Below are 72,089 nucleotides of genomic sequence, written 5' to 3'. Positions count from 1 at the left end.
GATCAGAGGCCTCTGGTCTCCGGCGGAGTCCTGGTTCCATATCAACCTCCTGGAGCTTTGGACAATTCATCTTGCACTAAAGGCATTCCGTCCCTCTGTCCGGGGAAGAGTAGTGCAAGTGTTCAAGGACAACAACACCGCCATGTGGTACTGCAACAAACAGGGCTGGGTGGGGTTGTGGACCCTTTATGTTAAACAAAGGGATCCACCCTTATACACATGGAAAAGAAATAGAAAAAAAGAGTTCCTCCAGAATTTGTGTGTCTCCTACATTCAGGGAAAGCACGCCGCTATCCATGTTCGTACACCATTGTGCCAGCGTGGGGGCCTCTACTGCACCCCACTTCTGTGCTATATCACGTTTCGCTATCATCATACCTATCGTGGACCACTGTTGGCCTTGTCTGGTAAGATCGTTCGGTTCCCATATATTTTACAGGCATTTACGTGGCTCAGGGACTACGGACAACCCCATTGTTTGAGATATGGTGCGCATTATTTGTCTCCAATACTCCATGATGCGAGGGCATTCCCATATAGTATGAAGGAGCGTTCCCTCCTGCCCACATCCGCACAGACAGTAGGAATGTTGTGCCCGCTGTATTAAGTGTAGTGTCGTTCTTGTGTAATACACCCTGTGTAAGATCTTAAGCTGCACGAGACGGAACTTAGCCGATATGCCCACCTCCCTTGGTGATGCCAATGCTTCATTCCATTCAGAATCATCCATGTCTCCTGTTTCCGCCACCCATTTACCTCTCAATTTTAATGTGGGGTCCGGTAGGTTGTTGAGCAATTTACGATAAGTGAGTGATGTAGCTCGTTCTTGCATGTAATCTGTGAGGAGGCGATCTTCAAGAGGAGATGCCTCTGGGACCTCCGAGTCGGGTGGAAAGGCAGTAAGCAGTGCGTGCCGAATCCGCACATATCTAAACGATTCCGTCAGTCCTAACTCATATTGCTGTCACAGCTGAGTGAAAGGGACTACCGTACCTTTGTCCCACAGGTCTCCCACTGTTGATATATCAATGTTGTCCCAGTGTGTAAAGCCCTTACAGTGTCTCAGGTTCCCCAAGGCTCTGGTGTCCCACAGTGGGGTAAGCTTAGTAATTCGCCCCTTCCATCCCAGTTTTGCCTGTGCTGTGTACCACAGTGCGATAGTAAGTCTCGTGGGTCCCAGCAATTTGTTCACGAGGCGTTTATCGTAAAGAGTTGCCAACATGCTGTTGGTACCTAACTGTGCCCTGTCAGCCTTGTAGGCCGGGTCTTCCTGGGGTGCGTGTAGCCACTGGTTAATGGGCTTCAGTTGAGCCGCCTAGTAGTACAATTGCAGATTCGGCAGCGTAATCCCCCCATCGTACCAACCCCTGTTCATTTTATCCTGCGCTAAAATTTCGTGCCGGGCGATTGCTCCGTAAAAGGCTGGATACCAACGCCGACACCCACCTGAAATATCCGGGTAGTACCGGGTATGGTGTGTTATCTAGGACATATAGAAATCGCGGCAGCGACATCATTTTGTAGAGCGCCGCTCTGGCCAGTAGCGCCAAGGGTAGTGTCGCCCAATATTTAACGTCGCGTTTCAACCGTTCTAACGGTGGTTTTAGATTTTTGACAAAGAATTCCATTGGGTCTTTGGTGACATGGATGCCCAGGTACTTAAAGGAAGACCCCGCTATTCTTAAGGGGCAGTCGTTGTCAAGAACCGGGGCCGGTCCCTGCAATATATACATCTCGGACTTCGCCCAGTTTAGAGTGTATCCAGATGCTTTCCCCTGCTCGTCACACAGCGCCAAAAGTGCCGGTATACTATCATCCGGGTCCGTGAGGTAAACAAGCATGTCATTCGCATAGAGCGAGAGTCGATCCTCCCACCCCTCTGCCCAGGTGATCCCTTTCAATAGTGGGGTCGAGCGTATCAGTGTTGCCAGAGGTTCCAACGCTATTGCAAAGAGTAGCGGTGATAGGGGACATCCCTGCCGGGTGCCTCGTGCTAAAGGGAACGTAGGGGAAATGTATCCGTTCGCCACAACCTGCGCTATGGGATTAGTGTACAACAACCGAACCCAAGCAATGAAGTTAGGGCCAAACCCCATGTGCGACAGGACCTCGAAGAGGTATTGCCATTCCACCATATCAAAGGCCATTTTCGCATCAAGAGCCAATATGACCGCCGGTTCTGAGTGCGACTGTGCCTTAGCCAGTACCCCATGCACCCGTCTCAGATTGAGGGCAGTGTTTCTGTGGGGCATAAAGCCCAACTGGTCTGGGTGTATCAGGTGTGGGAGGTGGGAGATCAGCCGGTTAGCTAGGAGTTTCGCCAATATTTTAACTTCCGCATTGAGAAGGGATATGGGGCGGTACGATGTACACTCCGCCGGTGGTTTCCCGGGTTTGGGGTAGGCCACAATAGTGGCTGTCCATTGATCCAACCGAAGTTCAGCCGTAGCCAGGCTTTCGGTGTACATAGCCAATAAGGGCCCACTGAGCCATTCCGACATAGCTTGATACCATTCTATCGGGATACCATTTGGTCCCGGTGCTTTCCCCGACCTCACTGCGTGTATGGCCTTTTGTATTTCCTCACTCGTGATGTCCGCCTCCAGTTCCTCAACTGCCTCCGGCGCCAGCGTTTGTGTGGCTATGTGACTAAGTGAAGCTCGCGCCATGTCCGCCGACACAGCTCTATCTGGGGTGTATACGCCTTCGAAATGTTCTGCAAGGGTCTTAACTATCTCTTCAGGGCTTGTTTGCACTTTCCCCTCCTTATCGTACACTTGTTGTATCCCCTTAGTGCGTCCCCCTCTCTTGTCCAACCAGGCCAACATTTTCCCTGCCTTATCCCCTATGTCGTAGATCCTATGTGTAGCCGCGGTAATCTGTTCAGCCGTCTGATGTCGTAAGTGTTCCCTATGTTGCTGCTGACGTAGGAGTAGGGTGTGAGATGTATCTGGTGTCGGGTCTGCCGTATGGGCCACGTTTGCATCGTGTAGTGCTAATTCAAGCTGGGACAATTCTAGTAGTCTCTCGCGCTTATAGCCTGTAATGGACGCTATAGCCTGTCCCCGTAAAACCGTCTTGTACGCCTCCCATAGAACCGCAAGAGACTGCACCGATGTTGTATTTTCAACAAAGTAATGTGTAGTCGTTTTCCTGAGCGCCTTTCTAACTTTGGGGACCTTGAGATATGATGCGTGTATGGGAAAGATCCTTCTACATGATTTCTCCTGGGTGGATAGGGTCAGTACAACTGGGGAATGATCTGATATCCCCCTAGGTTGGATTTTAATGCTATCAACGTGCTGCATGCCGTTTCCCAATGCCAGGAAGTAGTCTATCTGAGACAAACTGTTATGCACCGTGGAATGGTATGTGTATTGTCTCGCATTGGGGTGCATGTGCCACCATATGTCCACCAATCCCAGGTCGTTCAAGAATCTTTGGAAGCGGGAAGGACCTTGAGCCTGGGTCACTACCTGGAACCTATCTACTAAAGCGTCCACCGTCGCGTTAAAGTCTCCTCCGACCACAATATCTCCCTCATGTAGGGTCAGGAGAAAGTCGCCCAATGCTGGTAGTATAACTGAGTGGAGTGCCGGAGGGATGTACACCGATACAACATTCAGAAGTGTCCCCTCCCACTGCCCCTGAATCGCCGCAAAACATCCTTGGTCGTCAACCTTAGTGCTCAGTAGTATGAACGGTGATGACTTCCTGACCAGAATACCTGTGCCCCTGGAACCAGATGTAAAGTCTGAGTGCACCGCCATCGTGTATCCCCTTCTGTCTAGCGCTTTGGACGCCCCCCGGTGAGGTGTGTTTCCTGTAGAAGTACCAAGGCTGGTCTCTGCCTCTTCACTGCATGCATTACCAATCCTCGCTTGATCTTGTCTCCCAGCCCTCGCACATTCCATGTCATAATTCGGAGAGGTGCGATCTGCGTCCTCAGTGTCCCCCCCTCAGATGTAGTGGATTGGGAATCTTGCATGTTCACCCTTGTAACCATATCTGTGCCAACTGAGTCCCGTAACTGGAGTGTGTTGTCCGTCCCAGAAACCTAAGCAGTGTGCGTGCCCCGTGCTGTGTCTTGCCCTTACTTGTCGAACTTCAATAACAACAAAACTGTCCCCCCCGGCCCCCTCTCCCTGCCTCCCTGCTCAACGGACATACAACCGCCCGCCCCCCCAACTTAGAAGAGTGCTTTACTCAACCCATGAACAGTGTACTTTCTTGCTGGGGTAGAGTGTCCCCCGGAGCCGGCGGCCCCCCAGCCCTCTTCGGAGACCCCCAGGCCAGTGTCCAAGCGCGACCATCTGTCAAAGTTCTTATCGATCATCACTCAGGAATGTACCGGGTATTCAGGATTCCGCACCCCCTTCTGCTCCAAGGTGTTCCTGCGTAGGCGACCGGTCCACTCCGTCTCTGCCCAACGTCTGTGAACCCGTTTGGCTGTCCTCTCGGTGGCTCCGGTTAGACCTGTGCAAGCGGCGGGACTGCCCTACTTGACTCCAACCCTCCAGCCAGTCGTGGGCCGCATCCGGCGTGTCGAAGAACCAAACCTTATTGTCCCCGACTACTCTTAGTCGAGCCGGAAAGAGCATTGAATAAGACAGTTCTTTTGCCCGCAGCGCCCTTTTGACCTCTAGGAAAGTCCTCCTCCGGCGAGAGACCTCAGCTGTGTAAGAAGAGTCCGGGAAGAAGGCCACAGTGGAGTTTTGGATCTGGATTGATGATGACACCCTCGCCGCCTGCAAAATGGCGTCCCGGTCCCGAAAGTTAAAGAGTCTCGCCAGTATTGGTCTTGGGGGGGCCCCTGGTTTTGATTTCCCACCGGGGACTCTGTGCGCCCTCTCCACTGAGAAAAAGTGTGAGAGACCCTTGGGCTGTAATTTCGTCTTGATCAGCTCCTCTACGTAGAGGTCCATTGCGCGTGTACCTTCCAATTCTGGAACCCCAAGAATTTGGACGTTATTCCTTCTCGAGCAACCCCTCCTGATCGTCCAGCTTCTCCTTGAGCGATTTGTTTTTGTCCTCCACTCGCTCCATCGCTATTTGTATTTCCGAAACGTCCTCTACCAAGGATTTCGTGACCACCTCGACCTGTTTCACTCTCTCACTCATTTTGTGAAAGTCTGCGCGCAATAGGGTGACCTCCGTGGCAGTTGACCCCACTGTGGCTTGGACCTGCACCAGTGCTCGCATTACGTCTTCAAGCGTTGCCTTCTTGGACCCCTCACCTTCCGATGTCTTCCCCATGGACGTGCGAGGCTCCGCATGGGGGGATTGTTTTCGTCATAGGCAAATTTGTCAAGCTTAGATTGTGTCGAAGTGTGTTTCGGGCCTCGGCCAGCCATGGTTCCCTCCGTCTGTGCCTCACTTCTACTGGGCTGTTGTTTTGTCCCCTGGGGCTCACGACCTCCGCCGGTCCCTGGGCGTTCTCTATAGCCTCCGAGTCCTTTGATCCCCATTGCATGTTGAATGCCAGGTGGCTGGTGGGTAGGCACGATGCTTTAGGTGATTTGTGCTGGAGTACATACCCCTCCGTACATGTATCCTCCTCAGCAGCCCTTTATGCACAGGGATCTCCCAAATTAGCCTCCCGCGTGAGTGGGGCCCACAGTGCCTGTAGCTCTTGCGAGTGTCTCTCTGCATGCAGGCTCCGATTACCGGAGATGACTGCAGGCCGAAGCGCTATGTCACCGCACATTCGGGCCGGAGCGCGACCCCGGGTGCCCGAGTTAGACCTGCGCTGCTGTGCCGGAGAGTGTGGCCTTACTCTTCCTCCGGTCCAGGTGTCTTCCTTGTGCCGGGTCGTTACCGGCGCATGCGCTAACTAGCGCGATCATTTGCCGCCATTACCGGAGTTTTCCCGGGCTCCTCACCGCTTCCTTCTCCACAGAACTGGCTCCCGCTGACGTGGGCGTCCCTTGCCAGGCTCTCGGGTAGGGTCTGTGTGGGTTCCTCCTCATTACCGCCGGTGTGGTGCGTGTAGTCTTCCCCGGGGCTGACTTCCGGTGTCCCGTCCCCGCTCCACCTCCACTTCAGCCCGGCCTCCGGACTCACCACAGCTCGTTGCTATTCGCCTTTCCTAGGCCCTCGCCGGTCGGGACCCTGTCTGATTGTTTCCTGGTCTGCAGTGTTGTTCAAACTTGCTCCGCTGGACGCCGCTCGGTCCTCAAACCAGGTATGTCCCTTCCGAGGCTTTAAACTATCGGATTAATAGCCGGATTGTTGGGGAAAGCCGCCTTACTCCCGGAGCCTATCGGTTATGCTGCCGCCATGTTCGGCTGCTAGCCACGCCCCCGTCTATTGCCTATTTGAAAAGTATTTAACTAAAGTAACTCATCCCGAGAAAGTATATTTTGATACCTTGTTGGTTCTAAAATAAAACAACTATATCTTTAGATACAAAACAATTGGCCTAGAGTTCAGTTCTTGAGTGTGTGAGACCATTTTCTGACTGTGTACAACAAATGCTTTACACTGTACTCTGATACTGCCTTACTGCTCGACCAAGCTACCACTTTACAGAGTAAGGTTATATCTAACTTTAGCCTCTGCCAAACCACTTTAGCCTCTGCCAAACCTCTGGGGACTGGGGACTCTTTACACACTGCACCTTACTTTGGTCTAGTATATTTAGAGCCACTTTCTTACAGAAGATCCCTGCACTCTTGTCTGTTGACGATACCCTGCTGATCTCGAAGTCACCAATGGGCTTTCAAAATCTGCTTGATCAGTTCGCTGTCTTCTGCAGGCAATAGGATCTGGAGATCAATATTAGTAAAGCCAAGTATATGGTTTAAATTCCTGTCCCACTACTCGATTGCATCCAGTTTACAATGGGGTCCTCCTTGAGAAAGTACAAACGTCTGACTATTTGGGCCTTACTCTTAATGATTCCTTTAGTTGGTCAGCTCAGATTCAAAAGAGTTAACTTAGGTTGGAGCATTATACAGGTGGTTGGTGTATAAGATGATGTGATCCCTTTCTACTAAAACCAGAGGTACGGGTTCACCCTGCTAAAACCAAAGAGACCTTCTTTAGATATAATATAATATAATATACTAGCAAGGGAGGGTAAGACTTAGGTGTAATTTAGCCTTCTTCCCTTAAGCATTTTACCATGATTTCTCCCTTTGTATTTTATGGAATAGTAACTATGCTGATAACCTTGTTGCTTATAATATGTTTGCTTGTATTACCTAAGATACTGCGCCTGAGAACAAGGCATTAGAAATAAATATTTCAAACTTGCACATGTCCTCATTTACTCCTTGTTCTGGACTAGTATGTTAGTATAACGAAAGAGTGTTCATGTGTTCCACGTGACCTGAGGTGTTCTAAGTTCATGTTCTGGGTTGTCTAATCATTGGGGGTGTGTAAGAACCAATGAGACACTGATTGCTAGTCTGGTAGGGGATTTTGGATACTAAGGTGAGTTTTGGCACACCCTAATTCACTGAGGTTCCATGTCTCTATGCACAGTTCTGTGTAGGAGCAGAATCCCTGCGACATGGCGCCCAATCGTTGGTGGTCTTATTACATGACACTTGAGTAGTACTTCATTCTGTCCTTAACCCCCTCCGCTATTGTTTCCGGAAGACAGTGGTGTCGGACAAACCTACCTATAATTACATAGGTCTTTTCAAGCTTGAGTCTATTCAAACGGTTTCCTTTTGAATCACTACCCAGTTGTGCTACGTAGGTTCTTATTGTACCGCTTGCTTCCTGTGTCTTTATGGCTGGCGTTGATATATCGCAGCATAGTCGAATTGCAGTTCCCAATCATTTGCAGACTTATAACGTCCCCGTAGATGGCATGGCAGTAATTTTGGTTGTGAGTGCGGAAGTGGCTTACCCTTTTGAGATTTTCTACTCATGGGTGACCTTCCCAGCAGTGAACGCAAATACTAATGTGCTCGACGCGTACACTCCCACTGCCGTGCCACAGGAATATGTTCCGTATAGGACACAGCAAGTTACGATTAATGCTTGGCAGCACCGAGTTTGGTTTAATGGCGACACACCCCACACCTTATTGACTCAGAGACTAGGTCCTTTGTCCATTCCAGGCGCTACCTGGCCTGTTTTGGCTGGATTTACACCGCATCCTCAATCAGAAGCATGCCCCCTTGCAGATATAAGACGACTACATACAGTCGCAGTTAGCGTTATTAGGTTCTTAGTACAGTACATTACCCGCAATCTCACGGGCGGGGCCCCAGGTGTTCCGGTGCTTCCAGCCGGATAAGGCGGAATGAAGCTTAGTCTGTGATGGTAAATGCAGTGATGGTCAAGCACCCCCAGAATAAGAATGGCATTCCTTTCTGGCTTGCTGAGAAGTTTGACCAGCTGAAGCAGTATGTCCTAACATGACTCCTGGTGAAAAACACAGGATTCTGACAATTAGTATGCCTAAAGACTTGATCCCAGAAGCTGGTGACTGTTAGTCTTGGGGTAAGATTTTTGCGGCAGTGTATACGAGGGGCTTCTGCACCCCGTCAATGACTGTCCTTCCCTCAGTCATTATACGTGTTCAAGATGAGCACGGACCTGAGGCAGCGGTTGAATTGGGTATGCATCTATGCAGCCGTTTTGACGTCGTTTCTGATCTCGTACTTGCTAATATCAAGGGAGATACAGTAAGCTTTCAGGTGTCTAATGCTTTGCTGACGGTTCCCGATAAACCCTGACAGTTACCAAGAGTTATTGTGGCGGCTTATAAAACCGTGGGCCGCAATAGTTGAGGTGTCAAGCCTTTCTCTGTTAATGAGAAAAAGCAACCGCAAGGGCCAAAGTCAGAAACAGACGAACAGCCCAATGCTAAAAACCAAAATTGGCCAAAAAATAAAAAACAGGATAAACAACAACAGCAAAAACAGGAGTCCGGTCCTGCATCTCCAGTGCCTGCGTCTACAGAACGTGTTCATGACTTGCGCGATCACGCGACGATAAAATCACCTGATCGTTTTCAGGTTTCTGAACAATGCTCTCCTCGTTCTTTTCAAGACTCATCGGCCTCATCGACCGGTGGTGGAGGAGGCGGCAGAGGTCGGGGTGGCCAGCAGGGACGTGACCAGCCCAGCCGCAAAGACAGTAAAGGCAAGCAGGACGATTCAACACCGAAAAGACCCCAGTTTCAGAAAAAGAAAGTTGCCGCTTTGACAGCGAGATATGCCACAGATAGTGAGAATCTGACATGGGTCCTGACATTGTTGGGCAGCGCGGCGGAGATTACCATAGTGCGAGATGCCCTGCGTCCACTACTGAAGGTGACAGCGACTGACTAATATGTTGTTGTGGAGACAGCTGATACTAGAGTAGCTCCCCCTGATAGACTTTATGTAATAGTCCTTTTAATTGAAGGTGACATACAGCGTACCATCAAAGGGGTATTTTGGGAAAATCTTACAACTACCTATGACATTTTGTTAGCGGAGGCTGACTGGCCCCCACCTTTTGTGCTTGCGGCTCTGAGAGGTGAGGAGGTAATCCTCCCTAGTTTCGCGCACATGGTCTCGAAAGAGCATGCTCTGAATTTTGCAGAAGAGTGGGCTAAGGCTCTTGCGCTGGCTTTGTACCGTACACATTGTGGGTGGGATACATTTTCTCCACACCACGAGATTCCTTTGCGGTCTATGTGACAGCCTCAACCTCAATATCCCATCCGACGTGAAGCTAAGGCTTCCGTCGCGGAAATCCTTGAACAATTGGAATATCAAGGTTTAATTGAAACTTTTGTGTCACCAATGAATAACCCTCTTTTTACTGTGACCAAGCCAGACAGCTCGTAGCGTTTGGTATTGGATTACCGGCATTTAAACTCGTATTGCTGTACCTGTACAGTACATAATACCCACGGCTCTGCTCTTGTGGATGGTCTTGTGCAAAAATGGTTTAAAACCACACTTGACATTTCCAAAATTGTTTTAGCCCACAATTTGTATGGACTGAGTTCCCAATGGACCAGTTTTACCTGTGGCGGCAAACAGCGCCAATTTAAACGCTTAGCGATGGGCTATAAGAATAGTCCAGGTGTGTTTGCTGCCCGTATTGTCTCTTTCTTGGAGAGAGTAGACATGGATGCGTGTTCGTATGTGGATGACATATATCTCACAGACGACGAGCTTTGTGCACATCTGTGTCGCTTTGACTGCATAATTTGTAACTTTGCGGACTTTGGTTACAAGGTCAACTTTGCAAAGTTTCACATTGCAGAGTACACAGTGTTGTTCCTGGGCTATGAGCTCATCAATGAAGGCCAAGGCTTGGCTCCTCACTTCTTGGAGAAATGCGCACAACTGCGTGCTCCTACAACTCTGAAAAAATTACAGTCCTTGCTGGGATTTTTGAATTTCGGGTGTGCTTACATTCCCGAATATGCCCAGCGTATCAAGCCGTTGTATGCTTTTATACAACCTACTTTTACCAAGTCTTGCTGGCTGCCAGAACATACAGCTATTTTGCAATCTTTGCAAGCTGATCTTCTAGAATCTAAATTCTTACTGACTCGTGATAACCACACCAACCTGGTGATAAGAATCATGCCTGGGGCGGTGGGTTTCAGGTACCTTACTTTTAACGAAGGAGACACAGTGCCTATTGCTTACAAGTCACACTTGTACACTTCAGCTGAAATGCGGTTTTCCTCTGTGGAAAAAGTTTTGACAGCAGTGCAAATGGCGATTCTTAGGGAACGTGCTCTGTCGCAGGGAAAACGCATATTGGTTGTTACCCCGTATCCTGGACTAGAGGCAGTGACAAAGGCCAGTGTACCGAATTCTAAAGCTTTGCACCCACGGTGGATACAATGGGCAGCATCATTGACATCTCCGGATGTCACAGTTATTTTTGATGCCTCCTTAACAGTCGCAGGAATTTTTGCAGTATGAATTTGTTCATCCTGGGCCTTTGGCTATGCGGCCTTTGGAGGATTTCCATTGCATCATATACACCTATGGTTCAGCGCAAGTTGCGCATGGGTCTAAGCACGCATACGTTTCCGCTTGCGCCATTGTGGTAGGTGCCATGGTGAATGATGTGTTCAAGTCCAGAGTCGTGCACACGCAGACTTTAGGGGACTGCACCGCACAATTGGCAGAGCTTCATGCTCTGATGCTTGCATTGGAGTACGCTGATCCTAGTGTGACGACTCTTATTGTGAGTGATTCTTATTATTGTGTCCAGTCTCACAATGAAAACTTGTTCTTTTGGATTCATAATGATTTTCGTGATTCCAAGGGTGGCACAATAAAACATAAAATGATCTGGGTCCGAGTGGCTGAACTTAAAGAACAGTTGCCACTCGTGTTTGTAATTCACACTCTCGGTCATCAGCGCGTGAACGTCCACGCTGTTGGCAATTCGTTGGCTGATGAGGCCGCGAAATCAGCAGTATCGACATATTTGGTTGTAGCAGTTACACGTTCCAAAAGTAAGATCGATGATGATATCTTGGCAGCTGTGGCTGCAACTGAGAGGGGAAGTAAATATCCTAAGGGATTCCCTTTGAAGTATTCATACCACTTATGTCCTGATAAAGTTCCTTATGTGAAAATACCTGATGTTAGTGAAAGGTTTATTCCCAAGGCGGACCGCAGGCCCAAACTGCTTACTGCAGCCCATGAAGGTGTTGCGCCTGAGCATGCAGGCTTTTCGGCTACTGTAGCTCAGTTACAACAACGTTTCTGGTGGCGTTGACTGTACAAACAGACGCATGATTATGTCCTTCAATGTAACATTTGCCAGTAGATTAAGCCTTCCACTGCTACGCGTCCGCCCCAGACACAGTTGTACATTTCTAATAAACCACTCGGATGTGTTTATTTAGATAACTGCAGTCCTTTTTCTTCTGATACTGCATATAAGTACATCTTAGTAGCAGTTGATTCATGCACACGCTTTGTGTGGGTGTGGCCACCCCGCAGCGCTGATTCACGAACTGTCATAAGAGACTTGCGTGTCTTTGTAGGGATTTTTCCCTGTGGTACCTTCCAATCAGATCAGGGTCCGGCTTTCGCCTCTAAGGCGTATAAGGATGCCATGACTCTGTTGGGGGTCCAAGTCAAGTTTTCGTCTCCATACAGACCTGAGGGTAATAGTGTTGTGGAACGATTGAACCGAGATTTAAAGCAATCTTTGACAGCTAGAATTATAGGCACTGGCAGTAACTGGCTGGCCCAACTCAATGGCTTGCAGCGTGCTTTTAATAATCTCCCTAGAAGGTCTTTGGGTGGGCGGACCCCATATGAAATGCTCTTTAGTATCAAGATGTTTTTACCGGACCTTGACGGTCTAGACCAGGCGGCTGTTGCTGCCTCCTTTGACGTAGATGAACATTGCAATGTTTTACAGAATCTACAAGAGACAAGAGACAGTCTTGCAAAGAAACATTTGCCCTCCACCTCGGATGATGAGTTGCAGATCACGGTAGTTAGCTGGCTACCCCAAGTTGGAGAACTGGTTCGAGAGAAGATCGAGAACAAGAAAGAGTTTAGTCCCTCTTTTCGAGATCCGGTTCCAGTGCTTGGTGTGAAGGGCACTAGAACCGCCATTTTACCACCACTTCCAGGTCATAAGGAAAACAGGTACATCTCCATTGACAATGTCAAGATTCACAGAGTGGCCGATTCTTCTTAGTATGACACCGGCGGTCTCATGTCCTTAGATTTTGAGAAATTCTGTTTTGGCTCTGACTTCTAATCCAATGCCTGATGTTGCCATCGAGATGCCTTCCATTTCTAGTCCTTTATGAGTAAACTGCCTGCTACTCAACTTAATGTAACAGACTACACTTACCCAACTGACTTATCGATGCCTGATTTGCAAACTCGTTTGGCTACGGAATCCAGATTTTCATTTGACACTGATTCACACACATCGGGGAAACATTCAAGAATTTCTGTTTTGGCAAGACTGTTTCCCAAAATTTTTTGATTCCCCCTTGGACCTACGTTTGGCTGGTGCTTTTTTCAATTTACCTTTTTATGTCAATTGTCTTTGTGGTGTATTTTTTCCGACTCGTGAATGGACATCACTGCTTGGCCTGTCTTAGATGGGATTGTATGGGATGCTGTTCGATTTCAAATTCATGGGCCCACTGAGGTTATAAATGTCCCTAATGTGCTTAGAGTTTCTATGGGGGATGTAATTAAACAAAATATACGTTCTGATGATTGGGATGTTCAGGCCGTAGAAGCTTTGTTTTCTGATTTGAAATATTATGCTGCCTTTGATGGGGAAGATTTGTATTTTGAATCTGCTAATTACTGTGATTTATATTGTTACCAACATTTTGGCAATTATTACCTCCATAAAGCTAATACCAGGAGGAACACTGTGAATTATACGCAATGGGAACATTGTCCAGCTCCTATACAGGGCAGTTCTGCTTCCTTTTTGAAGAGGTTTACTTACTTTACCAATTTTAATCAGTCGAATCCCATTTCATTTTATTTTAAAATGACTGAGAAGTCCACATCCAAAGTTAGACTTACCGATACCAAATTATTGTATTCGAAGTCCATTCTAGACCAGTTGGCTGTTGGGGGCTACGAGCTGTGGAAGGATACCATTGACCTTAAATCAGTTTGGGGTTCTAAAAGCTGGCAAGTACAAGGCACTGAGGCTTTGCACCGTGCATGCCTCATCCCGAACCATATGTTGTTTTTGAATTCTTCGATTTCACAGACAACTTGCTTTGGATTGGCTACTACTAAAAAATGTAATGCTCCTTCTTTTCCTGAATTAGAAGAATATTCCGGTTGTAAGAATGCCACTAAATTTTCGATGAGAGAGTTACAAACTCTGTAGTTAAATTCTTCCTTTAACATTTCCAGTTTGGATCCCAAAGGTTGGTTGCTCTGGCACAAAAGTGCTGACTCTTGCCAGCATCGTTTTCTGGGTTTAGCAGAAGGCTTTACACAGGTCAGGTTGGATCCCCGTTTTGAAAGTGGCCATTCTGTGACTACCTATTCTGTAGGCAAATTGTGTCAGAATTGGCTCAAACATTCTACCTTGGCGTCAGTTAAACTACATTTGTCTAACTGACTGACGATGTTGATCTGAATGATTTTATTAAGGGCCCGGCTAACGGTAGATCTAAAAGATGGATATATGCTATTTACAACGAAGTCTGGAAAACTTCCCCAATTGAGGTAGCTACCTGCATTAGGGCTATAGATCAAGCCAATTTAGAAAAAGTGCTACCGGTTGTAGATAATAGCATAAACACGCTCTCTTCCCGCATTTACACATTGGACAATATTGTATCATCTGTTGTTGATATTGTGCAAGATGAAGTGTCTTTTCTGTAACAAGGTCAAAATCAATTGTGTTCTATTATGCAGTTTGTATGGACACTGCAGACCTTAAAGGCAGGAAAAGTGCCCTGGCATTGCATGAATACATCGTCCTTGTTTGCCCTGTTTTAACTTGACTGACAAGCAACCTTTACTGTTGATGAAAGATGCATCTTTTTCTATTTTGCACATTGAAAGGTTGAACCTTTACCATTCTCTGTGGCAGAAGCCAATACTGCAACGTGGCTTAGCCACAGTTTAATAACTCTCCTGTTTCCTCTGTTCAAGTTCGAGGGATGTATGAAGTACTTTGCCATTGGTAGAAATGAGCCTCTTGGCAGTGCTTATCTCCGTGAAGCTTGGTCGCTTCCATGCACCTATAGATGCCTTAGGGAGGGAAAGGAAGTTTATTTGAATGGTGAAGATTGCACTGAAATACCGGATCACTCGTTGATATGTAGACATATCCAATTGCACGACTCCTGTAATCAGAATGAAATAAAATTTGGCTTGTATTTTAAAAGGAACACCAGTGCCTGCTATCGTACCCACATTCACATTACTGACTTTACTTTGAAGATTGTTGTGGGTTAGTAGCGGGAATTGGTTATGTTGTCACCGTCAGTGAAAGGGTGGTTTGCTGTAAAAATGTAATGTATCCTCCTCCGCATTGGAGACTGGATGTTTCCATCTGGCCCAAGATTCCGACCTTGAAAGCAGAGTTCAACAAGATGAGTCGCATAAGAGCTCTATTGTCTCAAAAAGAAGTTGCCCTCACATCTGCTTGTGAAACATTTGTCCTTCACGTGGCTAACACCCGCACAGAAGTGCATGCTTTATTGAATTCTGATTTGCCTTCGCATTTCGGTGAGTTAATTCACACTATCTTCAATGCATCCTCCACAACTGGGCTGGCTCACTTTTTTAGAGTTGTAAGCAGTGGCCTTGTCACTTCTTTTCAGACGTGGGGGCCGATTCACAGAATGAACTTAAGACTCAATCCTAAACTTACTACTGTTTTGGTATTCACAGATTGCACCTACTACTTTTGGTATTCACAGAATGAACTTACTACTTTTGGCATTCACAGAATGCACTTACTACTTTTGGTATTCACAGAATGAACTTACTCATTTCAGTATTCACAGAAGTTAGGACTCCTAACTTTAGGACTCCTAAATGCCTTCTGTGAATACCGAAAGTCCTAAAATTACGATTTTTCTCAATTTAGTAGTAGTAAGGTTAGGACTACTAACTTTAGGACGCCTAAATGACTTCTGTGAATACCGAAAGTCTTAAAATTAGGATTTTTCTCAATTTAGTAGTAGTAAAGTTAGGAGTCCTAACTTTACTACTACTAAATTGAGAAAAATCGTAATTTTAGGACTTTCAGTATTCACAGAAGGCATTTATGAGTCCTAAAGTTAGGAGTCCTAACTTTACTACTACTAAATGGAGAAAAATCGTAATTTTAGGACTTTCGGTATTCACAGAAGGCATTTAGGAGTCCTAAAGTTAGGAGTCCTAACTTCTGTGAATACCAAAATGAGTAAGTTCATTCTGTGAATACCAAAAGTAGTAAGTGCATTCTGTGAATGCCAAAGTTAGTAAGTTCATTCTGTGAATACCAAAAGTAGTAAGTGCAATCTGTGAATACCAAAACAGTAGTAAGTTTAGGATTGAGTCTTTAGTTCATTCTGTGAATCGGGCCCTATATTTGGTGTCCTTCCAGCATTTTATCATTCTATTTTTTCCAGCCTGTTTGGTGGATTTCCCTTACTGCTGGTTCTGGCTGCTGGCGTGCTTTTACTGTTTTGCTTGTTTCAAAATGGATGCACTTCCTGTGTTACAAGGAGAGCTGTCTCGGCTAGAGCTGCTTTGCGCCAGAATGCTTGAGTACTATGGAGCGCTGCCTCTTGTTACATTGAGTGCAGCTTATGGATTATCGTTTCGATTTTCCTACTTTATACTTTACATGCATCCAGCCTGTCTTTCGTTGCCTGAGTTGCGACTTCGAATGGGGCCTGGATTTGTGTCTCTGCAATACGGTGTGTCCCAATGCGGATTATAATCAACTTATGAGCCCCTTAGTTGCTCATGAATTGCTTTGCTCTGATGGAGGGATTATGGCATTTGCAGCGATGCATGGAATACTGGGTCGTTGGAATGTATTCGCAGCGGCGCAATATTTCGTGGCACGCAGCTTCATTGAAAACCCACCGAGTTGTCCTCTGATGGTGCTAGAGGCTCCGGTAATTGAGGAACATGTATGTTCTTTCCATTTGTTAAATTGGATGGCCGAGTTATTTTCGGATGAGAACAGTGACTTCCTGTTGGAGGCTGTTGCTGCATATTTTGCATATTCATTATTGGGATGAGTTATATGTACTCTCTCTCCTCTATGATCGACACCACTTATTGGACATATATATTTTTTTTACTTTTTCATCAATATTTTTTTGGGCCCAGACCTATTGACTTCACTATGTCCGGAGGTTACATTTTAATTTCTTTTTGACAAATTGAACTGTTGACAGACTATGAGATTTTGGGTTCAATTTTTTTTTATCTCTATCGTTCTAGGAACAAATTGCATACTTATGTTCGGACTATTGTTCTTGAACTCTGCATTCCTAAATTTGCCCCATATCTTATCTTATCTTATCCGTGCTCGGATCAAGGGAGGGTGTCATGGAGATAGGCTTTGCCTTCACACTGTGTTAAGTTAGCATGAGCTTATTAGAAGTTTAAACACCATCTTTCCTTCCTGCTGCTTCTGCACACGGCACATATTGCTATTAGTGCTTTGAGCCTAGTAGACTATTTTGCTTCACACAAGAATAATATGTTTTCCTATAGTATCAGCTTTGCTTGGTAAGCTATGTGTGTACAGTGAGTGCCGAGGCCTTCAAGGTTATTTCAACACAGTGGTTGTTGTTCGGTCTGATCAGCGCACGTCTTAGACATAACACATGTACAGCTGTGGACAACTCTGGCTTTTGGCGCGTTTAATAATGCACTGCGCAGAGCATGCAGACACACTTGATGAATATTCGCATGCAGAGAGTTGGTGTAGAAGATGATGTGATCCCTTTCTTCTAAAACCAGAGGTATGGGGTCGCCCTGCTAAAACCCAAAGAGACCTTCTTTAGATAGCATATATACTAGCAAGGGAGGGTAAGATGTAGGTATAATTTAGCCTTCTTCCCTTTAGCATTTTATCATGCTTTCTCCCTTTGTATTTTATGGAATAGTAACTATGCTGATAACCTTGTTGCTTATAATATGTTTTCTTGTATTAGCTAAGATACTGCGCCTAAGAACACGGCATTAGAAATAAATATTTCAAACTTGCACGTGTCCTCATTTACTCCTCTTTCTGGACTAGTATGTTAGTATAACGAAAGAGTGTTCATGTGTTCCACGTGACCTGAGGTGTTCTAAGTTCATGTTCTGGGTTGTCTAATCATTGGGGGTGTGTAAGAACCAATGAGACACTGATTGCTAGTCTGGTAGGGGATTTTGGATACTAAGGTGAGGTTTGGCACACCTTTATTCACTGAGGTTCCAAGTCTCTATGCACAGTTCTGTGTAGGAGCAGAATCCCTGCGACAAGACTTAGACAGTTCATATATTGGAGGAGGCTTTGGTCCACCACTGAACTAGTACATTTTAGGATGGGTCTTGAAGATATTTTATAGCGCTTGCTTGGCTAAAATATATCAAAACAAGCCTTTTAGAGATCGCCTTTGAGATTTATTGGATCTGCCCTGACACAGCTGGCAGGGGTTCAAAGCGTATGTTAAAAGCAATGTACTGGAAATATATAGATGGAGGTTTCAATAGGCTGGGTAATTTGAGTTCCTTGATTGCATTTTAAAATTGTAAGAATGTGTATGCTTTGGTAGAGTACATGGACGTTATTGAACATCAAATGTAGACTTTGGGACCATACCGCTCCGGCCTTTTGTTATGGTAGAGTTCCCTAATGAGTTGGGGATGAGCTGCCCTTTTTGCCCGAGGATAAAGGAAAGCGTGGAGCATGTTATGTTTTTCTGCCCCCAGTACTCTTATCATAGGAGGGCTTGGATTGCCCCTCTAAGCCTTAACTTGGGGGGTTAGGGACCATCAAACTGTCTTAAGAATGTTAAGATCCAATGTAACTCGCCCAGTTGTTTTTGCAGCTTCCTGGTTTGTATTATACATGTAGAGGCATAGAATAAAATATGCTACCTCACTACATATAGTATAGCCAGGTGGTGTGTAATTGTTTGACATTGGATGACTGATTGTTTTATTCCAATTTTGACTGATGTCTTAGCTCTTGTGTATGTTTTATTTATCTTGTTTTTTTATACTAATCTATTAGGTCAGTTGGGGCCCAACTGCTGCTTATATAATTCTATTGTATTATCCTGGTCAATGTATGTTGTTTTATGATGAATGTTATATTTATTGGGTGTTTTGATGTATTGTTTTGTTTCAGCATGATGATTGCTGTCAACTTGCTGCTATTTTTACTTTGCACATGGTGTGTTCTTTCAATGTTTTAAATTGTATTTTATGATATGCACTTTTATGGCCTTTGGCAAAATAAAGATGATTGCTTTTCCAAGTCCCTCTCTCCTATGATTTATGACATCATCACAATTTGTACTTCACTAACTAAATCCCTTTACACTACAGTCTTCTCTCATTTCAGTTTCTTTCATCTGGCTTCCTCTAACTCCTTCATTGTGTCAGATCAGATGTCCCACAGCTCACAATCTTTCCATTTTCTTTTTCTCCTGCTTGTTGCCTACGCTTTTTTACATACCCACGATTTGACTCTTCTTCTTTATTCAACAGAAAAATACTCATTATGCAAATTAGAACAATTATTATAGGAGTTGGTATATACTAAGGATGCTTTATCCTAACTCACCAAACCACTCACCAATTTTTGAAAACTACTTTCCAATGGCACTAAACATTGCAATAACTCCCTCTCACGCACCTGGTTCTTAAAAACCTTTACTTCACACTTGAAACATCATAATTTGAAAGATATAATTCAAGGAAACTCTGTTGATGGAATAGATTTACAAATACACTGCATGATAAAGGATAGCTAAAGGGGAGGTGATGATAGGTAATCCCCTCACCCGCAAAGGCAGGCAAAAGGGTATGGATGTAACAATCTTATACTTCCATAAGGTATGAATGTTCCTTTAACAAACCAATGTATGCATTTCCCCTAAACTAACCTACAGAATTATCGATATGCAACAATTTGTTATCTAATTTCCAGTAGTAAGTCAACAAATAATATTAATATAATAACCAACAAACTAAATTGTAAGACTTTGAAACGTTTTTTCTTGCCATTAGCAATGTTTCTTCTATTAATAAATCTAAAAAGAAAAATCAAGAATCTAACTAAAATGATAAATAAACCAAGCAACACAGTTCATGTGTGCAATGCCTTTCAAAAAGGAAACTCTGTTATCTTCAATTGGATACCTAAGGTATAAAACAAAACATACTTAATTCCAGAAATCCCACTTCAATTCTTAATCAGGAAATTATTCAGAGATAGATGTTTGTTTAAAATGTGGTCTAGTTTGTACTCATGGAGATTCCTTAAAAATTGACAGCCTGGGGGGGGCGTTGCATGGCGCACAGCAAGATGGCCGCACCGTAGTGTTGCTCTGCCGGCCGCCTTTACAATCCTTCATCATCCTGCTTCTTACCTGCCCATGGCTGTAAGCTGCTGAGCGTATCTGATTGCCGAAGTATTGCACTATCAGAGGCTGTCTTCAGCGAGAGGAAAAGTGACTGCGGGGCTCGGCAATGTGCGTTGGTAGTTCCGCCCATTAAACGGCTGAGGCCTGAGTGCTCGCGGCGTGGGACGCCCGGACCGACGCTGTCGCTGCGGGCAGCCGCCGTCGCTCCACCCTGCATAATACTCAAAATTGAGGCCACCGATGTAAAGATTGCGAGCGGCTTGCTGTACCAGCACCGGAGTTCCTGGGTCTGCTGCCGCAAGAGCTGAAGAACGCTGGAGGGAGGTGAGTGCCTGCTGTGTAAACAGAGTGCGCGGGGCACCGTAACTACGAGAGTCGTTGGCTTCAAGCACCAGACTAGGCCCTCACACGCAGCTGCGCATAACTCCCTCAGTGAACAGGACACGGCGCCCGACCGAACAGGGGGAGTCACCTCGACCTTGCATAGCTGCCACTAATCCTGAACAAGAACGCTGCTGCACAAAGAGGAGGGCATTCCGCCTGATTTATGCTGAAGTTGCGACCGACGGGCTCTTCAATCACGCAACTGGTGTGTTGTTTCTGGGCCTAGGTGAGGGCCCTACATTGCACATAGGCGGCGGTACCTTTGCTGGCCTATCGAACTTGCTGAGTGGACGGCGCTGATCACGGCTGGTGCCTGCGTGATCAGCTGCTGTTGCCTAGGAACATCGAGGCCGCTGTGACTCGAGGTGGGCTCTACACTGAGCTTACCTCATCGCTGTGACGGACTGGTTCTTTCCTTTACTTGATTCAGCCTGATTACAAACTGGCCTGTGAACCTTGGGTCTGTGTGAAAGTCCTATACTAGACATCAGTAGCAGAGCGTTCGTGGCCTCTCACATTCACAAACTGAGCATTGCCCGAGTTTACATATGCTGGAACTATAATCGTATTCTGAGACGGAGGAGGGACGCGTCGCTAATGGATAATGGGACGCGCAACTTGTTGTGACGCACACATCCCTGGTGTACATAGAAACAGCTTGGGGTGCGCTGACTTTGAACCGGGTAGGCGCTGAGTTTCCAATGTTCAGCTGCTCCTACATGATTGGGAGGATACCACTAGCTTGACTCCAGAGCATTTAGGTATTCAGTAGCACCACGACCCACAACTACTCAACAGCTAACTCTGGTGAGAGATCTGCATAGAAATCACCGCCGCCATGGGCAAACCGGAAAAAAATCAGCCACGACTTATATTTGAATTGCGAAAAGGGGGTAAGACCTCGCGAAATGCGGCCTCAGACTCAGAGCTGAATTTTACCGCACAGGCACCAACTGCCTTAGAGAAAATGCTATCCGCCATCCAAGCCAGCCTGCAATCTATCGATGGTAAGATAGAGGCTCTCAATGGGCGAATAGACCACATGTCATCAAAATTGGATAAGCAGGCTTTGCGAATTGGCGAGGCTGAACAGCGCATATCCGATGCTGAAGACGGTCTACAACAAGTTGCCGCCAAAACCAGGGACATCACACAACTTCTGGCGGTAATACAAGCAAAAAATGAGGACATTGAAGCGCGCTCTAGGCACAATAATGTGCGTATTTTAGACCTACCGGAGTCTACAAATGTTGGACGTCTGGAAGACTACGTCGAAGCTATGCTCCGAGATATTTGCGAGGCTGAGAACCTGTCCGCCATGTTTGCCATTGAACGGGCCCACAGGTCTCTGGTGGTGCGTCCCCCGCCTGGTGCCTCTCCGCGGCCCTTTATCGCAAGACTTCTGAATTTTAGAGACCGGGACACAGAATAGGGAGCGCAAGATATTGAAAGGCGGCCCCTTGCCATATTCTCGGGAAGTGGTTGTAGGCGCTGCGTCCCCTGTTGGGTGTACCCCGTCACTAACTATTTACTGCACTGTTTTGTTCTGAGCTTTTGGTTCTGAAAGTGGGCTCTGTCTTTGGCAAGATTGGGTTGCTAAAGTGGGGGGGGGGGTTTGATACAGTTTCAGATGATTGTGAGCAACAAGATCAGAGTGTTGACTATGGTTACGTTCCTAGATATGACACCCGGTGAGTGCCAGTCAATGCACATAAAATACACGTCAGGATTTTTTTTACATGTAGATAATGGGTGAGGATTATAGGTGCATAACATGGAATGTGCGTGGACTCAACACCCCTAAGAAAATTAGGCAGGTGTTGACCTATTTAGACAGACACAAGGTGCAGATCACTCTATTGCAAGAGACACATCTGAACAAGCACTCAGAAACTAAAATTGTGCATAAATCGTCGAGGTTCAGGCTTGCATCATCATACTCCACTTACGCATGGGGTGTGCTTGTCTTGATCAAGAGGGGCATTCCATTTTGGCCCACGCATACTCATACGGATTTGGAAGGTTGGTGGGCTATGGTACAGGGCAAATTGGGCATGACCAATCTTATGATTATCAATATGTATAGACCTGTGATATATGACGCCACACCTTTCATACAGAAGCTTGCTATTTTACGCTCATGGCCAGAAACAGCTATACTGTGGGGAGGTGATCTCAATACACACCTCAACCTACAGGTGGACAAATCTAACCCGGCGGGTGCCCGCACACTTAAAGTGGCTCAATGTGTCCGCGAAGCCATGGCAGTAATGGGATTGGTTAACGCCTGGCAGTTACGTAATTGGCAATCACAGGAAGGCACACATATCACACCAGCTTACAACAACTGGACCCGACTAGACTATTGGTTATTAAACGAAGATGCGAACAACTGGGTTACTCGGGTCTATAACATACCCCGCACTCTATCAGATCACAATCCCGTCTACATACACTTACGAATCCCTAGTAATCCCCACCGTCCTTTCACATGGCGTTTTCGAACTGCGGCGCTACTCGACCCTACTTACAAATAAGCCATCAGAACCGCCATAATTCACTATTTTGATGAAAAAATGGGTTCAGTGGACAGTCAGGCATCCCTCTGGGAGGCATTCAAGGGACAATAAGGGGCTTCTGCATAAGTAGCACATCCGGTACTTTGAAAGAGATCAGAGGTCAAATCTCCAAAACTGAGACAGCTTTAGATGGGTTGGAAAAAGAATATTGGGCGGCTCCGTCTAACGCCACGCTCGCACGCATACACAAACTCCTAGTGGAGTATGACAAACTAGCTGAAACAGAGGATAAATATAGGGGGAGAAGACATTTGGCAAGGGCATATGGCGAAGGTGGTCGACCTGGTAGGAACTTAGCTACTTAATTACACTTTCGTGAAAATCATCATCAGATTGACAAGATCGTTGATAGTGATGGGGCAGAACATTATACCCCACAGGCTTTAGTGGACCAAATTAGGGACTGTTATAAGACACTATATACCACACAGGGCAGTGTGGCAGAATATTTGTCAGACATAGCATGTGCATGGTTATCAGATATACACCAAAAATACCTATCCTTGCCCATAGATGAAACTGATGTCAGGGACGCTATTCTTTACCTTCCCAACAGTAAATCCGAATTTCAGTACGGAAACAGCGTTGGTGGAGGTCTCTGAGATCATCAGGGAGACCTTGGATGGGGGTGGCAAGGCCATGCTAGTCATGTTGGACCTGTCGGCGGCTTTCGACACCGTCCCCCATAAGGCGCTGCTCGCCAGGCTTCACGACATCGGCCTAAGGGGGACGGTGCTCAGATGGTTTACATCTTTCCTGGAGGGCCGCCGCCAGACGGTCTGGGTTTCCCAGAGCTCCGCCGAGATGCCGCCATTGGGTGTTGGGGTTCCACAGGGCTCTGTGTTGAGCCCGACATTATTTAACATCTTTATGTCCCCCCTGGCGGCTGCGGTTGAGGCTTACGGAGCCCAGATCGTGTCCTACGCCGATGACACACAACTCCTTTTCACATGTGAAAAAGATCAGACATTTGATGGGGAGAGAATCCGGGACTGCTTGGATAGGGTCTTCAGCTGGTTCCAGCGAAATTGTCTGAAGGCCAACTCCAGCAAGTCGGAGGTTCTTTTCTTCGGCTGTGCCTTCGATCCCGAGTGGCGGCAGTGGTGGCCGGCTGCCATGTGTCCTCCGGCACAATCGTCATTGGTTGCCAAGAACTTGGGTGTTAAGCTTGATAACAAACTTTCTCTGAGAGCGCACATCCTTGGCCTGTCCGGCACCTGTTTCGGCATCCTCAGAATGCTCCGCAAGTTTCTTCCCTTACTGTCTGCGGAGCACAGACGGATTACGGTGCAGGCGCTCATCGGATCTAGGCTAGATTATGCTAACGCCCTTTTCTTAGGCCTCCCGGATTATTTGGTTCAGCGTCTGCAGGTGGCACAGAACTCGGCAGCCCGGGCTATCTTTGGTCTGCATAGACGAGCACAGGCTTCTGTGTTGCTGCAGACGCTCCATTGGCTTCCAATCCGGAAGCGGATTGTCTTCAAATCTATGACGTTGGTGCACAAGGCTTTGTTTGGCTCAGGCGCAGGATACCTGAAGAAAAGATTAGCTTTCTATCGCCCTGCTTGCTCACTGCGTTCGGAATCCCTTTTCACTGCTGTGGTCCCACGCGTGAGGAAGGCCCGCATTGGGGGGCGCTCTTTCAGTCTTAAGGCCTCCCAGCTGTGGAACTCGCTCCCATTGGCACTCCGTAGCACTCCCAACCTGCTTCAATTCAGAAAGAATTTGAAGACTTGGCTTTTTAATCACTCTGTTTAGGTGGGTTTCTTTCACCTTCTCTTTTGGGCTCTGTTTTACTTGTTATGTTGATTATACACTGTAAGTTGCCTGTGGAAAGCGCCGGGACACTCTTTTAGAGTAGCCGAGCGCTATAAAAATGCACTTTAACATAACATAACATAAAGTTCCAGGGCCCGATGGCTTAGCAGCTGAATTTTATAAAGCATACGCTGACCTTATTGTACCTCATCTACTCGAAATGTACGCTGAGGCACACAATACCGGCACCCTGTCCCCTTCTTTAATGCAAGCCATGATCATTACTCTCCTTAAGAAGGACAAATCACCCACTTCTTGTGAGTCCTATCGCCCCTTATCACTGATAACCCTAGACGCAAAAATATTGACAAAAATACTAGCTACGAAGATTCAACCCTTGATGCCCTTTCTCGTGCTCCCTGATCAATCTGGCTTTGTGCTGTAAAGATCCACATCTCATAACTTGCGCACTATTTTCTCCATGTTCCACATACTCAACCCTGATTTACCAGCGGCCGCAATCATGCTTGATGCGGCTAAAGCATTTGATTTCATAGAATGGAGCTATATGTTTCATATACTACATAGAATGGGGTTCCCTAATGTCATAATACGGTGGATCCAGATTTTATACACTGACACATCAGCCAGAGTGCGCAAGGGCAATCACACCTCTACACCGCTCCAGATAGAACGCGGCACAAGGCTTGGATGTCCGTTGTCCCCTCTCCTCTATTCCCTCGTGATTGAACCACTTACTTGTAAGATCCGGCAATGTCATAGAGCGTCTGTTCTCAATTTTAATCACCGGCCTGACAGCATATTAATTTATGCAGATTATATGGTCCTTTTTATCAGAGAACCTCAACAGCACTTATCCCCTGTTCTCCAAGAATACATCAGATTTAGTCTGTTCTCCAGACTCACAATAAACTGGGATAAATCGGTCATTATACCACTAACAAAGATCACATCCCAACCTCCTTTAGAATACCCTTTATTATGGATGACGGGCCCAGTTAATATCTTGCCATTTGTGTGCATCGAGATCCCGAAGTTGTAATTAGAGAAAATTATGTTCGGGCCTATGACACATTGGTACAACAAGTGGACAGATGGTCGCATCTCCCCCTGTCTCTGGCAGACCGTGTTTCAGTAATAAAAATGGTCATCCTTCCCCGCTTCTTATACCTTATACCTTTATTGCAACATTCCGATCAAACTGACTCAACATTTGTTTTAAACAATAAGAACCCAACTTTTACGCTTAATATGGGGTACCTGACAGCCCAGAATCAGCTGGCAAACACTAACACTATCCTATGACAAAGGAGGATTCGCTGCACCAGAGTTTTACGTATACTATCTCTGCGCTCAAGCCAAGTACGCGTACTACTGGTTCAGAACACACGACTTTATACCACATGTTGCGGTAGAGGACAGAGATGCCCATCCCACACCACTTGGAGATATGCTGACGCACGTGAACAGACACACTCCAAAACCAGAAATCAACATATTAGATATGACCATTGCTGCGTGGCAGGCGATTAGCAATCAAGCACACAAACTACTAATATATGCCCCCGCACTGCCTTTAGCCCATCACGCCGCTTTGTCAGTCACTCAAGAGATGAGTCCAATAAAATCATTAAAAGAAGCTGGCATAGCACATATGCGTGACTATACCCTGAAGGGCGCTATCTTGAACAGAGTGACTTAGAATATATACAAAATCCCACGTCATTATTTCAATACACTTGTTATCGCCTCAAACGAGCCATGCAAGACCATGACCCTGATTTTCCCATTGAACCCCCAACACTGTTGTCCTTACAACTACTGTTAGTGACACCAACCAAGAAGAAATTGATTACTAAATTATACAGAGCTGTGCAGGAGGAAACAGTCAGAGGACCCGATAAAAGTCTTGAAAGATGGAATGATATATTAGATCTCCAGAGTACTGTAGAGGAATGGGAACAGGTGTGCAAGTTGACTGGCCGCCTTACGCCCAATTGGAATTTACGTATTATTCATTTTAAATTTCTTCACCAGTCATACATAGGTGCTTGATCGTATTCATACTATGACGGGCATCATGCTCCCTTGTACGCCTAGATGATGACGACTAACATTCTCAACCAAACATATTGCTTTTACCAATGTTGCATGATTGTACTCACTTTATTAAGATTGTATTGCTTGTGCACTGTCTGTAGGGTACGCTCTGATCGCTGAGGACTCACTTGATACTGTAATGTTGTATTTTTAGGTCGAGTTATTTATAACTCAAAACCTATTGGGGCTAAACTAAGAGCTAAACTAGGCTCTCAAAAAATGCAGATTTCCTTGAAGTGCATGTGTCCCGTGCACGTGCTTCTATCCGCCTGCCTGCATCGCATCACTACATCAAAGCCAGCCATCTGTTGCTTCCCCCAGCATGCGCTCGCTCGGCCTCAGGCATTTCTCCTCCTCGCGTCCACATCAAAGCAATCAGCCTACCTCCCACAGGCTTCTGAAGCTTCCCCCGTACTTTCACTTTCACGGCCGCTAGGCCGTGTCTCGTATTTCTCCTCCCCCCTAATTATTCACGGCCGCCAGGCCATGTCTCTTTATTTTATTTCATCTGATTTTGATCTTCGCTCTCCCAACAACACGCTATGTGATATTGTAGGTTTTGACTGACCTGCCAGTTCCAGAAAAGTATCTCTGCCGACACACCATGCTGGCACACACTGCTCCGGTGTCGACCGTTAACTTTGCTTGCATTGAAGTTCCACGAATAAATAAAACTGAAAATACGACTGTATTGAACTTGTGTTTAGAGCTAAATGGCCGGCGTAGATCCCGGCGCTTCTACGACTACTCCCGGCGTCTACACTCATCTAAATTGTATGATCTGCAAATCACCTCCATCCACTTAGCAAAGCTGGGGCCGCGTTGAAAGAGGATAGACCGTAGACTGGTGCATTCTCTGAAATAATCGTGATTGTAAACCGCTACACTGACGCCCTCTTTTGGGCTTCCTGAGGTGTTCCTTTTCTTCCGCGGCGAGCGCAGGAGGCGCAGTCTGGCGGTAATAATTGCAGCTGCGGCTCGTGTGAAGTCGGTGGTGCGAGCTGGGCTCATTTCCCTTTGCGTACCTTGAAGTGCCGCCCATGCAGAAAATTCCCGCTGCTTGATGAAGTTCACTGTTTAATGTATTACCACAGACGGAATTTGGAGCTCGCGCCAGGAATGTTCCAACAATAACTTGTGACCAGTGTGCGTGCTCTTTCATGAAGTCCGTGACAGATTCCGAGCTCCGCCGCTAATGGTCAGAAGTGGCCTCAAAACAATGTATATGCTGATGTACGCCAAGAAGCAGTTCAACCAGGTTCAATACACAAGAGAAGCCCGACTAGGTTGAATCTATTACAGTTCCACTAACTGAACCACTACTGTTGGGCTGTGCAAGACCTTTAGTCCAGAGGCAACAGTGCTGCTGGGTGTAGATTCGGCCTAGGGCAACCGGAAGCCACCTCTGCGGCTAATGACTTCAGCGTGGATCAGATCTGAAGCCGTTACTGCAGCGTGGACTGCTTTAAACAGAAGCCACTTTTTCATCCAATGAGATGTCCTGCCTTAAGTCACAGCTGCACGTCAATGGCATGTGTGTAGCCTCCGGCCAACAGCCACCAGCGCTTGTCAATGTGTTTGCTGCCCGTGCAGTCCGGCCTGCAGACCCCCAGCGAAGTATTCAGCTTTGTGTGGACCCTAGACTGGAGCCACCCTTGCTGCCAGAGAGCTATGCATACACTCCACCTGCAGTCGACATTGCTGACCATTGAGCCCTGCCTGCACTGGGGTCAAGAGCTACTATTGTTGGTCAATTTCTTGTGACTAAACACTGGCCTTGAGTCCCCATTGATGGCCAATAATCTGTAGGTGGACTCCTGCCGAGAGCAGTTGTTTCTGGCCACTTAGCAGAGGCTCTGAGGCACTTTTGAAGGTCTGCGAGCTGTTTGTAATGTGTGCACTCCAGCCGGAGTCACTACTGCTGATCAGTGAGTTTTTCGCACACTTTGCCTGGAACCACTGTTGCTGGCCAGTGAACTTTGCATGGCCTCAAGTGAAGAGCTATCATTGCTGGTCAACAAGCTGCACGTGGGTACTTTGGCCCAGTCACCATTGCTGTAAGGTGACCAGAATTTTAAAGACAAAACCCTACAATGTTACTTCAACCGAGCGCATAGAATGGTGGCGCAGAGAATTACAGAATAGGCAGTAAGAACCCAAATGAAATGCAATTTTTTAAAGCCAGTAGTAATTATATCGCTTTTTTTTGTAACATCTGCTTTGGAAAACATAAAAAGGCACCTCTCACCGTTTTCAGTCTCACCACTCTAAAAACAGGACATGAGCTAAATTTCCCGAAATTCCGGGATGCCTGGTCACCCTACATTGCTGGCCAATGACTTGTGCACAGTCTATGGACTAAAGTACGTGTTTAGCAATGGAGCGCTCCAACCCTGCGGTTCGTTTTATTAAAATCAAAGAGTGCACTGCACCGAGAAGAGGCTAACAAAGCGGAAAGAAGTTTCTGTAGCTTTTGCTAAATAAAAGATTTCTGTAAATGGGGTTTCCTTGGAGTGTGTTGGCTAAGTCTTGAAAATGACCAAGGGGATGGTGCAGCACGTGGCACAAAGTCAGTTAGCCCTATTTCTGATCTCCGCCTACTTAAAGTTGAATGTACCCTTAATTCAGCTGTAACGAATATCCCACAATGCTTTGTTTTTGTCATTGTATTTGGTCCGCGGCTTCTTTGATGTGCGCCCGTCTGCCACCAGCCACTTAGCCACTTTGTGTGCACGCGCCGCCTCTGCTGCCAGGCTTCAGCACACCAGGCTGCATACCCCCTCACCCCTAGTCACTTCATCCGCGCCCACTTCGCACGCGCTCTGCAGGTCATAAACAGGACCATCTGCTCCCCTCCCAGCGCTGCATGACCGTCTTCAAAGCAAGCTTGTAACACGAGCTGCCCTCAGACGTTCCAAGACACACACTTTTCATGCTTCTGAGGTCGATAACATGAGCCCCGTTGCATTGACACACACTGCCCTCACACACACAAGTTACTCTCACACACACAATGCTCTCAGACACACAGGCTGCTCACACACACAGGCACTGTTCACACACAAGCACTGTTCACACACAGGCACTGTTCACACACACACAGACGCTGCTCACACACACAGACACTGCTCACACACACAAGCACTTCACACACACACCAGCACTTCACACACACTTCGGCACTGCGCACACACATCGGCACTGCGCGCACACACACAGCCAAGGGTGCCAGGGAAAACGTATAAATAGGGATGGTTTTAAAAGAAATTTGCACTTGTTGTGCCTTTCTGCCCTCTGCATCACCACATCATCACTCGGCGCTACCCCAGCATCACTCAGCACCACCACATTATCACTCAGCACCACCACTTATCACTCAGCACCACCACATTATCACTCAGCACCACCACATTATCACTCAGCGCTACCCCAGCATCACTCAGCGCTACCCCAGCATCACTCAGCACCACCACATTATCACTCAGCACCACCACATTATCACTCAGCACCACAACATTATCACTCAGCACCACCACATTATCACTCAGCACCACCACAGCACCACTCAGCACCACCACTTTATCACTCAGCACCACCACATTATCACTCAGCAGCACAACATCACTGAGCACCACCACAGCACCACTCAGCACCACCACAGCACCACTCAGCACCACCACAGCACCACTCAGCACCACCACAGCACCACTCAGCACCACCACAGCATCACTCAGCGCCACCCCAGCATCAATCTGCACAACCATTCAACAACAACTGGTTCAAATATGTTCTCTCAATGGATCAAGCTTTATTACAAATGTCACAAAAAGATGTTAATATTTCACTTCTGTTCTTGGATTTTCGTCACAATAAAATACACTGAACATAATCTTCACAAAAGTTATTTACAAAAGTTTAAGGTATTGCCATTATAAATTACAATCACTTTTATTTAAGTATTATTTAAAACCATTGTTATTTGTAATATCAATACATCTAAGTCACGTAAATACAACATATGTTGCATTACAAATGCTATAAGTGTCACATTTGCGAAAGTTATAACTATTGGCATTGTAAATGACAAACAGCTAGATTCATCATAGTGCCGTTTTGCGAGTCCTTAATAGCGTTTATTAAGGAATCGCTATTAAGGACTTGCAAAACGGTATTCATGTAGGAATCGCTAAATAAATTGTGATTCCTACATATTCCTTATTTGCGATTAGCAATTTGCTAATCGCAAATAAGGATGCGATTTCAAGGGTGCCAGGGGTGTCCAAAGGACACCCTGTAGCACCCCTGAAATGTAATCTACATTGGTGTTGCGCACACACATGTCCAAAGGACATATGTATGTGTGTAACATGCAACTTAGAAAAATGCATTTTTCTAAGTTTTCGCTATTTACCACGAGGTTTGACCTCGCGGTAAATAGCGGCCAGAAATAGCGAATTCACAAATCAAAAAAGGTTAATGAATTGCATTTAAGGAATCTCAAATAAAGATTCCTTAAATGCAATTCCTCGCAAATATGCGATTTCGCAATTACCGATTTTTGCATTTGGGATGATGAATCCCAAATGCAAAAATTGCGCTCGCAAAGGGCCAGATTCGCAGAATCTGGCCCTTTGCGAGACGATTTTTCTTTCATGAATCTAGCTGTATGCTATTAATTTAGCTATTTTCAAAACCAACACATTGTAGTGTAGTTCCTATATTCCTAATAGGATCTGCGCATTGGAATAACATAAACAGCAGTGTAGACGTAGGACTGAGGTCATGTAGGTCTCTACTGACTATGTTAGACTTAATTAGTTTTGCCAGCTAGCTCAGAGGTCGCTAGAAACTTTCTCGAATGTTCAGGAAAGGGTTAACCGTCCTGATTTAGACAAGAAGGGATTCGTTTCTGACAACCGCATAAACATGTCAACTTTGCTCCCTCAGAATAAAGAGTGTATCTCTAGAGTCGTGTGAAATCAATAGACCGCTATTTCACTCAGTCAATCGTGCATGCTTAATTTCACCAGTGTGCAGAGAAATAGAGAGACGGGCGTTTTCAATAAAAGGTGTTATTTTATTGAGCAGTCTTCTTTCTCATGCAAGAGAAATGAATTTCCACAATTGCAATACTTATTATAAAGTAAAGTGTGTACAGTAAAAGTAGTATTATGAAATAATACTGTAAAAGCATGGATATGGTTTCTTAGCCATATGATACTTTAAAATGGATAAAATATATACATACATAAAAACATTGACTAACAAACTCAACTGGTGCTTCTAAGATACGCCTTCCCCGGTGTACCTGACCTAAGCCTAATACGTGGGAAGGAGTAAGTATGTTGCAGTTTTAATTTAAGTTAGGTTTTTGCCAAGTATCGGAATCAAGAATTCTCTCTAAGGTTTTAATCAGCTCCGTACCTTGGTTATAGAATGAAGGAGGTCTTGTATCTCGCTTCTCAGGACTCGATCTCCCAGCAACCCGCGAGGGTGACTTGGGAACAGCGGAGCTGGATTTTCTCAGCTGGAGAAAAGACAGCGTTCCTCTCAGTGCGTCGAAGGGAGGGGCGTTTTCCTTTGGCTCTGGCAACAGCTGGGCTCTCGGACAAGTAGAACGTCGCTCTGTTCCCCACCACCGTGTGTTTGCTTAAGGCAACGTTGGTATATTTATACCTGAAATGTGCCGGGTTTGACGTAAGGTTGGACATAAGACGTCACTAAGAACTAACAGTTCTTTCTGGACTCCAGGAGTTCTTGTGCAAATCAAAACAGAAGCAAGGGGAATTCCCGGGCTGCTGGAGGCTTGGTTTGTTTAAAGAACGCGTTGTGCTTTCTAGGAGTCTATGGGAGTAGCCTTGCCGTGTTTTTGACTGCATGGGCTATTACTAAATATGGATATGATTCTTATGCCTTTATAAGGATACTATTAGTTATAACCACATAAGGGCATGAATCGGGAATATCGAATTAGGGACCTAGATAGAAATACAACACCCACTCCACGTATTAATGTCCATCATTACTAAAAAATAAGCAACATTAAACATACGGTGCATATGTGTTTTCCAACCCACCTCAAAATACATAATTGCATTTGAAATGGTGTATGGTGTATACACGAAAATGAGTATTAGTACTGTATGTTTTTTCTTCAAGCAAGGTTATCATTCAGTTAAATGCATATATATCAGCTGAATGAATTGCGAAAATTACACATGAAATGGCTCTGTATACAGAAAAGAAGGTCGAGACCATTTCATCACATATTTATACGATAATATACATGTGCTAAAGGCTGAGGTAAAATATTGTCTCTAATGTCTCTAAAAATAGAAGCTCTGTTCTCTAAGAATAGTTTTACTTTAAGCAAAGTATCATGTGCCGGAAAAAAGGGTAAATATTTTTGATTTAAAAGAAAAATAATTTCGCTTTCAGTGGAAAAAATAGTTCCAAATGTTTCAGTTGCTTTGTTTAACAGAACTGAAGGCCAAATTCAGAGTTCAGGGAACGCTGTGTGCTTGTTGTTTTTAAAAGTTATTCTCGTTGTTCAGGGGAGAACATCATATCAGACAGGCTTGCAAAAAATTGGTCTACAACATCAGGTGAAAGTTCGACCAAGTTTGAAAATACTGAAACTGTGCAGTTCTGTGCGTGATTGCTATCATCGATGTTTGGACCAGCAATGCTCACAGAAGTTTGTACCTGTTTGGTCCTGCTTTCCTCTCGTACTTCACCGACACCTATTCGTAATGGTGAAGTCTCAACGAATGCCGTCATCAGAATAGGTAGCCGCTGGGGACAACACGTTGCATGAGTCGTTACTGGACAAAGCAAAGTGTTGATATCCATTGGTACTGCTGATGGTAGTGTAAGACAGACGTCCAACACGCATTCTTCTCCGCATAGCAGACATCGAAGCACAGGTAAGATGCAATCTTGCCAGATTGGTCTGAATGAAAGAAACCAAGTTGTACTCAGATCTCTTAGCCGGGCTAATCCGAGGACCTTAGTGATACGGTCTCGATATCGTATTGCTAGGATCGTTTCTTCCATCGTTGCTGGAGTCTTGTCTGTGGACTGGCTTGCCATATCAGAGCAGAAGGAACAAAAATAAAATTCCTGCTACGAGTCCCAAAATTAAAGGTAGGCCGCCAAAGACAGAATGGACAAAATTCGGGAAGATGCCCAGAACTGTTTCAAATGGTGCTAACAGTCCCGAAAAAATTGTCTTAAATACATGTGCGATGCCACTGGTATCAGACATGTTTAAAATTTGACTTAACATTTCTACGAAATGCACGAGGCAATTTGTCGATAAAAGGGTATGTATCTCTGATGTTGTCCTTGCAACTTGCAGATCATACGTTTCTTTGGACGACTACAGCGGCACAGTAGTCTGTAAAAGAATAGAATTCATTCTGCTAAAAGTATCAATTTGAATAGAAGAGATATTCACATAAGGCCATATTGCCGCCTCCATGTCTGGATTGTTGTTTGGATACAATACTTGCATACAGCAAACGACCCTGGAAGTAACAGTTACGAGATAGCATTCTCCTGGCACCATTCCACAACAGCTGTGGTCATTTATTAAAACGTAGCTCCCGTTGGAAAGCTGTCTGAAGAATGGTTCTATCTGTGTTGCAGGAGTGCCTTGCAGGTGACATGAAAGGTTATTTGAAGACCCTTCGCAAGCTCCATGCAAGTTAATACCTTGACACAGAAGTGTACCGCTTAGTGATTTTTTACAATTATTGCCACTAAGGAATACCTCCTTTTTCCCTTCACTATAACATTTGTGTGTGTAAGGTAAATCCCAGGTTAATTTGATGTATCCTTTACCCAACCTTTCATACTGGCCTGCTGGTATATATTCTTGGCAATATTTAAACTGGAAAGTTGTTATCGGAATTGTAATTGCACCGTGTATTAACCATTCAATGACAGGTCTCTCTGACATTGTCAATGGTAATCTCTCAAGTTTTTCAATGCTCAGAATCGTATAATCTGATCCTTTTTGTGCCAAACTGATTTGTTTATCAGTAAGGCTAAAGATAGAAAATAATGATGTTATGTTGATTAGACGCCATGGCACGTAGCCTGAATGTAGGTTTTGCAACGTCCAGCCTAGCTGTACAATAGAACGCAATTGGGACTGACCATGTTGTAACATCAGCAAGTCTTGCTCTATTATATCAAAGGCAGATGATACAATAATGTCCAGTGAATATATTCTGGAAGACAGAGTTGTTAACCCATTGTCCACTACAGAAAGTGATTTTTCCAAATTTATACGATCAATTTCTCGTATTTTTTCTGCTGTTTCAATTTGCATTAATTTCCAAGCTTAGGTGCATGCAGCATATATACCGGCCGCTATGAAACGTTTTTGACTCTGTTTGCAAGGTCCCAGTATGAAATCTCACAAGTCAGCACCTTCTTTAAGTAAAGTCAAGTGTTGCTTAATTTCAGCCAGTGTGGATTTCTGTAGCCACTCAAGGCATAATTTCCCTACGCTGTATGTTGTAACTATCCCTGGATGTTGTCTCTGAGAATATCTTGGGTCTGGCCTGGTCAGTTTGAACCCCTGTCTTTTATTCAGGAATCTATCTTGACAGTTATTTGTGTCTGTGGGCCAGATCAACCATTTTTTCCAATCAGGATTTGTTCTGTTTTGGTGAAAAATATGGGATACGTCTATTTCCACATCCGTAGTACTATTACTATCAGGTATGGGCTTCGAAATAGACATTTTATCTTAGCTAAACAAGACAAGTAGTTTGTTGAATGGTATCATTCAGGAATATAATTTGTTCTGGGATCATGCAGGCTCTAAATAATGATTCTAGACCTTGTACCTGCCAGTCTTTTGTTCCCCAGATGGTTTTTGTTTCAATGTTATTTTTCCAAAATTCAAAACCTAATGTTGACATTTTGTCATAAAACTTTTCAGAATAAATCAGTTTAGTATTTGTCAACATTGTTTTCATTCCTGTCTTATTTAACATGTTAAAATAAAACGTTTCTGGATCACTGTTGTTAAACCCTGAGAAGTATGGAAATTTCTCATAAAATGTCTTCAAACTTCCTTTTGGTGGAGTTGGACAATGTTCCTATTGATTATAAGTAAAAACATTTCTAGGTTGTGCAGATTTATGCAAATAGTGATTACCATAGTGATTGTAACAGTATAACTCTTCATAATTTGATAAACCCTGTAAATAATCATGTTCTGTAAATTTAGCTGATATTACTAAATCTGACATCATATTATTAATATTTTCAAAGTCCCAATCATCAGAAAAAGAACTTGGTATCACAAAATCACTTAAGGAAACCTTAAACTGGTGTGGATACTTCAAGAGCTCAATCGGGCCATAAATTTCATAGTCAGTTCTGTCCCATGCTATACCCCCAGGTATTGGATTGGCTGTGATGTTCACTGATGATAGGTCTCTTTTCTCGATGTGAGAGGATCTGTGAGACTTTAGGACCAAGTTGATGTTCTGACTTGCTGGGTCCATTGTACTATATTTTCCATCAATGAATCTACCCAAGTATAAAACCATGATGAGCCAAAGCAGGAGGAAAAGTACACCTAACACAGTCCAAAATTCAATCCATGGTGAAATCAGATATGTTTCATTTAGTTGGTGAAAAAGCTCAGTTATTTTTTCTTTGAAAGTTTTTGTTGCTGACTTGTCTCCATGTTCACTTGGATCATCGGAAAAGTCATCAAAGTTGATAAAATAGCCAGATGCAGTTCTGTCAATTGGTGGATTGCTTCCGGATTTCCATTGATCTTTGCATTTTCTTTTGTTACATTTGTACAGTCTGAGGCTACATCGGTATAGATTGGTGTATCATCAGGAATTGTTGCAATTTGGGTTTCAAGAGGCACGAGTTCCATGGCTTTGTTCCATAGTCCTTTTTTATTTACTGCAGGTTTATCGAATGTGATAAATCTCTCAGTTTGAACCTCTTGAATTGTAGCAAAGTTTGGTCTTCTGCTATTTCTTGGTAATCCACTGGGCCTGCTATTTCAAATTTCAAATTTTAAATCTTTATTTCGATCAGGTGATCATAAAAGATATACAAAATACCACATCATTAAAATTCCAAAGTATCAATATATCATTGGTATTAAATACATATGTTTAAAAAGGAAATAATAAAACAGGGGTAATAGTAAGACAAGGGAAGGGAATTTCAAGGGTCTCTTGCCATCTTTATGTATCGGGTTCGGGCATGCCACATTGCAGTTAGGAATTTAGCTAAGGCAAACACAGTTGGCGGCGATAAATCTGTTTTTAGAACTCTGAATGCAGGTAAAAAATTTCTAAATTCCAGGTTTTTAAGGAGGGGGACGTGCCAGAATTTCCTGCTTTTTTGATAGGCTCGACAAAAAAAAATCACATGTACTTCGTTCTCCTTAGTGTGGGCACATGCAGGGCACGACTCTGTGGGGGACCGGGAGGACCATGCTTTGGTAAAGGACATTAGAGGAAGGGTCCCATACCTCCATTGCAAGAATAGTTTTCTTGTTAAGACAGGAGTCATGCCATCCAAAATACTTTCAAGGTTGTATGAGTCTTTAATTGTGATAAAACGATGAGTCAGAGATCCCTCTCGTGCACTGTCCAGGGCTCGGAGAAGCATTTTATCGTAGTTTGCTCTGGAGAGCGCTTTCCTTGGGCTCGTGGTACTTGTGCTTTCTGGATGTGACCATAGTTCCGGTAGTCCAAGGGTCTCACAAGTTCTCTTGATATAATTTAACCAAGGGGTCTTGGTGGCATTAGGTAGAGATAAAAATTCCTGTAACTCAGTTCTATAGGAGGTGAGATCTTGGCTACTCCAGATACGATGCCAGAATGTTAATGGTTTGAGCCCTAATTCCTCCGTGATAGGCCTCAGACCCAAGTCCAGTCTCAGGGGCAGGAGTGGGGTACTTGGTGGGAGAGCGGTCAGCTGCCTTAGGAATTTGTTTTCTGTGGTCAGCAAGTTAGAGGATGAAATGTGACCCCACATCTCTCCCCCGTAGGTAACTCCCCCCTGCGCCTGGGCTTTATATATTTGAATAGCGGGGCTGAGAGGGCGGTATGTTGACTTGGTCGCAATCCTCATAATACCACCCGCCTTCTGGGCCAGCTTCATATTCGCTTTAATCTGGTGAGCCCCCCACATAAGGTTTTGGTTTAGGGTTATCCCCAGATACTCTATTGTGTGAACCCTTTCCAAGCGCACTTGCAAAGCAGGGGATTTGGCCGCTTGAAGGACGTGGGGTTTAAGATCATAAATTTTGTTTTCTGTGGGTTAATTTCAAGTCCCCTTTCTGTGCAGAATTCCAGGAAGCCATCTAACCCCCTCTGTATGCCCATCGGGGATTTGGACAGCAGCAGGGTGTCATCCGCAAACATGATTGCGGGCACCCTGCTGCCGGTCAGTTTTGGGGCATCTGTGTTGGCAATCCCAGTCAGGTGCGGGATTACCCCGTTCACAAAGAGGCAGAACAAGGTCGGTGCAAGCACGCAACCCTGTCTCACCCCTCTGCGAACGGGGAATCTTTCAGTTAGATTACCGCTTCTCCCGCACCTGACCCGTGCAAAGTTGTTTTGATGTAATTTCATCAAGATTGCAAGGATGTCTTTCGGGACGCCTAGCTCTCCCATTACCTCCCACAGTTTTGATCTTGGCACTAAATTGAAGGCGGCACGTAGGTCCACGAAAACCGTGTACAAGGTGCCGCCCTCGATCAGTGCAGTCCTCCAGTACATGAGATTTAATCTGAATATTTGGTCAATTGTGGAGACCCCCCTCCTAAATCCTGCCTGGTATGGTCTAAGAGTGTCTGTTTCCTCCAACCAGTTCTGCAACCGGTCCAATATTAGCCTACCGAAAAGCTTCTGTGAAACATCGATGAGGCTTATTGGACGGTAGTTGGCTGGGAGCAGAGGGGATCCCTTTTTGAATATTGGGACCACCTCTGCGCCCAGCCAAGTGTCGGGGACCTCCATACCCTTGAGAACCGCATTAAATATCAGCAGGAGATAGGGGGCCCATATCCCTGGCTCCTGCTTGAAAAGATCTCCTGGCACCCCGTCAAGCCCTGGGGCTTTTCCTCCTGCCAACCCCGCAATTGCAGCACGAACTTCTTTTTCCGTAAAGGGTTCACCCTCCTGGTTGCTCGGAATAGTGCAATGGGGGGGTACTCTAGGACGCATCCTCCATTGCATATAAGGACTGATAGTGCTCTTGCCATGTGCTCGGGGCAATGTTGGGTTTGATTGCCTAGGGGAGATCTTCTGACCCGTTGTTGACTAGCCGCCAAAATTTACGAGAGTCTTTAGTGGCTATTGCACCAAGAGTTCCTCCCAATGTTTTTGGTCCAATTCGGCCTTAGCATTTGCCAACAGTATCTTATAAGCCCGTCTTCTGGCTTGTATCTCCTCCCGGCATCTACGCACCTTTATTGCGAATAGAAGTTCTCGTTTTGAGTCCCGGCATGTGGCATTATACCAAGACTTTTTATGTGTCCTGCTAGTTCTACCTGCTCCTTTAACAAATAGATCTAACTCCAGGGTGTTTATTAGATCTTCGTGGGTTCGCCATAGCTGCTCTCTATTTTCCCCATTGTCTAGTTCCTTAGCAAGAGCGAATGCCTTTTCCAGCACTGGGGTAATTCTGGCATAGAGCCTAGGTAACTTAACGCCACTTGTGGCCAATTTTCCCCACCTAACTCTCCTCCTATTATTCTCCAGGAGTAACCCTGTCTCTGCATTTTCTTTGTCCGGGCCCATGTCCTCGATGCCTGGCATGGCATATTCGAGTTCGAGGGCATTATGGTCACTGTCCTCTCTATCCAGTACCCTAAAGTCGATGATTCGTGACCAACATGACAGTTGGACTAGGACATAGTCTAGTCTAGATTCACTTCCTAATTTATTGAAAGTGCATTTACTTGGGTTGTCTGATTTAGTGTGCCCGTTACATGCCCTTAGACCGTGGTTAAGGGTGAGTGCGGTTATCTGGAGTGCAAGGGGAGTCCAAGCTCTAGGTGGGGGTGCCACCGTGGCGGGTATCAGCCATCTAGAATCCTCCTCTAGGGAGGGTCCATCAAGAAGGCCAGGAAGTGGCTCATAGTGCGAGTTCAGGTCCCCTGCAACCACGTAGGGGAGGTCCCCTGGGATTTCGCTCAGGAAAACCGAGAGTTCTTCGATGGTATTCGATTCGCGTGATATAACAGCAGGTCTCGAATAGACATTTATTACCATCAGTTTAGCGAAATTTGGCCATTCTAACAGGACAGGTAATATATCTTCAGCGTCGACAGTTAAGCACCTAGCCTGCTATTTATTATCGGCCACATGTTTGTGGTTTCACCAGGTCGATGGAAACAATTCTGTTTTCCTTTTTACCAGCAAGTGGCGGTAGTACTACTGATCTTGTTCCGCTGACAGCTAAGACAGGTACTGCTTTTCTGTAAGAAGGCCCAAATTCCTTCTTTACCGCGATTTTTTTTCTGACCAGATCCCCAATATTTGGAATCCAGACAGGTCTTGCTGGGACAGGTGGTTCTTCAGTGGTTGTTGGCTTAAACTTTATGTTACTTAGACTCTTTCTTGTTTCATTCAAGTCATGTAAAACAGCCAAACGATCTTTGATATCAAAAGTTTTTTCTTCTACAGCTGAAGTTTGACGATCCAGATCCTGGATAATCATTCTAGTACCAAACAAAAGTTCATACGGACTGATACCTCTAGAGAATTTCTTGGCATGTTATTAAGACTACGTTGGAGACTTATTAGATGTTTGACCCACCCATCACCCGAACCTAATACCCTCGCTGTTATAGATTGCTTTATGTCACCTTTTTTTCTTTCCACTACCGCATTTCCCTTAGGATGGAAGGGAGTAGAGTACCGCAATGCAATGCCCATGCTGGTCATGGCCTCTTTGTAAGCTCGAGAGCTAAACGCAGGACCCTGGTCAGAATGTAGCATGCCAATTGCGTATGTGCCGATAAAGACTCGCAAATCTTTTATAACAGTTCTGGCATCAGCCGAGAGCTGGGGCCACATTTTTAAGTGAATTCAGTCTTAATAATTATTGGGACGCATTTCTCCGGCTGGATTTCTGCATATAGATAGCCTGATACTTTCTAATAAAGGTGTCCTGGCAATAGTCTGGTCCGGTTCACAACTTCGATCTCTGTTGCAGTCTGGACAATCCATTGCAAATATGTAAATTTGCAAGCTCATCCCAGGCCACCAGTATTCTGATTGTAATTCTATTAGAGATTTCAAGATCTCTTGGAGCCTCGGACCCAGTCCCATGAGTGCGTCTTCAATCAAGAAAACTCTCCGGTTCGTTTTGGAAATTACTCTATCCCCCACTCCAGGGATTTGAGCAAAAGGAACGGAGTTTGCATCAATTATATATGTATTACTGAGTGGATAGTTGAGAGGTAATGCTGCATAATCGCCTTTTAACGACGCTTTTACCGCCAGCATGGTTTCTCCATCTATGTGTTTTTTAGAAAGCTTTTTGTGGCTATGGAAGCCGGTTGAACCGCTGCCGCTGTGGCTCTGTTAGCCAATGAATTCCCTGCAACGTGAACGCCATCACGTTGATGACTCAGTGTATGTATCACGTGAGTCTTTTGCAGTTCTTTCTGTAAAAGAACTACTTGTTCCCAAAGCGTTTTATGCTTTATTGTGGCACCTGTGTCATCTTTGTAACCGTTTTTGTTCCATATCTGCATGTCACTGTTGTATGACTTGACGCAGTAATGCGAATCGCACACTATTAGTGTGGGGAATTTGCGATCGGCATTTTCAAGCGCCATCTTTAAAGATCTTATTTCAGCTCACTGAGCTGAACAGTTTCTGAGTGATTCAGTTTTGGTAATCATCGGTTTGAATTTACCAGAGCGCCAGCGACCTTTAACAATCGCGCACGCTGCATTGTAGGATTTTTTCTCTACATCGTAATAGTGTGCAAATCTGTCCATATAGATTACACAGGTATATTGTTCGAGAGGCAGAATTTCGATTGGCAGAGGATATTATTGTTTGTATTCTAGATCATCTAGTTTTTTCATTTTCGGGTCAAAATAGTATTTCACGTCTTCTGCAGCAAGAGAATTTTCCCTTTGTATCCATCTTGGATCTAGTGCCACTGTATTCAGATTGCGTGGACTTGTTAATGCCTCAAGAGCTGATTCTGCTGTATAAACAGTTATTCTCTTGCCTTAGGCTAGGGCTCTTTCTCTTGCTACAGCAGTGTGAACCGCTGTCAGATTTTTTTCTGTAGAACTGAATTTCATTTCAGCTTGAGTGTACAAATGTGATTTGTAAGCTATAGGTACCGTTTCTCCCTCATTAGAGGTCAAGTATGTGAATCCGCATCTTCCTGGGATGACTCGGATTACAAGGTTGCGTACGTTTTCGCGAGTTTGCAGTTTTGTTTCAGCTAACATGTCTGTCTGTAATGATCTCAACATTTCTGTGTGTTTCTGAGTCCAATGTATTGGTTTGAAATCAGGTTTTATTAATTCATAGAGAGGTTTAACCCTCTCTGCATAATTTAGAATGTATGTTCTACCGAAATTCAGGAAGCCTAGTATTGATTGTAAATTTTTCAGCGTTTTTGGTGCTTGGAGTACTGCACACTTCTCTAGGAAGTTGTCTGCCAGGCTTTTGCCTTCACTTAATAATTCATATCCTAAAAATAGGACTGTTAGATGGGCAATTCTTGACTTTTTAAAGTTGAATCTGTAACCCTCTGATGCGAACCCAAGAATTATGGTGTTTACTCTTTTTAAGTGAGTCTCCAGGTCATCGTCTGTAAGATAGATGTCATCGACATATGATAATGCCTCATCATCATATATTTGTAGTAATTCTGTTACCCTTGCTGAGAATAATCCTGGGCTATTCTTGAATCCCTGTGGGAGGCGGCAAAATTGTTTTTGCGACCCCATTATTGTTAAAGCGGTCAAATACCTGCTTTCAGGTGCAATGTTTTGACAGAAGAATCCATTAGAGATATCTAATGTCGTTTTATATTTTTTACGCATGATGTTGTTCATTAGTGCTGCACTGTGTGAGTTTTGTACTGCAAAAGTTTTGCAGCAGGAGTTTAAATGTTTGTAGTCCAAAACTAGGCGATATGAATCGTCTGGCTTGGAGACAGGAAACAAAGGATTGTTTATTTGTGAGGTGCATGTTTCAATCATCCCTTGATATTCAAGTTGATCTAAGATCTCCCTGACTTGCTTTTTAGCTTCTTGTTTTACTGGGTACTGCCTTTGTGCAGTAGATTGATTTTTTAACTGGATTTTGTGGTGAGGAGAGTCCTCATCCCATCCTACATGATTTTTGTATAATGCAGGGGCTTGGCCCACTGCCCATTTTCTTGCAAATGTGTATTTTTTATGAATCGGGATGTGATTCGAGAAGGCAGGCATAATCATTTCTTCGCCATGAGGGCACTCTCTGACAAACTCTGGTGGCCAGTCTTTTTCAGCTAACAGGATGTCATAGCCTTTAGAAAGATTCTCCCAAAAGAGACCTTTTATTTTCCTAGTTTTATCTCCCTCTATACGTAATGTTATTCCATATAGTTTATGGGGCACGCTAACTTGTGTGTCTGCAGTTTCCACCTGAATGTATTAATTCGTGTCCACTGTCTCCAGAAGATTCATCAGGATCTTGCGAGCTATGGTCACTTCTGCTGCGCGTGTCTAACATTGTCTGGGCCCACTCTCCGTTTTTCAGTGTGTCCTCAGAATCCTGGGCATGTTTAATTTTAATACTTGCTACCTTCTTTCTGGGAAATTGTGATTTTTTACTTTGATGAGCAGGCTCTTTGTCTTTGGACTTGACGTGCTTTTCCTTGTGTTCTGACCGTCCTCTTCTTTCCGATTTCTGTGAGGAAGTCTGAAAAGAGCGAGAGGGACGTGTATCAATATCTTGATATCTATCAGGTTTTCTCAATGTATCCCTTTCTCTAAGGCTGTATCTTTTCTCAGGGGGTTCCCTTTGGGGAGACTTGTCTCCTCGGCCAGGAGATCTTTCTCTCCATTGAGGAGACCTTCCTCTGGACTGGAATCGTTTTTCCTTGGGAGTAGATTGTTTATTACCATCCCAACTCTTTTTTGGAGTATTTGGATTACTTTGAATAAATGTTTTTTCAGGATTTTCAGTTAGTTGGGGTTTTATTGGTTTCCCACCCAAACTGTCTCTTCCTAGCTCTTCATAGGATTTTTCTATGATTCTGGCAAGTTCAAATGGTTGGTCTGTTATATCTGTCTCCTTCAATTTCTGGCAGATTGCCACACATGCTGCTTCTCCTCTTATGTTGGCCAATAATATAGCCGAGACCTGCTTAAAGTCTTTTAGTAATTTCATACCCAGAGTTAAAGCAGGTTCTGGACCGTATTCGTTTCGAATTTGTCTTAGTACATCTGGTATGACCGCCATAGACGGAACACCATGTGTTTTTGTGTAGATGGAAGCAAAGACCGTGCCCCAAGTGTCACAGCCTCCACATGTGGTGCGACCCCCATTGGGAGGCTGATAGTCAGAATTCTGTGTTTTTCATGAGGTGTGGTATTAGGAAATACTGCCTCTATTTGAGTTATTTTCTGAGCTAACCAGAATGGAATGTGTTCCCGTTTTATGGGTGTTTTACCAAGACATGATTGTATGTTCTGTGGTGTAATTTTGTTTGTATTCCCCTGATGAGAGGTCAGTTGTGAGATGTTAATTGCTGATTGGACTGTTGAAGTCCGCATGACATATTGGACCAATTGTCTATGTATTTTAATTAAAAGTTTTAGCTGAGCTAAAAGTTCCCGGTCCGACATTTTATCAATGTCTGGGTGTGGGGTGTAGCTGGCTAGAACCGGCCACGTGGCTCCTAGTCTACCTAGTGGACCGTGCCTGGTGATGTGATTTTGATGTTTTAGGGCGCCATTAAACCAGAGCAGGTGCTCTTGGTAAGTTAGTGGGATTTCAACGTCCTCGAAAGAAGTGTATACATCCGAAGGTTCCTCTATTTTGTAATAGTGGAAATCTTTTGTCACAGCGTGTGCTGCTGGAAAATGTATCCATGAATAGAACACCTCTGTCTGCCGATACTCATGTGCCTCCATCACGAATATGACCGTACCACCTCTTAGTGATAGTCCATTTTCTATAAGTTTAAGAGTTATAGTTCTTCTTATATTGACCGGAATGATTATAGCATTCGGGTCATTTTCTTGGATGGTTGTGTCATCCGCTAAGAGTTGAGTTGCTAATGCTTCTCTATCTCTGTCTTCTTCATTTTCCCCCATTTTACTGAAAGAAAGTTTTTTGTTGCAGATCAAGTTTCAAGGAAACAAAGATTAGGTGCACAATATTTTGGAACACTGTATCCTTCAACGTTGACTAAACCAAACACTAATACATAGGATTCTCATCCTACTAAGTTCCGGCGGATATTAACCTTTCACCCACTCCAGACGTCTATTGGAGTTTTTACGGGAGAAAGGGGTCTGTGTGAAACAGTGGCGTCACTAGGGTTGGTGTCACCCAGTGCGGTAACTCATGGTGTCACCCCCTCACGACTTACCCCATGGACCTCCTTCGAGTCCGCAAGTGTGAGAGAGTTTGGAGCTTTATTGCTCTCATAAATCGGAAGGAATAAAATAATATGGTGACATTTATTTCTTTAAACGTTAACGGATTGAATAATGTTCGTAAAAGGAATGCTACTGAGTGCTTGCTGAAAAACCTTTCACCAGATGTTATCTATTTACAAGAAACCCATCATAAAGACCATGCAGAGTCAGCTAAACTCTTCAAAAGCTGGGTGGGCTATAACATATCTGCCCCTGCTGGGATGGCTCAGAGAGGTGTTTCCATACTAATAGGGAGACATGTAGGGTTTAATCTTGAAGGGTCTTGCACGGACATTAGAGGTAGATGGGCAGTTGCACACGGTAAATTAAATAACGTCAGTGTTATTCTTGCTACAGTTTATGCACCAATTCTTGACGACCCTCAAGTTATTCTACAAGTAAAACAGGCAATAACTGGTCTGCCCGGGCCAATAATCTGGGGGGGAGATTTTAATTTATTGCAAAACCCGCGATTGGACTCGACTAAGAAAGATCGTCGTCAGAATAAACCCCAAGTTGCCTTAGCAGTCCAAAGTTGTAAAATAGATCTTGATCTTATTGACCATTGGCGAAAGTTAAATCCTATCAAGCGCGAGTACTCATGCCACTCAGCAAAATACAATTCAGCGTCAAGGTTAGATTTTTTTCTGTCATCCCATGATTTAGTATTATACAATTATGCCCATCTACCTAATGCTTTCTCAGACCATGCAGCTCTTTGTATGGAGGTCAATCTGGGGAATCATGAAACTAGATCTAAAAGTAGATGGTTTTTTAATAAACTCAATCTTCTTGATCAACAATGGTGCACAGATATTGATGAAAGGATTGAGCAATTTTTTATACAGAATAGAGGTTCAGCCCCATTAAATATAATCTGGGATGCTTTTAAAGCAACTCTTCGTGGAATAATTACATCTAAAGAAATCCCTAAGTTGAGGGCAAAAAGGGAGGAGAAAATCAAACTCCAAACTGAACTCTCACAGGCAGCCCAAGAGCATTTTAGGGTCAGATCTAAGATCTCTGGTCACAAACTTAACATGGCAAAATGCAAAATGAAGAACTTTTATTATGAATTAGGCGAGACAAATAGCAACCTATATGCACAAAAAATATATGAAGAGAGTGAATATACAGGAAAGCTTCTGGCCTGGCAATCTAAAGAAAAGCAGGTTCACAATAGAATAGATCAGCTATTAGATCCTATTACTAAAATACAAGTTAAGACCACCACCTCTATTGGCGATCTGTTTTTAAAACACTATGAAGGAATTTATCAAGTATCTGAAGGGGCTACATCTGACTCTACCTTGGAAAATTTTCTAGAACAACTTGAAATACCTAAATTAGATCCTGAGGGCATTCATTATCTCACTCAAGACTTCACATTATTGGAATTAGAGGAAGTGATAGAGTCTTTCCCCAACGGCAAGGCGAACGGTGAGGATGGCCTTCCCATCGAATTTTTTAAAAGATTTGAGGGAACACTACGCAAAGAACTTCTGAAATTAGTTAATAACTTACTCCAAGGTGGTCCCCCACCGGATTCCTTCCATATAGCGGTGGTGGTCAGTATTTTAAAAAAGGGCAAGAACAAGGAAAATATAAATTCATACCGCCCGATTAGCCTTCTGAATACAGATTATAAAATTTTTACAAAACTTTTAGCAAACCGATTAAACAAAATAATAGGATCCCTGGTAGCTCATGATCAGTGCGGTTTCATCGCAGGCAGACATCTTCATTCCAACACTACATTTTTATTGGAGGCACTAGATTATTTTAAAACTAATAAGGTGAAGGCTCAAATTTGGTTTCTAGATGCGGAGAAAGCCTTCGATCTAGTCTCTTGGGATTGCCTGTTTGCAATTTTACGTAGTTTTAATTTCCCGAATGTTTTTATTTTTCTCTTACGACAATTGTATGTGAATTCTAGGGCACAAATTATCATTAATAATACAAATATTGGGTCCTGTAACGTCACTAGAGGTACGCGACAGGGATGTCCCCTGTCGCCAATTTTATTTGCATTATTTATCGAACCTCTTGCAATTGCCATCAGGAATATTAAAGCTGACACAGCCCCAATATTAGGAATGACAAATATAAAACTGTATGCAGATGATATTGCCCTTTTTATAGATTCTAAACCCTCTAGTCAACGGAGGATTTTAAAAATCTTCTCTGATTTTCAAAAGCTGGGGGGTTATAAAATTAATGTAAACAAAACGGAAATTATTCTGGTGAACTGCACTATAGACACTTTAGCTCCGGAATTCAGGCGGATATATAACACAAATCCCAAAAGATATCTTGGAATATTTGTATCAGATAGCCTAGACGACCTTTTTGCATTAAATTTTTTATTAAAAAAGGTGGGCTCACTTTTAGACCGGTGGAATTTGTTACCCCTGTCTATTATAGGACGGGCATCGCTAATTCGTATGTCGGTATTACCCCTCTTTAATTTCCTTTTTTGTGCAATTCCCTGCGCAATCCAGGCCTCTTATTTTAAAAAAGTAGAAGCGCTGATTTCCTCTTTCCTATGGGCAAAAAAATCTCCCAGACTTGCACTGAGCACTTTGTATTTATCATCTACACAAGGAGGGTTGTCCCTCCCAAATATTAGAGAATATTATTTTGCGTCTTTTGCACATTATAGTCACAGGTTTTCTGTTTTAGATTTTCACGAGACGGATGATTTTTTTATCAAAAGGATGCTGCTGGAATTGAAAATTTATGACCCAGTAAGAATCACTAAAGATCCCAAAAAAGTACGCTATAAATCCCTGCAGTGGATCTTTAAGGTGAAAACTCAGTTTTTTAAGTTCTATGGATTACCTAATTTTAGCAGCAAGACAAATTTAATGAATTTTAGCTTAGGAGACGCTGGATGTATGGACAAATATATATTAACTATTTGGAAGGAGAATGGCTTCGAGAAAATTGAAGACTTCCTCTTGGGTAACAGATGGAAATCCTGGGATGAAATCAATAGTCAGTTAATCCATTCGCACTGCATGTTGAATTGGTCCTTCTTCAGGATAAATCCAAAATTTAGAGAACTCACTATAGGAAATCTATTTGTGAAAGAAAATATTTCCACTATCCTTAACAACAAAACACAAAAGAAAATGAGTATTTGGATTAAAACACTAAGAGAAGGTAAAGATCAGGACCTCTACAACAAGATTACTGAAAGATGGAAAAAGAAGGAAGATATTACAATTAATCAACAGGTATGAGACAAAATAAATAAGTTTAATAAAACCATTTTTCGAGGAGCAAATTTTAAACGTATGCAATTCTTTAACAAATGGTTGATATATAGAACTCCGTCCTTTTTGCATAATATCTTCCCCCAAATAGCTGACAAATGTTTCCGATGTGAAGGAAAAGGCACGTGGAAACACATTGTTTGGGAATGCCCCAAAATCCAGGTATTATGGAAGGAAATAGAAAAATATCTCTCAATTGTCCTTAAAACTAATATTGTCCTGGATGAATTGACTTCTGTCCTAGGTTGCTCTTCTATTCACACCCAACACGATGAGTCCCTTTTTATAGCTTCTTTAATAGCAAAATCCCTTATATTACAGTCCTGGAAAACAGACCTTGTCCCATCTTTTCAAGCATGGAAGATAAAATTACTCCGAATCCAGGATAGGGAAAGAAAATATGCTTTAAGATCAGAGGCTCTGAAAAAATATGATAAATTTTGGAGTGGGTTTGATCCTTAAATTTGCCTTGCTCCTATTCAATCGGATTTAAAACTGGTTTATTGAGTTCGTTATGCATATGCACGATGCACTTTACAAATCTAGACATGAAAAATTAATGGAGAAATCCCACAGGGAGTTTAAAGTTCCTATATTATCTTAATTCTAACAAAATCGTCTGATTATTAGTGAAAGTCTGTTGCCTGTTTGCTTTTACACAATTTTGCACTCTATAATTTAAATGTTATAACTAAAAACTGTATGGTTTTCAAGATTTTTTTTTTTTTTTTTTTTTCTTCTAGACTGTATTAATTGGATTTCAAATATGTTATGTCTCCTGTACTGTACTGTATTGTTATATATGAACTCTCAATAAAAAAATAATAATAAAAAAATAAATAAATCGGAAGGTGGGCTCCCGCGCTGAGCACCTTTCAATAAACAGCTGATGGAAGGGATTTTCATATCCCGGCCTACTCGGCGGTACGATTCCTGCGCCCACCATGGGGCCCCTGATCTTTGAGCTGCTCTGCGGAGAGATAATCAAGTAGACAGCTCAGAAAAATAAATGCTGAAAATTTGCAGAGCTGGGATGCGCTCGCAACAGAAAGCTGCTCCAGACATTTCACTGCGAGCTTTACAGCTAGCTACGGTCTTTGGCCTAATTTGTCGGCATTTAACTTCCATAAACTCTGGTGGAATACAGTACTTCCATGTGTCTCAAGTCACTGCACTTTGCCCTCTTTCTGTATGGTGACCTTGCCTGTGTCTTGAGATTACTATATGCTCGAAACTCATTCTCAAACTACATAATATATTTACATGCCACAATCAAAGCCCTTGTATGATCGCGCATGTATTACATTTTGTGTTATTGCATTGCTTGCCACCTACTCAATGTCACATGAATACAACGGACCGCTAAAGAGAAAAGTGCCGCATTTGGGTAACATTAGAAAGGTTGAACAAGTACTGTTACAGCGGTGCAATTTTTCACTTCATGTGTACTCCAGAGCGGTAAAAATATATATTTTCGCGCTCATGGCAATACATGTATACTGGTTCTTACTAGAAAGGGTTTAGAAGGTGGATTGGTGGGGGGGTGCAGTGGGGGTGGAAAATATTTTGTGAAGAACGTATCTTTTAGTGGTCACTCTGATGAGGTTCTAATGTAAGAAGCTGTAGCATTAGATAATAGTTTAGGTTGGCGGGGGAGAAAAGTACTTTAACACGAGTGCTCAGTTTCTCAACATAAATCAGAAACAGTTGAAAAAAGATGTGGATCGAACTTTAGGCACAAAATAAAAATGGCAACTTGCAAGTACTGGAATTAAAAACATTTCACTTGTGCACCTTAACAAATGATGCAGTATGCGGTTATACGAGACAGTGGCAATGGAAGTAGGTGTATTTTTTTTTGCAATTTATTCTCACCGGTGACACTTCTCTGTTCCCAGCAAAGGGCCGCCTCTGCGCAGGCCCGCGCCACACGAAGTTCCGCAAGGCCTCCAGTCACCAGGAATGACGCTGCTGCTGCTGCTGGCTTGTGTTAATTGCTGGGCCCGTTCCGCCGGTTAAACTAATAGCACCGGGAAAGAAGGGACGAGAGTGCAGAGCGCCAGCCCAGGGACAGCTTTATGTGACATCATGACATGCACTGCACAGTTTCAGTTTGTGCCCTTCCTTTGGAGCGAGAGTGCCAGGCGGTGCCAAGAGTTTAACTCGTGCTGTCCTCGCGCAGTCGCGCTGAATACAGGGACTCCGGAAATCCCAGAATGCAATAGGCCCAGGACGAAGAGTTGCAATAGCATTCTGTGCTGTTATTCGAGGCCAGTTCTATCAATAGTGAGGGAATAAAAGACTGCTTTTAAAGTCTGGCCCTTGAGGACATTTTTGGGTAAAATTTAACATGTGGGCTTTTCGGCAGATTAGAACGCTTTAGTAATGGGAACGGTAATATTTTGCATTTTGGTGTCACCCCCGTGATGGTGTCACCCGGTGCGGTCTGCACCCCCCGCACTCCCCTAGTGACGCCGCTAGTGTGAAAAGCACGACTGAATTACTCCAGTGTCTTGCGTTAGATTATCGCCTTACCAAACGTTGAGCGCCATGTAGTGTAGTTCCTATATTCCCAATAGGCTCTGTGCATTGAAATAACATAAACAGCAGTGTAGATGTAGGAATGAGGTCACCTAGGTCTCTACTGACTATGTTAGACTTAATTAGTTTTGCTAGCTAGCTCAGAGGTCACTAGAAACGTTCTCGAATGTTCAGGAAAGGGTTAACCGTCCTGATTTAGACAAGAAGGGATTCGTTTCTGACAACCGCATAAACATGACAACTTTGCTCCCTCAGATTAAAGAGTGTATCTCTAGAGTCGTGTGAAAACAATGGACCGCTATTTCACTCAGTCAATCGTGCATGCTTAATTTCACCAGTGTGCAGAGAAATAGAGAGACAGGCGTTTTCAATAAAAGGTGTTATTTTATTGAGCCGTCTTCTTTCTCATGCAAGAGAAATGAATTGCCACAGTTGCAATACTTATTATAAAGTAAAGTGCGTGCAGTAAAAGTAGTATTATGAAATAATACTGTAAAAGCATGGATATGGTTTCTTAGCCATATGATACTTTAAAATGGATAAAATATATACATACATGAAAACATTGACTAACGAACTCAACTGGTGCTTCTAAGATACCTGACCTAAGCCTAATACGTGGGATGGAGTAAGTAAGTTGCAGTTTTAAGTTAAGTTAGGTTTTTGCCAAGTATCGGAATCAAGAATTCTCTCGAAGGTTTTAATCAGCTTCGTACCTTGGTTATAGAATGAAGGAGGTCTTGTATCTCGCTTCTCAGGACTCGATCTCCCAGCAACCAGCGAGGGTGACTTGGGAACACCGGAGCTGGATTTTCTCGGCTGGAGAAAAAGACAGCGTCTCTCTCAGTGCGTCGAAGGGAGGGGCGTTTTCCTTTGGCTCTGGCAACAGCTGGGCTCTCGGACAAGAAGAACGTCGCTCTGCTCCCCACCACCGTGTGTTTGCTTAAGGCAACGTTGGTATATTTATACCTGAAAGGTGCCGGGTTTGACGTAAGGTTGGACATAAGACGTCACTAAGAACTAACAGTTCTTTCTGGACTCCAGGAGTTCTTGTGCAAATCAAAACTGAAGCAGGGGGAATTCCTGGGCTGCTGGAGGCTTGGTTTGTTTAAAGAACGCGTTGTGCTTTCTAGGAGTCTATGGGAGTAGCCTTGCCGTGTTTTGGACTGCATGGGCTATTACTAAATATGGATATGATTCTTATGCCTTTATAAGGATACTATTAGTTATAACCACATGAGGGCATGAATCGGGAATATCGAATTAGGGTCCTAGATAGAAATACAACAACATAAATAACAAAATTGTCATTTACAAGACCAATAGCTCAAACTTTCCTAATGCTAGACCTATTGCATTGCAAATGCTTGTTTGTTTCATTTGTCTACGCTGTTGTTGATGAATGTGGATGTATGTTGCACCATAATTCAATAAAAAGAATTAAAAAATAATGATAATTTGACAGCCTGACAAATCAATGGTTTCTTCATCTGTTAGATTATCTTGTTGGGCATGGACTAGATATGACCTTTTAGGAGATGTATTTTTTCTATTAGAACAAGCTCTAACTGTGAACAAAGGCTTCAGGGAGCCTGAGGGGATTCCAATCCCCTAACGCTCCCATAAGGCTTTGTTCTTTTTTGTTAGAACATTCTGCCCTCTAGTGGCAGAATGTTCTAATAGCCTTAAAGCCCTTCCTAGCTGGGCTATACCGGCTACTAAAGTCCCTCTCCCTTGTTAAAGGCCCGAGCCGAATAGAGAGGGCCTTTAATAGCCGGTATAGCCCTCTATGGTGGACTATAAGGCTATATTAGGCACTCTCAGTTTCTTTAATATGTTTACCTTTGGTTGTTGACTGTCACTTTGTTCTACTGGCATTATTTCTACTTCGATTGTATTCTGTAGCTCTAGGGCTTGATTAGATGGGACCGGGTGACACTCATCTCGCAGAGACTCTACTTGCTCTTCTTCAGAATCCACACATCGAGCAGGGGTCTGCCTCAGAGATTTAGTGGCTGTTGCCACAACCTCTTTATCAGCTTGTCTCCCCGTCTTTGTGTGCGATGCATGAGTCCACTGTGGAAAACCTGCACATTTAACAGCAGTTAGTCACAAGGATTACTTGGTGCGGTCCCTTCTAACAAGACCAGGTTTTGCAGACATGCTTGTTCACCAGAACCTTGTCTCCAGGTTTGAGATTGTTATCCTGCTCCTAACACTCTGTGGTATTGCCAAGTTGACCTGATGTGAGATAGAACATACCACATCAGCCAGTCCTTTGCAATACTCAAGAACAGGAGAGCTGTGTTCTTCTATTTGGAAAAAAGGTGTATTGCCACCAAAATGTATCCTAACCTGTTAGACATGTGCATTTCCACAAACTCCAAATATATGTGATTACTTACAGACTTTACTACATGACTCATTGTCACAACCACTCTTTTGCCGGCATTTAACTGCTGGTATGTAATGTATTGCTATCACAACTTTTCAGCCATAGATCGAAAGTGAGAATTAAACCAATATTTCTGGAAGGTGCAAATCATTCATCCCTTCCATTGTGCATAAGGCTATGGATTTGTCGGACCATTGCAGGAAACAGAGAATCGAGTAATGCAGGAATAGCATCATTTGAAACTCAGGTATCACTTGCATGTTTGGTACATCCTGCTCTTACTGTCTTTTTTTCTCATTCTCTGGTGCTTTGTGTTGGAGTTCTCTGAGCTGACTAAATGTCTGAACTGTAGTGAATAACATGCTGGTCGCATGGTTACTATCGGTTTTACATGATTCATCTACATTGTATGAGCTGGACTAAAGAATTAAGTATTTTGCCACCTGATCTGCATATTGGTTGTTCACTGTGACCTTGCCATTGCTACTCTTGTGTGGAGCACATTTCACAACAGAAATTTCTCTAGGTAACTGCAGTGCTTCAAAAATATTTTGAATGTATTCCCCATTGAATAAAGGGGAACCAGAGGAGGTCATAAAATCTATTTTTTACCGTAACTGGCCAAAATCATGGACTAAGCCGCACCCATACTGGCTGTCAGTGTAGATGGCAACACTCAAATTATAGGCAAGAGAGCATCCCCTTGTTAAAGCAAATAATTCACCTACTTGTGCTGAGGTTGAATTGAAAGTTGGATGCCACTACAATCCTACCTGGGGTGCAAACTTTAAATGCACTCTCATAATTCCATAAGTCTCAAAAACAAAATCCATTTACAAATAATGTCAAATTGGATGATTGAAGTGGTACATCTAGTATGTCTGGTATTTGCAGGAGTGACTGATGACTTTTGAAAGTAGTGGGGTATGTGCAGCACGTAAAAGTGTAATCATTTTGTAAAGGATGGACATGCTTACATTTGTATTGGCCCATTCTATTTATAGGTACATTTTATTCATATAGAATGTGCACCGATCACCTCTGCAATACAAATCTAATTTGTCAGCATATTGGGAGTATGGGAATTAAATAAATATAAAGAAACATATTCTTACTTTGATCCTGCTTGATGATTGATCCTCCCACCTCGCGCTGCCAGGCAAAGGTAAGCCTCCCATCCAACCTAAGCACTGCTGTCATGCTGCTTTTAATACAAAATAGCATAAGAGCAGTGCAAGGATTGGCTGAGTCAGGGAATGTAACGCATTGACGGAGACTGATGGGTCTGTGTCAAAGCTCTTCCAGCTCCCAGGTAGCATTGATTATGGAAGTCTGAACTGCGAATGTCAGGCTGGCCACAGCAAAAACTCCGACCAGTCTGACATGCACAGTTCATTATCACAGCCTCATTCAATCCTCTTCGGATGCTCTGTAGCCCCGCCCATAACCCTACAGGAACCAAATGCATGGATCTATGGAGTCTGTCCAGGGTGAAGTGGTTCACAGTAGGGGGTCAACGCCCCCACGCTGTTATGGATGAGCCGCCCTTGGGTCTTGACTTGGTTTCATAATTCTTTTACATCCACACAACTATGGTAAAAACTTCCTTCCTCATCATTATGATCTCGAATTGGCAAAAGTTGCAGGATTCAGAACATTTTCCTTATCAAACTCGGGCCTTCACAGGGCTCCCTTTCCGCAGGGAGGATGATCTGCTATTCATCGATGGCCCTCCGGACCATGCAAAAATCTTCTTGCGCGTGTCGATCCATCTTCCCGGGTCGTTTTAGGGGAAAGGTGGCTGAGAGGGCGTGGCGCTTTCAGTATGACATGGAGGCCAGACTTGCCTACAGGATAGCGGTCAAAGCATACCATCGCGACATTCTCCGCGCGAAAAAGGAATATCTTGCCATAAGGATAGAGGCGGCCTCCAGCTCATGTAAGGAGATCTTTACTGTGGTGAGGGAGTTCACGTCCCCCAGATCCAACTTGCCTCAAATAGTGTCATCTGAGTCGTGGGTCTGTGATCTTGCCAAGTTCTTCACGGACAAGATTAAATCGATCCAGGACTCCTTTACAGAGAGGTCTGCTGAAGGGTCTCCTAGCATTGGGGCTGGACTAGTTCCACCGTCCACGCGGGATGCTGTGTTGGCGGAGTTCCCCTTTGTTTCCATTGATGCTTCCCTTGCACTTCTGGCCAATCTTAAATCGGGTTCGCCGTTAGACCCCTGTCCGGACAAATTTTTGGCCAGGATGGCGCCTGTGGTTAACCCATTGGTCAACCCTCTCTTGAACTTGTCTTTGAGTGAAGGGAGGGTCCCGCGGTCCTGGAAAAAGGCTATGGTGATTCCCCTCCTCAAGAAGCCTGCATTAGATGCCGAGGTTCTGGCCAACTACAGGCCGATCTCCCTCCTCCCGGCGCTGGCTAAGATCACGGAGAAGCATGTGGACGGCGTTCTCTCTAGTTTTCTAGAATCGAATGACCTATTGCACCCCTCGCAATCCGGATTCCGTCCTTATTTAAGTACGGAGACAGGCACTCCTGGAGGTGTCAGAGGTTATTAGGGAGACATTGGACTCAGGAGGCAAGGCCATGCTTGTCATGCTTGATCTGTCGGCGGCCTTTGACACCGTTCCCCATGAGGCCCTTCTCGCCAGACTCTATGACATCGGTCTGAGGGGGACGGTGTTCAAATGGTTTACATCTTTCCTTGAGGGTCGCCGACAAACGGTCTGGGCCACCCCGAGCTCCGCCGAGACGCCGCCTTTGGGAGTCGGAGTTCCGCAGGGTTCTGTGTTGAGCCCGACTCTTTTTAACATCTTTATGACCCCTCTGGCGGCACTGGTGGAGTCCTTTGGGGCCCAGATCGTGTCCTACGTGGATGACACTCAATTGCTCTTCACGTGTAGGAAAGATCAGGCTTTTGATGGAGAGAGCATTCGGGGGTGCCTAGGGATGGTCTTTAACTGGTTTCAGCGGAACAGCCTCAAAGCTAATTCCAACAAATCGGAGGTACTGTTCTTTGGCTGTGCCTCGGACCCTGAATGGCGGGCGTGGTGGCCAACGGATATGTGTCCCCCTGCTCAGTCATCTCAGGTGGCAAAAAATCTGGGAGTTAAGTTTGACAATAACCTTACGCTGAGATCACATATTCTTGGTTTGACGGGCACTTGCTTTGGTATTCTGAAGATGCTCCGGAAGTTCTTACCTCTGCTTACAGAAGAGCATAGAAAGATCACTGTGCAAGCCTTAATAGGCTCCAGACTGGACTATGCCAACGTCCTTTATTTAGGGCTTCCGGACTATCTTGTTCAGCGGCTGCAGGTTGTGTAGAACTCTGCGGCTCGCGCCATCTTCGGCCTCCATAGGCGAGCTAGAGCATCCGGGTTGGTGCAGTCGCTTCACTGGCTGCCCATCCGGAAGCGGATTATGTTTAAAGCTTTGACTCGGGCTCACAAAGCACTTTTTGGCTCGGGAGCAAGGTACTTACAGCGAAGGCTCGTCTTTTATCGCCCGGTTTGATCTCTTCGGTCGGAATCTCTGTTCTTGGCCGTGGTCCCTCGAGTGAGGAAGGCCCGCACCGGGGGTCGCTCCTTTGGTCTTAGGGCCCCTCAGTTGTGGAACACCTTACCTCTGGCCTTGCGGCGTAGTTGCCTATATAAAGCGCCGGGACACTCTCACTGAGTAGCCGTGCGCTATAGAAATAAAATTATAACATAACATAACATAACAGGGTTCTGCAGAGTTTGTCACTGAGCTCCGAAACGCACTCATGCATTTGTCATCTGAGGGTACCGGATCACTTACATCATTGTAAGTAGGCCTCTGTATAGGTTTTACCATTAGAGAAAAGTTAGGAATATACTGACGACAGTAGCCAACCATTCCCAGAAAGAATGAACCCACCTCAGTTTGTGTTGTAGGTAGTTTCATTCACAGAATTGCGGAAATACACTCTTTGGACACCTTCCTCACTCAATTTTACTCAATGCTGGGCCCCAATGTATGACCTCTTCCTGACAGTAATGTAGTTTATTAGGAGGCACCTTGTGTAAATACTCTGCAAGATGATTTAACAATGCAATTGTGTCTGGTTTACAGAACACCCTCGTTTTAGATGCCACCAATAGGTTGTTTATATATTGTACCAATACTGACTTACAGGGTAAAGTCTCCAGAATTTCTTTCAGTATTTGATTAAAACTCAAAAGGCTTTCTGTTTACCCTTGAGAAACTCTATATCAAACAAAAACTTTGTTCAAAAATTTAAATGCAAAATTACATTAATTATCCTCAATCAGGGGAATAGACAACAAGGTTTGGCACAAGTCTATGACTGTCGATAATGCTGTATCTATTGGAATTTGGAAAATTATTACTTCATGATTTGGTACCACAGGCCAACATTGGATTACAATTTGGTTGGTTTTTCTAAGGTTCTGCACTATTCTCCATTTCTTATTTGCATTTTGAAGTCCCATTATAGGTGAATTTCAGGAACTGCTCCGTACTTCATTTAGGATGCATTGTTCTATTAACTGTTCAATCACTGGGGTCCTTTCTGACACTGCTTATGGAGTAAGATTGTACTTGGGCATTCAGGATTAAACTGCATCTGGTTTCACTTTTATTTTCACTGGCTCAACAACATCCGTCTAATATCCTTGCCGGTAAACTTCAAAACCTTCTCCTTCACTATACATTTAAACCAGGAGGTAAGTTCTCTTTGGAGTAAAGAGACATCTGTCTCTTGTGATTGTATTTTAAAGTCAGCATCTTCATCTTGGGTCTGAATTGTCTCTCCATCTGTTATACAAAACATTTAGTACCATTAAGGAAAATTGCATGTTCCTTGTCATAAAAAGTGATCCTGTTCCAAACTTTAATCCACAAACAAGTGTGTAAACCCTTGGTGACTGACATGTCATAAGCAGGTGTCCCTCTGGGTAGTAATTTCTCTCAGAAATAAATGGGAATGGAAGGTTCCAAAATTAAATTTCCATTTTCATTACAGAAACTTGTTCTATTCAATTACATGTTATAAACATTAGCAATTTACACACAGCCCCTAGTGATAAACATTCAATTGCAGTGCGCCTGTCACCAACGGACCAGTCCTAGCGTGGTACCCAATAGCATAATCAAGGATTCACTGCATGGCTCGCAGCACAATCAACCATTTAGACCGTGTACACAATTTTTTCCTGCTTTACCACAAAATAAGAAAAATAGAAATCAAATCTAGAAAATAAGTCACACAACAGGGGAAGCAGGTTCTCAACCAGCAGACCTACTCTGATTGTGTGTTTACTCTTGTGCATCAAAATAAACAGTCACTATTCTGAATTAATATGAATTGACAACTTACGTAACTGACACCGCTGAGACTGGAGGGCAGGCCAGCATCTATCATCTGCATGTTCCCACTGTGATAAAGAGGGGCTGACTTCTTTCATATGGTCGGGCTCAGTTCAATGATTGAGAACTACTGGGGATCTATTCTTTTTGTTCCCTCTCTCAAGTGGTAGAGAGGCCATTGATTCATCACCACATATAGCCCTCTTTGGTCAATTGGAAGATCTGGGGGGAAGCAGCGGTGAACGCTCTGTGGTGGGCCTGGGGACGTTGTTTGCAAAAAGGGATATTGGCCGAATGTGGAACTCGGCAAACCCGCGCGTAATGCCTGCCTGGCTCATGGCAGTGGACTGGTGCGCAAAACTCGAGAAGCCCATTTATATTGCAAGAGGATGTTCCTGAAAGCACAAAAATATGTCTGGGACAAAATATGGGGCTATTAGGTTTTTTTGGTTTTGTTTCGTAATTTTTTCTTAAGATTTTTTTTATACTGAATGTACAAGTTTCAATACATTGAATACATAAGAGTAACCTTTAACAATTCAAGCTCATAGAAGAATATTATTAGAAAAAGTACTAAAAGAAAACAGAAATTGAAAGAAGAAGAATTACATGAGGGGTCCTATACGAATGGGGTATGGATTATGTAGGAAATATAAAAGAAGATAATATATTATACAATCAGTTAATAAACACATATAATCCAATTCCAATAATAGTAAAATGATTATAAATATGAGTACATTGGTACATGAAATACAAAATCAATAAAGTTAGGCAAATATTGAAAGATATGAGGATAGCTTTTGTAGAGACATAGTTAAGTAAATAGAAAAATAAATGAGGGAATAGATATATACATATAGATAGGAAATGAAGAATAAGAGTGAAAGATAAATAAATAAATATATAAATAATTTAAAAGAAGACAGATATATACAAATATAAGTATAAATATATAGATAAATACGAAGATGTTTAAATAGATTTAGATGAATATAGATACATATAGATACAAATATATGTATATATATATATATATATATATATATATATATATATATATATATATATATATATATATATATATATATATATATATATATATTACCTACTGGTGGTCGCCAGTAGGTATATATAGTGAGGATTTTTTCTCTATGGAACTTTTGAAAATTCTATGTCTAATAACTTTGGCGTTTGTGGACGGAATCGGCTGAAATTTTCAGGAAAATGGCACATTTTGTTTCTGATCAGCCCCTGAAAATTTGGGGGGGGGTTCGTCAAGGGGGGACCGAGAAAAAAGGGGGGTCCCAAAACGCGTTTTTCCCATTCATTTTTCTATAGGGCGTTTGGCCTCACTTTTAGCTCGAACGGCTGAATGGATTTGCACGAAACTTGGCAAAATTGTAGGGACTGTTAGCCCGATGTGCCTTTGCTGGGTCTCAATATATGTGCTCCAGTGGATTTTGAGAAATTAACGTTTAAAAAAACAGATATATCTGTGACAGCGTCCCGGATAGCGCTCCAGTTCGCGTACTTTTCGCGTAACGGAGCTTTGCGAAGCGAAGCTGATTGGCTCTCCGGTGTCTGTCAACATTCTAAACAGTCCGTAGCGGCCGCCATCTTGTCTCTCGGTAGGATCGAGAGACAGGAGGAGGCCAAAGCGAAGGGGCAAATGACCATAAGGGGGCATAGTAGATTCTCCCTGACCCCCTAGGTTTGATGTGGAGGCTTTAAAAGGCTTTTTTTTCGTGGGGTGCGCCCGGTACGCGTACCGGAAAGCGGTCTGGGGCGCATACTATAAGGAAACAAGAATGATTGACGTTTAACTTATTGTATGTTTATTGATTGTTCGTTTTGTTGTTTTTTTTTTTTATTTTTATTTACGTAGCAACATGTAGGTACCAATGCAGAGTCTAAAAATCATTAAACGCCGTCTCCTTTGTAGATATCTTGCATGTTGTTACAGAAGTTATTGTGGTATATGGAATTCATACTATAGTCTGTCAGGAAAGCCGAAACAACATGGAGGCAGGAGATGATAAAGAGATGTTAAATACACATTGGAGATAATATAGTGGAAGAAAGGAAGTAACTTTGAGCAAAGTTAGTATGTAACACAAAAAAGCTGCACAGTATATATTAAGTCTGATTTCACGTTATAATCAATTTGCCACTAGTTTACAATATACATATAAAAATGAATAATGTGTCAAACAATTTTTGAATTATGAAATAAAAATTTATTATTTTGATTCTTTCTCAAAATTTAAAAGAAATTCTAAAAAATCATTATCTTTTTTTTTTCATTTTCCAGTAGAAAATCTACTGCTTCCACACATTGCAGAAGTTCATTGTTTAGTGAATCGTCGTAGAATTCATGGTCAATTTCCGACTCGTTTTTTGTTCCTGCTTCAATTTTCAAGTTATTTTCCTGTTGTCCTTCCATTTTGTATGCTGAAAAATGAATTTTTAAAAAATATATAAGTACAGATAGGGCACTGTTGGGTTTCAGTACAGACAGGCAGTTTGGTTATTTAAACAGTGATTTTTTCGTTGGGCAGTGTATGGTATCAAATTGGAAGTAGAAATATGAAGAAAATTATCAAATAAACTCTTAGTCAATTCTGAATTATACAAGACAAGTCTAACTCCATCCATAACTAAAACAGAGAAGTCTATTTTATTTTATAAGTATTATAGAGTGATAGAATATAACTGTCAGAAAATGTTTTCCTAATTAGCTTACAGTACAGAAAATACTTCAGTTTTTAAAATAATATCTTACCTTTTAAATACAACTTGAAGTTATCAGTTGAATTTTAGTGGATATGCTCTTCAAGAAGTAGTAGTCAAAATGGCTGTGTTTCTCTCTCTTTGTTTATATATATTCAGGTACATAACCAATCAAATGTCATGATATAATAGTAGAAATTGAAAGTAATATTTTAGTTGGTGGTCAATTCCAACACTTCCGATATGTTTTGTGAAGTCATTTACCTCAGGGATTTTAGAGAGTTCTACATGCTAAATGTCTAAATGGTATTCCAACGAAATTTGTGAAAATGGTAGGGATTGATATGTAGTATGAGCTAATGTTTAATTGGTGAAAGTGTCTCCAGTGGTTTTTCTGTAAATTACTTTCCCACCTTTTTTGAGCGAGTGCTTGTCAGTGCGTGTCCCGGTACGCGAACTTGCCACGTTACGGGAGTCCTCCATTTTGTGTTTCGGTAGACTTGAGTTACAAGATGGAGGGTAAATAATGTTCAGAATGGGTAGAAGGGGGTACTTTAGACGTATCCTGACCCCCTAAGTTTTCTGAGGGTGGCTGAGGAGGCTCATATATGTCGAGAAACAAAATTGAATTTTTCGCGTGGTTAGCTGCCGGTACGCAAACTGGGTAGCGAACCGGGAAGTGAACATAAGTGAAAATTAGTGAAAAAAGGTACATTCAAAATTTCAAAAGAGTAAATAAAGTTAAGGTAGCTCTGAAAAGAGCTTTTGGGTTCTGTGTAAGTTCTAGATACTTATAAGTAGGAACCAATACACATTCTTAAATTTAGTAGGAAAACTCTGTTCCCCTCATCTGAGAAATGCACGCCATCTCCTCTGTAGATATCTTGCATATAGTAACGCAAGTTATTGTTGTAGATGCAGCCCATTCCATGGTCTCTCATGTAAGCTGAAACAGACTTATTTACATGCTTCCTCGATTTCTCAATTTGTGGACAAAATTGATTGGACCACCTCCATTTTTTTCTTTGGCATATATTGGAATATACCAAGGCAGTTTGAGGAAAAAGTGTCATCAATTGCTCAAAGGTGTCTTTTAGGAGCATTTCCAGACCTATCCCAGTCAAAGTGCCCAAATCGTTTCCTCCACTGTGCACTATTATGAGGTCAGGGTTTGGCAAATGTAAAAAGGTTTTCACCAATGGTATCAATTGGTGACATTTCAATCCTCTTCGGCCAATCCATTTGATTTCCACATTTTGTAAATTGAGGTTGTGTAAATTTCTGTTATCAGCATACCTGTGAGCCCAGTGGATGTAGCTGTGTCCAAGAATCCAGACTGAAAACATGGCTAGAGGAGTTTTTGCTGCAGTCAGATGAAGTGTGGGAATGAAATGGCAGTTGAAATAGTGAAGTTTGTAATGAAAAAAAACTGTGGAGTTTAAGTGCAAATGATTCATTAGCATTGATTGGTGTATTTCCATTGCTGAAAACAGAAAGTTAGGGTGCATGGATGTGTTCTTTGAAAGATGTAATTTGAATGGTTATTTAAAAATGTGTTTATGAAACATTGCAGTGGATTAGCAGGTGTACTGAGAGTTCAGAGTTCATTTGAAACATTGTTGTGTGAACTTGTAAACCTGAGAGGTCTGGCAGGCGGTAGTTGCTATGGAAAAAGGGCAGAGGGGGGAAGGGTGTTGATTTGAAAATAGTGAGGGAAGAGTTTTGATTGGCTGACATGAGAGATATGTGTGATGAATATCAGCTTTTCAGTGCCTTTGTTGGTTCCAGCCTCTGGAGTGCATACCTTTAATTCTGCTGAAGAATAATTGGTGTGTTTCTGAGACTGTTTTGAAATTTAAAAAGAATTTGTAAAGGTGAGTTATCGTTTCTATATTTTAGATAAAGACTAGTATGCTTTTTTGCGTAAATAAGAAAGTCAGCTGTGTATTTAAAATGATGTTTTGCGTCAAGTGTTTGCATTATGCTTTCAAAGGCGATTTTGCATTCTTTTACCAATTGTAATTGTAGATAATGTAAAGTATTAGTACTGACAAGGTGTGTATGTACATAGGAGCTGTGCTGTGTTTTCAAATTATGATCAGAAAATCGTTTTTAAGGAAAAGGCATGCTTTAAAAAATTATGAGAATTTATTTACTTGTGATGTGACTCCTGCAATGCGTCGGTTTTGCGGAACAGATGTATGATGCATTTGTGTTGTTATTGTTACGGTGTATATGTAAAAAATGATGCATAAGTATTGTACGGGCATTGTAAATACTCTCCTATGTGTGCTTAGCAATTTCAAGTCACTCCCCCTGGTTCAAGGGCCTTGTAAATACGTCCCCATGTGTGTCTGGTCATTTGTAGTCACTTTCCCCGTGGTGCAAGGCCCTTGTAAATATGCCCCCATATGTGCCTGAAAAATTTTGATTTTGATTGTTTGAGTTACATAGCCATGTTAAAAGTTATTGAAAAAAAGGTGCAAGTACCTTAAAAAAACGTTTTCATGTGTATTAGGGCATTTTAAGTCAGTTCCCCATGAATGTAGGTGTATAATTGTTTTACATAAAAGGTTTAAAAACTTTTTTTGAAATCAAATGCATGCACACTTAGGGCCCGATGTAGGTGGTCGTTTCAGGCCATTTACCGACCGGTTACGGCCGATTTCGGCCGTTTCCGACCGGTAAATGGCTAATCGGTATGTAGGGGCCTAAATCCAAGGCAAATCTACATTTACAGAATCGGTAAAATTACCGATTCGGTAAAATACCGAATCGGTAATTTTACCGATTCTGTAAATTCCATATGTAGGTAGGACTCTTCTGAGTCCCAAAGGCCTTAACGAATCGGTATTTTAGCATGAAATCCAACTTCATGGTAAAATACCGATTCCGGTGTGCATGCACATGTGTGCATGCACACCTATGTCATGTGACAGGCAGACCTGCCCTTAGGGCAGGTATGCCTGCCACATGGCACCTGTGCCTGTTTTGGGGGTGCCAGAGGGTGTCAAAGTGACACCCATTGCACCCTTGTGAATTCTTTAATTACTGATTCGGTAAATACCGAATCGGTAATGCCTAATCATTCCTATGGGCTTCAAAGCCCATAGGAATGATTGATTGTTTGAGTTACATAGCCATGTTAAAAGTTATTGAAAAAAAGGTGCAAGTACCTTAAAAAAACGTTTTCATGTGTATTAGGGCATTTTAAGTCAGTTTCCCATGAATGTAGGTGTATAATTGTTTTACATAAAAGGTTAAAAAACTTTTTTTGAAATCAAATGCATGCACACTTAGTGCCCGATGTAGGTGGTCATTTCAGGCCATTTACCGACCGGTTACGGCCGATTTCGGCTGTTTCCGACCGGTAAATGGCCAATCGGTATGTAGGGGCCTAAATCCAAGGTCACATGTAGGTAAATCTACATTTACAGAATAGGTAAAATTACCGATACCGACCGACCTATATCTGTCCCTTAAAGTCTTAGGGAAAGATTTATGATGGTTGTGCGCCTCTTTTGTGCTGCTGTTGCGACACTTTTATAATGCAGGAGAGATTTACAAGATGCACCATGTTGCAAGATAGCAGCTGCGGGTCGTGGAGGGAGTTACGGTGGGGCAGGGAGGCGGGGAGGGGGAGGGGCAGGGTGGAGGGACGTAAACACTGGCATATGGATTATTGCAGGTAAGTACACAATTTAATGTGCGTAAAGTTTCATGTGGGCTTTTTGTTGCAGGGTGGGCAGTCATTTGCATGAAAGTCCTGTAATACTATCACTATCACAGTAAAATTAAAAACATTTTATTGAATAATTTTTATAGCATTGCTGAATGTAATTCTTACTGTTATTGATTTACTGTTTGGTAATAGTGGTTAATACATTTTTTTATTATATTTTACCGCAGATTCAACTGCAGATTATTTGGAAATTAGACAATGCCGTCTAAGGATAGAATCCGAAAGGCTACGAAACGTCAAAGACAGCAGATTACTAAATGCTTGCAGCAGTCCTCTACATTAAAATCACCTCAACGCACGAAGAAAGCTCCGGGTAAGAGAACGAAATCATTCCGTAGAAACAAAAGTATAACTACAGAACAAGTTTTCGTCCAGAAAAATAGAAGCAATTTAAATGGAAAGGAAAGGCCCGTCAAAAAAGTTTCTGCTAGAGCAGGAGATAACTCTGTGCATGGCAGTAGAAGGGAAAATACATTCAGGGACATTCGTAGGCGAATGTTCCGCAACAGGGTAATTGTCAATTTGCTAAAACAATTTAAGAAAGGTCAATTTATAAGAAAAAGAAAAATGTAGAGAAAATTATTGATCAGGCTTTCGAAATTAAGCGAAAGTTATTTATTTTGGTAATTAATAGAATTAGGAAACTAAACAAGATAATCTATGTTTTCAAATCTAATAGTAGATCGAAGAGAGAAGTTAATCGAAATAATTTTTGTGAAGTTTTCTTAGGAGAATGGATGCATAGTTCAAATAGTGAGGCATTTTTTAATGAGGAGAGTTATTTTCAGGACAATGATTTGGTGCATGCAGTTGACAGCAGTGGTCGAGCATATGAGGTAAAAGATGGTCGTCCGGTTGAAAAAGAAATACTTGTGTCTGCAGATGCAGAAGAGGTGTTAAGTGATGAGGTTTTAGGGAGACGTCCTAAGGGACCAGTGTACACCTGGAAGTGTAGTTCTATTTGCAGTGTGCGACAGAATTCTATCAATTTGCTTTGTGAATTTGTACGGACATTTAATAAGAAAAGTTTAAAACAAAAAATAAAGTTGTTGCTAGAATTAGATCCTTGCAGAGTGAGACAAGTGACAGGTTTGCGTGGTCATTCACTGGCTTGTCTTTCTAGGAGAGTGTGCCAGAGTGTTTTTCATCATTTCAGGATGCTAGCAGTGCATCATAATAAAGTGAGGAAATTAGTTAGAATGTTGTATTATGCTAAGAGTCCAGCAATTATGCTTAAAAAATTAAGCAGAGCTCTTTTGCATGGTTCTGATGTAGATGTGAAGAATATTTGTCAAGAAATTGAGTTCTGTTACTTTGCTGGTAAAGAGAACAATGTTGATATTGAACCACTAGAAGAAGGTAATGTGGAAGACAGTGTACAGATTTTCAATACACATAAGTTTCACAAGGAAATTTCCACGTTTATGGTGAAAACATGTGAGAGGCCTAATTTCACTTGTGTGTGTTGTCGACGGACTTATTATAAGAATCAGACTAAGTTAGGGGATTTATATGGAAAAAGTGATATGGAAAACAATAGTGAATGGAAGGATTTTGTCACATACTTGATGGTAGAAAATTGTTTTGATTTGGGAGCAGAGCAACGTATGTGTACTTATTGCTATAACAAATTAAACCAAAACCAGATGCCTGCTAGAGCGGTTTATAATAATCTGGAATTAGTTGCCATTCCTTCTGAATTGAAGGATTTAAATACTTATGAATGTATTTTGATTCAAAGTGTCCATCCCTTCCAGGCTATTGTACGAATGGAGCTGAAGACAGGGAAGTTGCCTCCATCAGATTTACAGAGAGGATTAAAGGGAAGGGTTTTTTATTTGCCTTTGGATTTGAAGAAAAACATTAATACAATTGGAGTAGAGAAAGTGGAAGAGGAACCTCTGGTTATCATAGTTAATGGTGTTCCGACAAAGAGTAAGAAAATCTGGCAAGATTTAGTGGATGTTAGGAAAGTCAAAAAGGCAACATTGTATTTGATAAAAAATAATGAGTACTACAAGAATGTATGTGTTGCAGAAGAGGAAGTAAGTGAAGAAGAGGACAGCGATTTGTGTCCTGGACAAATTGAGAAAGTAGAAGCCTCTAAAAAGGAAGAAATATATGAACATTATAGTGTTCATCCTTTGCATTCCAAGGAAGCCATGGGGAATGCTATTGAGTTGTTTCAAATGAAACAAGCCAAAGGGAGTCCCATTAGTGTTTGGGAGGAAAGTTTGGAAGCTCAATGTTTCCCACAGTTATTTCCCACAGGTCGAGGAGGACGATATGATGAGCGACCTGTTCAAATTCCTGCTTCAGAATACCGGACTGTACGATTGTATGCAGAAGATCCTAGGTTTCGTCAATTTATTCCCTATTTATTTTATCTACTGTTTGAAAGTGATCTCTCTGGATTGTCTTATGCAGTGAACCGCATCTTGAAAAGTGGTGTACAACTGCGAAATATCTCGGCAAGGGACTTTATGGATAAAGTCAATGTGCAAGACAGTATTTTGGATTCTCACCTGATTAATCTGATGGCATGTCAGCGTGGTACTAATGAGTATTGGTACCGTCGTCATGGTGACTTAAAATGTATGCTGAGGAACTTAGGAACTCCCACATGGTTCCTCACTCTCAGCTGTGCTGAGTATGGCTGGGAAGACTTACTTGAATTTCTACGAGAGGTAAATTGAAACATTGAAAATATTGAATTCAAAACACCCGGAGAACTGTGCTCTTTGGATCCTGTGAATGTATGCAGGTACTTCAATCATAGATTTGAAGCTATGATGTCTTTCATCACGAACAAGAAAAATCCACCTCTTGGAGAGGTGTTGGATTTCTTCTGGAGAAAGGAGTATCAAGCAAGAGGTGCTCCTCATATACATATGCTGCTATGGATCAAAGATGCACCCAAATTTGGAACAGATCCGGATGACTTAGTGATGAGTTTCATAGAACAGTATGCTACATGTGCTGTTCCAAAGACAAACGAAGACAAAAGTCTAAGAGAACAAGTTTTACGGTTTCAAAGCCATCGTTGTGGAAAGTACTGTCGTCGTAAATTCAGAAACAAGGACAAGTACTACACCAAATGTCGTTTTGCATTTCCACGGTCGGTGATATCAAAAGGAAGAGTTAACAATTTGATGTCTTCGCTGCGACATAATGTGACGAGGAAATCACCCAAAAACACATACAATTTGAAAAGAAACGAAGAGTCCAAGTACATTAAAGACTACAACCCAGTGATTTTGTCCATTTGGAATGCTAACATGGATATACAGTTTGTGGCTGACAACTGTATGGCTGTGGCTCGGTATGTGACATCTTACATCACCAAAAAAGAAAAGACAGAACTGAAGGATATGTGGGAGGATATTTCCCATGAAAAGAGCCTCAGTAAGAAGTTGTACAGTTTCAGTCTGAAGATGTTGTCGCATCGAGAAATCGAAGCTTACGAATGTTCTGACCGGTTATCTTCAGCAAGTCTCTATGCCAAATCTAGGAGTATCATTTGGGCGAGTCTTGGTCTTGCTGCAACGCGTAATCAAGTTCTGAAACCTGTACGGGAAATTGAGTATTTGGCGGAGAAGGAGCCAAACAGTACAGATATTTTGAAGACCAACATGTTGGATACATATTATCCAAATAGAAGCAGTCACCTGGAGAATGTTTGTCTGTATGATGTTCTTCAAAATTACGTTTTCAAGAGGAATATCAAAGAAGATATTGATAAAGTAGTGTATGCTGTAATTGGAAGTGAGGGATGTCTGGTCAAGCAAAAAAAAATGTCAATTGATAAACCATCGAAAATTGGATTGCGAATCTCCAGAAAGAAAAGAGTTTTTCTATTTAGCTCTTTTGCAACTTTTCAAACCTTGGCGTGCAGAAGAGGAACTGCTTGGGGATTTCCTCTGTTACGAAGACTCTTTCAATGCAGCCAAGGAGTCCATAGAATGTCCTGTTTTTCCAAAATATCTAGAAATGTTGAATGCAGAAATCGAGCAGGAAGCAACAATTGCAGCCGAGATTGCTAGAGACAGTTCTCAGGACAGTCAGAGTTCTGTTTCATTGAGTCAGGATCCACTAGGAGAACCAGTTATCGAAAATGAAGCTGCCACTGCCATGATTGAAGTGGAAAGAGCCATGGCACATGCTCAGGAGGATGCGGTTAACTTAGAAGATTTGGAAAGACAACTTAACGTTAAGCAGAGGAAAATATATGACGAAGTTACCAACCAAATTGAGCATGGATTAAGTCATGAGAAGAAAGAGTGCTCATGTACGTCGTTGAAGCCTGTCCGACTATACGTGAGTGGAGAAGCAGGAACTGGAAAAAGTTTCCTTATTAAAGCAATTTCATGTTATCTGCTGAAAAGGACTGAGTCATCGCTGTCTTGTATTGTGACCGCTCCAACTGGACTGGCAGCTCATAACATTAAAGGGATTACTTTGCATCGGTTACTGATGCTGCCAGTGAAGCATGATAACAAATTACAATATCACAAGTTATCTGTGGATGCTTGTTGTGAAGTATCTAGAGTGTTGAAGAAGATGAAACTTCTTATCATTGACGAAGTAAGCATGGTTTCCAATGTCATGCTTGCCTTTGTGCATTTGAGAATGCAGGAAGTTCTTAAAACAGAGTATGATGTGTTATTCGGTGGCAAACACATCATTGTTTTTGGTGATCTTCTGCAGCTGACACCAGTGAAAGGACAACCAGTGTTTAAACTGCTTACACATGAAGATACCAAGAAGTGCCTAGGGAGCATTGGCAACGTTAACATATGGTTAAACTTCAGTTATGCTGAGCTGCGTGAAAATATGCGTCAGGCGAAGGACGAAGATTACAAGAATATTCTACAAGATGTTAGAATCGGGAAAGTGACTGAGCGTGGTAAAGAAGCTTTACATGCACGATTACTGTCAAATTTATATCCAGAAGAAGATGTTTTGCCAGAGGATATTTTTCAGAAAATTACTGTGAAGAAATCTGGAATATGTTTGATGCCAACTCTTGCAGAATGTTCCATCTTCAACAACAAAATGTTGAATTTAGAAAAACAAGAGATTGTGAAACTGGAAGCTATTGACAAAATAGAGCATATGGGAGCAACAATTATTTTGTCTGAGAATTTGAAATCTAAATTGGATTCATTAGAGAAGACTATATCTAAAACTGCGGGTTTTGAAAAGACTTTGAATGTGTACTTAAATTGCCGTATCATTTTGAGAAGGAATTTACATGTTGAAAGAGGTCTGGTAAATGGATCAATGGGTAATGTTGTTGATTTTGAGAAATACAGAAGTAGAGATGGAATTGAATTTTTAAAAATTAAATTTGATGGCATTGAGGAAGTACAGCTAATTGGTCGTTGCACAGCAAGGTTTTTGCTTGTAAAAGACTTATATGTTCGCCGTAAGCAGTTTCCTGTTTGCTTGGCATATGCGGTGACAATTCATAAATCGCAAGGTTTAAGTGTAGACACTGCTTTAGTGAATATTGGCAGTTCTGTATTCAAAGAGGGTATGGCTTATGTAGCATTGTCACGAGTCAGAACTTTATCGGGATTGTACTTGATTGACTGTGATGTCACAAACATTTGTGCCGATCTAGATTGTGTTAAGGAATACAATAGGTTAAGAAGAGAGTATGCGCCACATTTGCCTCAATATCCTTTGTTTGAGAAACGTGTGGTAGGCCGGAAACGAAGAAATATCAGTAATAGAAGGGAGGTTGAAGCAAAAACAGCAAAAGTCGATGATCCAAAAATTGTAAGCAGGAATAAAATGAATTCTGTTGAAAATGTTGTTGGTTTTAAATTTGAAAATAGTTCTGGTGTCAACTGCTATGCTAATGTAGTTGTTAATGTTCTCTTTTCACTAGAGACTTTAAAAGAACAGATTGTGATCAATTCGGAACAAAGTTTATGCTGTTTGTTGAATTCTGTGTTAGAGAAATGTAGTGCTGATAGAACGAGAGTAGAAAGTGTGTCTGAAATTCGTTTTCTGTTAGACGAATGTTCAGGTCAAACAGAATTCTCTGAAAATATTCAGCAGGATTGTCAGGAGTTTTTAATGTATATGCTTGATGTATTGCAAGATGAAGGTGTAGATGTAGATTATCTGTTTGGCCTTTCTTATCAATGGCAGCATGATTGCGAGAACTGTAGGCTATCAAGTACTACTAGTGTAGACTCAGAAAGATTTATATATTTAACTTTGCCTGACAGTAAATCAGTATCCTTCAATAAGCTAGTAAATGCAGCCGATCAAAACATGGAGTGTAGCCAATGTAAGTCTGCAATGCTGTCCACGTTAATTTTACGAAGTTATGGCCAGTATGTCATTTTAATGTTCCAACGGTGTAGGCCTGATGGAACTAAATTGACAACTTTAATTAATAATTTTGTGGCTTCGCAGTTGTCAATATCAGGAAGGACTTTTATAACTACTGCAATTAAATATCATAACGGTCCTTCAACTAATTC

The sequence above is a fragment of the Lissotriton vulgaris genome, chromosome 5 (genome assembly GCF_964263255.1).
Source record: "Lissotriton vulgaris chromosome 5, aLisVul1.2, whole genome shotgun sequence".
Lineage (NCBI taxonomy): Eukaryota > Metazoa > Chordata > Amphibia > Caudata > Salamandridae > Lissotriton > Lissotriton vulgaris.
The sequence above is the reverse complement of the archived record's forward strand: the minus strand, read 5'-3'. Positions refer to the sequence as shown.